At 38.1% G+C, this 72,089-nt stretch overlaps 3 protein-coding genes across 3 annotated transcripts; 1 reads left to right on the top strand and 2 right to left on the bottom strand.

Moving 5' to 3' along the window:
- The first annotated feature begins 38,699 nt into the window (after window positions 1–38,699).
- LOC130726011 (uncharacterized) lies at window positions 38,700–43,487 on the top strand. Its single transcript, XM_057577216.1, has 9 exons — window positions 38,700–38,964; window positions 39,415–39,930; window positions 40,025–40,699; window positions 40,797–40,852; window positions 40,975–41,049; window positions 41,231–41,327; window positions 41,412–41,471; window positions 42,673–42,783; window positions 43,025–43,487. The coding sequence occupies exons 1-9, from the start codon at window positions 38,929–38,931 to the stop codon at window positions 43,232–43,234; spliced, it is 1,836 nt and encodes a 611-aa protein (XP_057433199.1). The 5' UTR covers window positions 38,700–38,928; the 3' UTR covers window positions 43,235–43,487.
- Window positions 43,488–48,424: 4,937 nt separating this feature from the next.
- Window positions 48,425–51,297, bottom strand: LOC130722538 (small heat shock protein, chloroplastic-like). The gene is made up of 2 exons (XM_057573289.1): window positions 49,577–51,297; window positions 48,425–48,948 (listed from the first exon to the last, which is right to left on the bottom strand). The coding sequence occupies exons 1-2, from the start codon at window positions 49,902–49,904 to the stop codon at window positions 48,476–48,478; spliced, it is 801 nt and encodes a 266-aa protein (XP_057429272.1). The 5' UTR covers window positions 49,905–51,297; the 3' UTR covers window positions 48,425–48,475.
- A 1,659-nt stretch (window positions 51,298–52,956) lies between these two features.
- LOC130722540 (protein HHL1, chloroplastic) lies at window positions 52,957–57,258 on the bottom strand. Its single transcript, XM_057573290.1, has 6 exons — window positions 56,892–57,258; window positions 56,665–56,802; window positions 55,462–55,548; window positions 55,263–55,310; window positions 53,541–53,683; window positions 52,957–53,310 (listed from the first exon to the last, which is right to left on the bottom strand). The coding sequence occupies exons 1-6, from the start codon at window positions 57,168–57,170 to the stop codon at window positions 53,298–53,300; spliced, it is 708 nt and encodes a 235-aa protein (XP_057429273.1). The 5' UTR covers window positions 57,171–57,258; the 3' UTR covers window positions 52,957–53,297.
- Between the last annotated feature and the right edge of the window lie 14,831 nt (window positions 57,259–72,089).

Here is a 72,089-nt window from a genome sequence, read left to right as displayed (position 1 = left end):
TATCGCCTCACTCTGATTCTTACATCGTCTTCATTTTCTTTCAACTTAGACCTTCTCTAAGGGGGAAGTACCTTGCACTTCAAGCTAAGTTTTTCACACCCCAAGCTTTTTGCTTATGACAAAAAGGGGGAGTAAACCCAGTTTTTGATGAAAGATGTGTTAGTGTGACTTATTTTTCTTTTGGAGATTTTAAGAGTTCCACCTTCATGACCATAGATGTGTCACTGGGCAAATACAAGGAATACATTTCACTTCTTCTGAAGTGATTCTAAGTTGACTCTGATACCCAAGACTCTGATACCTTGTCCATGACTCTGATCACTTATGCGCTCTGATTATTCGTTCTTCATCTATGTCATAAGCTTTTCACTCTGAACTCTTATATGATTTAGCTCAGAATCTAGACTTTACTAACGTTTTCATCAAGTATTAGATTCAGGGGGAGCTAAGCTCAGAATCAAGCAGTAACTTGAATTCAGAATGAGCAAGATAAACTATTCACATCAGGATAAGTCTTATTCTATATCTCTAAACTCTGAGTGAATTCAGTTTAATGTTTAAGAATTGTTCATCAAAAATCTTAGTTTTGTCATCATCAAAAAGGGGGAGATTGTAAGATCAAGTTTTGATCTAGTAGTACAACTCTATGTTTTGATGATTACAAGTTAACCTTTTGATATGAACAATTGTGGTACTCTAACGTGTTTTTCTGAGTGTGCTATTTACAGGCTCTGACCCTGACTCAATTTCACACAAATCAGAAGCACTGTGTATAAAGGGTAACCCAAGCAACGCTTTCGCATTCACCATGTTCAGTATGAACAGTGGAAAAGCTTCAGAAGATCTGAAGCTATACAAACTCTGATGAGGACTCAGTCGCTAGAAGCTCTGATGATCCAGAAGTTCTGACAACCAAGAAACACTGAAGGTTCAGATGTTCCGATGGTGTAGAAGACTCTGAAGATCCAGAAGCTGAATAGTGGAAACTCTGAAGTCCAGAAGCAAGAAACTCTGAAGGCCATGTTCTTCCCTCTGAGTTCAGAATCAGAAGATACAATGGTCAGAGGATCTGTGCTATCCCTCTGACTCTGATCAACCGGCTTCACAAGTTCCAATACGAAGCATTCCTCTGATCAGAAGTCTCCTAGGTTAAAAGGTCAAGTCGCTATCCTAGTACAAAAGCAAGTGTACCTTCCTGACGACCTACCTAACGTTCTCAGCCACAGCAGAAGCTGGATTTTCCAGAACTGCCCTCCAACGGTAGCATTTCCCATGCAACGCTCAACCCTAATCCTTGGAGTATATATAGAGGCTGAAGATTGAAAGAAGCGGAGAGAAGAAAAAAAATATACAAGAAGCAATACACACGCGCAAGATATATTCTAAGCTTTCTTTCATCTTGTAATTTATTTTAGTTTACACTCAGCTTATTCAGAAGCAAATCCTTGTAAACACCAACCTCAAACAGTTGTTTGATTTTCCTTTAGGAGATCAAGGTTGATCGGATCCTAGAGAAGACTAAGAGAGTGAATCTTAGTGTGAGCTAAGTCAGTGTAATTGTTAGTCACTTGTAGGTTTCAAGTGCAGTTGTAACTCTTACCTGATTAGTGGATTGCCTTCATTCTAAGAAGGAAGAAATCACCTTAACGGGTGGACTGGAGTAGCTTGAGTGATTTATCAAGTGAACCAGGATAAAATCCTTGTGTGCTTTTCTATCTCTATCTTTTGCACTTAGTTCTCGAAAAGATTTGTTAAAATCTTTAAGGTGGTAGTTTTGTACTGAAAACGTTATTCAAACCCCCCCTTTCTACCGTTTTTCATACCTTCAAGAGGAGCAGAGCCTCAATTTCTTCAATATCCAAAGGATCAAATCGACTATTGATCAAGGCAATTGTAGACTCATACTCCTGAAGTAGGCCTCCGAGAATGACATCTAGGTGTTCGCTTGCAGATATTGGATCGCCAATTCCTTCCAAAGAATCAGCATACAATTTCACCTTGAGTATGTAATCAGAGATCGATCGATCCTGAAGGTGAATTGCATGCATCATAGTTCGTAGTTGTCGCGCTTTCGCACGAGTGTGCGACTTAAAGTGCTTGTGAATGCGTTCCCAAAGCTCGAACGCATGCTTGCATCCAATCACGCGAGTAAGAAGTGAAGGCAAGATCGTCGATTGCATCCATGAGAGGAGAAATTGATCTTGTTCTTCCCACACGAGGAACTCCTCTGTTTCGCGTCCAGCCAAACAATCATCATCGGAGCGAAAACGAAGAGGAATCTGAGGAGTGACAAGGAAGCGATGCAAGCGATGTGCTTTGATCACTGGTTCTACCTGTTGTTTCCATAACAGGTAGTTGGAATCGTTGAGTTTTTCCGATATCGCGTGCTGAAGAAACTGGCGTTGCAGCGCCGGAGTTTGCAACGGCGAAGGAGACAATCGAGATGGAGGAGACGGCGGCAGCGGTGGCGGCGGCGGTGGTGGCATAGCACCACTATGCTCTGGATCGGGAATCTCAACCATGAAGAACCGAGAAAGCTAGCTCATGATACCATAAGAAATAAACTGAATCATAACAAAAATTGTAACTGAATAATGAGATTGTTATTTTCAACCCTAACCAACTCTGAGAACATTACACCTTTATATAGGTTCAGATACAGCAGCTTCTCCTAGAAGCTATCTGCACTTAACTAACTATCTACTAACTATTTTACATAGTATACTCTTATAAAAGAGGACAACGGATATCTGCTTCAGCTGGTAAAACATGTCACTGTCTGAACTTATCTCTTGTTGGTACACGACCCCATTAAACCCTCCAAGCTAGAGCCAAGGCATTTGAGGGCGCTTTTACAGCCCAAAGCTCCTTAAACACTCCTTCCTCCACGAACTGCTCATGGCCTTGAATATTTTCATAGGCTGATTTCACAGTGTATGAACCCAACCTCTCATTGAAGGAGGCCTAACTCAACCCAAAAGCTAGCTCAAGAGTTAAGGTTTGCACAACCATATATAAGCAATTGCTTGGCCACATCTCTAGCCAATGTGGGACTCTAACACACCCCCTCACGCCCAGTGTAGAACATCTGAAGCGTGAAATGAAACGGTGACCCAAATATGGGAGGTCTCCACAACAAATGGATGTAGGATAGGGGCCCAAGCCCATGGTCAAACAACCATCGGCTCTGATACCATGAAGGAGGCCTAACTCAACCCAAAAGCTAGCTCAAGAGTTAAGGTTTGCACAACCATATATAAGCAATTGCTTGGCCACATCTCTAGTCAATGTGGGACTCTAACTCAACCCAAAAGCTAGCTCAAGAGTTAATTTTTGCACAACCATATATAAGCAATTGCTTGGCCACATCTCTAGCCAATGTGGGACTCTAACTCAACCCAAAAGCTAGCTCAAGAGTTAAGGTTTGCACAACCATATATAAGCAATTGCTTGGCCACATCTCTAGCCAATGTGGGACTCTAACATGAAGGAGGCCTAACTCAACCCAAAAGCTAGCTCAAGAGTTAAGGTTTGCACAACCATATATAAGCAATTGCTTGGCCACATCTCTAGCCAATGTGGGACTCTAACATTCATAACTCCAAACCCAATGATCAGCCCTATCTCTGGTAGGGGAAAACACACCTATTACAGCCATTAAGTTTGATAGAGCTTCCTCTTCTCGTATAGACAGCGAACAGTTCCAAGTAAGATCCCAATTCCATGCACCTTCGACCCACTTGCCAAAATCACGAACTGTATAAGCTTGCTGAGAGGAGCAATTGAACAGATCACTGAATCTGTCACACAATGACAGCTCTCCAACCCATACATCCTTCCAAAACAGTACTGAATCCCCTTCCCCTAACCGTTTTTACAGCCCACGATCGAACCACTCACCATGTTGACCCTCAAAGCATTGGCTATTGAGGTCTTTCCACCAAGCAGAGGCTGAAACAGGCACAAATCCTCGATATTTAGCAGTCAACACCTTGCTAACCAAGCAATCCTTTTCTGTCATTACACGCCAACGCCATTTCCCTAACAACGCTTGATTGAAGCTGCCCCAATCCCCCATGCCAAGACCTCCAGCATGTCTAGGCTTACAAATTGCTTCCCAACTCACCCACGCCACCTTATTTTCACCCTCCTTGCAACCCCATAGAAAATCTCTCATCTTACGCTTGCATTTCTTCCAGACGCCAACCAGCATTTTAAACATGGATAGATAATACAGCGGAATTGAGGCGAGCACACTCTTTATTAAGCAAACTCGGCCTCCAAATGAAAGTAAATTTCTCCTCCACTTAGACAACTTGTTTTGCAACCTCAACACCACCGGATCCCAAAATGATAAACAACGGGGATTTCCCCCAACAGGGAGGCCTAGGTAGGAGAATGGAGTTGACATAATCCTACAGTTTAACATAGCAGCATACCTTGATATCAAGTTGGTTTCCACCGCAATCCCCGCCAATTTGACCTTCAACAAGAGCTTGCTTACCCACACGAGCCGGTTTAAGCTTGCTTCACAACTTAGCCTTATTAACAAGCTCGGTGAGCCCCTCTGCCACTATGAGAAAAAGGAAGGGCGCCAACGGGTCGCCTTGGCGAAGACCCTTCTGCATTCTAAACTCATCCGTAGGGCTACCGTTCACTAGCACTGAAACCGATGCGGATTCCAAACAACCACGAATCCAACCTATCCACTTCTCACTAAAATTCATCCTTCTAAGCATGTAAGTAAGGAACTCCCAACTGACCGAATCGTAGGCCTTCTCAAAATCGACCTTGAGAAATAAGGTTGGAGATTTCTTCCTCTTAGCCTCATGAAGAACCTCGTTCGCAACAACAACACTATCCAGCATGCTTCGGCCACCCACAAAAGCGAACTGAGTCCCATCAATAATCTTGTCTAGAACAAATTTTAATCTACTTGCTAAGATCTTCGACACCACCTTGTACATACAACCAATAAGTGAGATAGGTCGAAAATTGTTCAAGCCTTGAGGTGAGTCAATTTTTGGGACAAGAGCGATGAAAGAAGAGTAAGAGCCTCTAGGCCAAGCTCCATTACCATGGAACTCATCCAACACGCGTTTAAAATCAGCTTTCAGCACTTCCCAATAGGACTTGAGGAATATGAAATTTATGCCATCCAGTCCAGGGCATCTATCCCCGTCACAAGACCAAACTGCCTCTCGGATTTCATCCAAATCAAAATCAGCCACTAAAGATTCATTATCCAATGCTGAAAGTTGACTGAAGTTTACCCCTTCTAGCCTTGGGGCTACTCCTACGTCTCTCTAAAATCGGCGTTCAAAAAATTCCTTGATTTCCCGCTTCACCACTGTCGGCTCCTCTCGCCAAGAGCCATTGATATGGAGACCCACTAGAGAATTCACCTTTCTCCTCCAATACACCGTAGCGTGAAAAAACCGAGTGTTCGTATCACCGTCTCTAAGCCATCTGATTCTAGACTTCTGATGGAGCAAAGACTCATTAAGGTTAGACACCTTCCAAAAATCAGCCTCAAGGTCTTTACGCCGGGCGAAGTCCTCACAAATCATATGACATATATTATTTGTCATTATCCAAAAATAGAAAGAAGTATGCGAAAGAAAGTAACAATGAAAAAATTGCATAAGAAATCTATCTATCTATTTATCTATCTATACTATATATAAAAGCAGAGTTTCTGCAGCCTTGAGGGCAAACCGGTCATTCAATAATCCATTGCACTACAACATAATTTTCAGCATGGGTATTTTAGTAAAAATTCACATAATCTTTCAAAGATTCAATCCTGGTCGTTGATAACTTTGTGACAACTCTTCAGCTTCAGGAGAAAAGTCAGTTTCATAGTAATCTCATTGTCTTTTGGCATTCCCAAATGTATTAACTAAGCTCAATTTTTTAGAACCTTTGAAGAGACCTTCAATCTTCTTCAGTTTTTTAGACCTTCAATCTTCTTTAAGCCTTAAATTACGAGTATAAATATCCCTTTGCTCCATACTATTTTTTGTGGTTTTCTTACCTTTATTTTGCTTCTTATTTGGTTTAAAGTAGATCAATCATTGACCCTTCAAGCTTGATCAAGCTTCCAAATGGTGAATGTTCTTCCATGTATTTTTAGCTTTTCCCTTCTATTTTATCATTTTTTTTTATGTTTTCTCATTTTTTTTTAAAGTGAGTGGGTCTACAAAGGATTGAGCTTCTAATTTCGAATATTATCGTTTGGTTTTTTTTAATTTCAGGTTTAAATTGTGTGAGTGGAGAAGAGGACAAATGAATGTGTTATGAGGAAACAAGCAAAGCGAGACAAATGTGTAAAGAAATAAGTAATATGTTTGTATTTTTTTCCTTTAAAATGTAGTTTTCCTTAAATATTCATGTTTGAATTTACAAATTGCTATTTTGTTGGGAAAGGACTCAACTTACACCTTTTTTGGCATTTTGTTGGGTGAGGACTCAGCTTTCACCATTTTTTGCATGGGTTTGAAACACAAAAATAATAATTTGTGTTTGCAATTTGGCTTAAATAACCAAGATGATGGATTCTTGCTTCCATAGTTGAACAACTTGGAAGGCAAACTGTATTGACTAGGAAAATGCACCATTGAAGGTAGTTGTTGCAACAATAATGATACGAGTGATGAGGATGATCAAGCTTCCAAATCATGTCCCATCCATATATTCTTCTTGACAAGAGTTTGAATTAAATATTTCAAATGATTTGTTCTATCGGTACCAGAAAAGAAGGAGGGATATCCAACTTTAATAGAGACACGTACATCTTTAGAGGCGTGGGTTGAAGAAAAATGAAAGAGACAGCGGTTAAAGAACCCAAACTTGCTCATCATGGTTTTGTAAGTTCCTTGAAATCATTATGTTCTTGCATCGACTTAAATTACTTCAAACCAATGTTAAATCTATAAAATTTACTTAAATTTGATAGAAGAATGTTCAAGTTCATTGGTACATTACTTATTTTTATTTATATTATTAGTAAATTATAATAGTAAAAGTTGTGCATATTAATATCTATTTATTAACATAATAAAAATTTAAGACTAAAATTGATAACATAATGAGTTGAAGAATATTATAGAGATTTTGATGGAAACTTTTATATGTTTATAGTGCAAAATAATAGCAGACCCAAGACATAAATATAAATAATATTTTTCATATCTTATAACTAATTTTATAAATATTTGAGTCATTTAATTTGAAACAATATCATTTACATGGAATTAGGTGAAACTTACAATTGGATAGTAAAGAGGCATAAGTTATAAAGTTGAAGTTCATTCAATAAATTTTTAGCAGTTATAAAATGTGAATTTCTAAAGTTCCATTCTATATTAGCAATTATAATAATTGATGTCATGAATAAATATTATTTATGACACGTGTCACAAATAATAAATGAGCACTCACATACTTTGTTTACTGTAGTGTTAAAGTTGAATAAATGAGATATGCGAAAGTGTTGGAAAAATTAAAATTATAAGAGTAATATATGAAACTTGATTAAAAATAATTTAAATTAATAATTTAAAAAATAATAATAGAATGAGTTACTATTTAAGGAAGAAATATCAGATATATAAATATGAATTAGACTTAGGTAAATGTTCAAATTGAAATAAATACAAACATTTGATTTTTTTAAAATATCTTTGAATTTTAATTTTAATTATCCAATATTGAAATTTTAAACGAAAACCAATATAGAGTTAAATTTAAATTGAAAGAAAATTATTTAAACACCATTTACTCATAAAGCAAATGTTCATTAAAAACATAACAATTAAAAATTTAATTAAATTGAAATAGAAAGAAATCATTTAAATACAATTTAATCTATTTTTTTTTTACTTAGTAATTGAATGAATAATTGAGGTTGTTATAATAATATTTGAGTGTTATTAATCCTTTAATCTTCCACTAATGCCAAGTGATAAAATTTCCAAGCAATTTTTTATTGTCTTTATAATAAACTTATACTTATTTGTTTATATTTTTCTCTATAGATTGAAATTATGATTTATTCTGGGAGATGTGTAAAAAGGAGAAATTTGCATGACCTTTTGCATGACTTCCTACACTCCATTATTTGGTGCATTATTGTTTTGTAGTAAAACATTATGGATGGCTTGAAGTTTTATGTCGGTTTTGATTTTCGCCCTCCTCAAAGGAGATCCAAAAAGCAAAACTAGCCAAAAAAGACCCTCTAAGATTCTGCAGACCAACTCAAAACCCAACTAGACGGTCAAAAAAATCTAGCAAAACGGGTTTTCCTAATGACTAATACTTGCTAGGTTACTTCTCATACAACAACAACATTGCATGCTCACATTGTAGTTTATTATTAATCTTTATCCTTTTTTATTTTAGATGTTATTGAGCATTTAGTTCAAAAGAGGTGGATTAGTAGAAGGTGAAAAGGATGGGAAGAGAAATATGCATATAGATGTTGCGCTACACGATTCGACGTGAGTCTTTTTCATACATTGATTGATTATATTAAATTTTTTAGACTCTCCTAAATCATTAGGTTTACTTTATTAAAATTAGAATGAAAATTGCGGAGGCAATCAACTGGTGTGTACACTTTGAGGCTTATACGCATATCAGATGGTGGCGTACTTAAGCCAAGAAAATAACGAAGAAATTTTAGTTTAGATAGTTCATTTGTGTAAGATCAAAAATTTGGGATGCTGATGATGAAGTTCGAGATTGGGTACACGGTTGAAAGGAACCATGTTTGATTGAAGACTAGGAATTAAGCGCTAAGTAGCTTACGTGTAAGTTGTGAAGACCTTGCAACTGAGAGCAATTCAAGGTGCAATGATGAAAATACCAAGTGTACAAATTATTTTGGGATTTAGTCATTCAAGAGCGTCAATTTGTTCTAGGTAAGCTCTTCTTTTCTATGTGAGATTCATATACATACTCCATGGTAAAGTTATTTGGATATCTAAGTAAAAACCTTTTCCTGGCTTAAAAAAAACGCAAAAAAAAAAAATCCTCCAGAACTCCAAGATGCATAAACTCCCAAGAACATCCACGAAACTCATCGGCTTCAGGCATGACAGCACCGGTGTGAAGCAAATTCAACAATTCTTATATTTAAAATAAATTTTATTCTCTTAATTCATGATTCTTCTTTTAGTAAATCTATAAAAATAACCAAGAATATAAAGAAAAAATACACATTATAAACAAAAATGAATATCTCTGTGTATTTCACGGGTCACAATACTAGGATTTGAATTAAAACTTCTCGAGTCAAAATCTGTTTATATTTTCCATTTTTTTTTCTTCTGTTTTTGTGCTCAATCAACAATTATTCTATATGAAAACTACTGTTACCTCAAAAAAAATGAAAATTACTTTCTTTTTGGGTAAGACGTCTTTCTTTGAAGGAAATCATGTTCGAGTCGAGAACATCCATATCACTGTGAGGTTATCTCTCTTAGGGAAAAGTTACTTTTATTCTACATGAAACAAAAAATAAAAATCTATATAAAAATTACCTAAATGCACAACAAATTTACCTCACATAGTTTGCCTAGCTTAAAACCCTCATGTATTGTCATTTTTTCTCTTTTTTTCACTCTCTTTTATTTCTTAGATTTCTTTTCATATATTTATTTGTTTGATATATATATATATATATATATATATATATATATATATATATATATATAATAGTTTCTTTTATGCAAGAGAAAAACAAACACATTCATCATGAAAAAATACTTACAAACTAATATTTTCTTATATCTAAAATTAAATTTTATCATTTATTAATCGGTAAATTATCTTTGGCCGTTGTTAAAAACTACTACACACACCCTTATTAATATCAACCACCCTAATGTGTAGCGATAGTGAAAATGTAACACACTTTCAATTGTGCTACATATTGGGGGATGATAATGATAGGTGTGGGTGATATTAATATCAATGTCCATTATCTTTTAATACATATAACAACAATAACACATATTTTAAAAATTTTACGCAATAAAATAAATGAATATCCCCGTGCATCGCACGGGTAAAAAATACTAGTTATACATATAAACAAATTCATAGCCTATGCAATAAAAATCCTAAGAATAAGAGATGCAAACTAAACACGTACTCCCTCCGGTCCTATTTATAAGCATGAAAGACAAGAAAAAACTTGGTCCTTTTTATAAGAACCAAATGAAAGTTTGAGCTATATTAATTAATTTTTTCCAATGATGCCCTTATTAATTCTAACTTGTAAAATGTGTCTCATTAATTATTCTCTCTCTTTTCCACTTTCCAACACTAATAACAAAGGGTAATTTTGGAAGTTCATTTTAATTTAAGACAAATTTAATGCATTTTATCTAGTTTAACTACATTTCTTAAACTATGTGAATTTTTTTTTTGTTGCTTATAAATAGGACCGGAGGGAGTATTCCATAAGCATTGAACCTTGCATTCATTGAGTTCAAAAAAAAAAACCTTGCATTCATAGCATTTTCTACCTTCAGAGGCTATGAAAATTCATTTAATTTTCATCTTAAAACATTCAATTAATAATGGTGAAGTAAAGAGTCATGTGATCACTACAAAAAAAATGTGACTATCAAAAAAAAAAAGTGATCACTACAAAAATAAAACAGGCAATCTGTGGCGGTTAGATTCAAAATAGTGACTAAAACCATCACTGAACCATTGTCGCATTTATTCTACATATAATTATTTGATGCTACATTTTATTGTTTATTTAAAATAATAGAAAGAGGGAGAAGAAGAAAAATTAAAACAATAAATGCTTCCTGTCTTTCTTTAACATAGTTTTCTTTGAAGGACATTTAATGTTTGACTCACCTTCTTTGGGTTTGGAAGTAACAAAACTCAGAGATGTCTTCTTATATTTCCTAGGGTGGTTTTGGTCTTTTGGGTTCCTATACTGTCTAACTTTATTATCTGTAAACCTCGACCTAGAACTTTCTTGAAGTTTTTTTCCATTTGGAAGGAGAAGTTTTAAAATCTGTGTTCATTCCAAGTAGAAAATATATCTCTCCTTTTGATTTGTTGCTCCACTTTAATGGCTTAATGAACAAGCTCTAGAAGATCAATATAAATTTGGAATTCATCAATGAATATATATATATGGATATGGGTTAATCCTCAAATTGGTCTTTGTCTTTGTGTAGTTGTCTAAACTAGGTCCCTCCTTGAAAAAATCATTCAAAATGGTCCTCTTCTTTGTAAATTGTTTGGAGCAGGTTCTCACCAGAACTCCGACGAGTGCTGAAATAACATGCTAAGTGTGTTAATAATGCTTATGTGGATTAAAAAAAATATAAAAAATAACACATCATAATTTTTAATTTAATTAACAAAAATAAAACCAATTAACAAAACTAACTTTAATTTAATTATGACTAGTTTTGTTAATTGGTTTGTTAATTGTCAAGGGATTTATGACATTTCCTTTTTTTTTACCTTGGTATGCCAGTTGGAGGTTATCCTAGCTAGAAGGCAGTCATTCTGGGATCCGATAATTAAGAAGCTTAAGAAAATACTTACAAGATGGAAGTAGAAGACACAATCATTTGGAGGTAGATTGTGCTTAAATAAATCTGTCCTTTCATCCATACCCTTTTACTATCTGTCATTTTTAATATGCCTCTTGGGATCATTGCTAAATGTAATGGTATTTTAAGAAAATTTCTCTGGATTGGTGTTCAGAGTGGTGGGAGAGGATTTGTAAACTAAAGCGGGAAGGAGGCCTTGGGGTAAAAGATTGGAAACTGATTAATTATACACTCTCAGTGAAGTGGAAATGGAGATGGTTAACAATGAAAGAGAGTTTGTGGCGCCTCATTTTGGAGGATAAGTAAAGGGGAAACGTGTCCTCTAATGATTCATATTGGTGGAAGGATTTATATAGATATGTTTTGGGGATGAACAGGGAAGATGGTTCAATGATGCAATTAGTAGGAGGATTGGAGATGGATCAGAGGTTAGCTTTTGGAAGGACTATTGGTTGGGTGAGGTTCAGCTGAAAGATAGATTTCCTAGATCGTTCTTGTTATCTAAGTAACATAATGCTAGTGTTAAGGAATGAGGGAATCGAGGAATGGTGAGTGGATTTGGAATTTTGAATGACAGAGATGTTTACTAGGAATGGAGGAAAGAGTGGGGAAAATTAGAAAATTGATAGGAAGCTTTGTTCCTAAACGGGATCGATGGTTTTGGTGCAAGGAGGGCTCAGGGATTTACACGGTCAATTCAGCTTATGAATCATGAATCGTTATTGGGGGAGATCAGCGAGGAAGGGGAGAGATGTTTACTAACCTGTGGGAAATTAAGGCTCGTTCAAATATGGTAGCATTGGCATGGAAGGTGTTGATCAACAAAGTTCAAATCAAGGCAAACCTGTCACGGTGAAATGCTATGCCTGCAAATATTGGAACTGATTGCGGTTTATGTTCCACTGGGGAGGAGGAAAATTCTCTTCTGTTCTTCATGTGTTGTGTCTCTTGGAAAGTGTGGACAAGACTATATTGATGACTGGGAGTTTCAGTTTCATTGCCAAGAGCTGTGGATTCTCACTTCTGTCAGCATGTTCATGTGTTTCCGGGAAATAAGAATGTTAGAAGAGCTATGGGTGGCTACTGCGGGGTCAATTTGGAATTGTAGGAACAATGCAACATTTTAGGGAAAAGAAGCAGATGCTGGTTAGGTGGTGGGTGTTTCTATCTTCGAATGGATTGAGAATCCATTGGTATACCTAAATATGTTGTGAGATAGTGGAACTGGGAAGCATATATGTGGATTATATAGAGGTTGCTGCAGGTTCTGTGATCATCTGGAATAGGGGATTTAATTGGTTATTTCCTATTTTTGTTGCTGATAGTGGGAGGTGGACTTGTGATATAACAACATAGATGTTTCAGCATGAATAGTGGGCTGTTAATGCTTTTTGCCAATATCTTTTTTGTTTCTTTCCTTTCTTCATGTTCTGATTAATGTTTCTTTTTCAAGTGCTATATTGCTTACTTTATATGCAAGCATTTGCTTGTTAACATACTTGTATGATGTGTTTGGGGTACCACTTTTAACATACTTGTATAAAAGTAAAAGACAGCCAATATATATATATATATATATAAAAGAGACGTGATATTTTGAATTAAATACACATGGGTTTTGGAAGCAAATGGTTGACATGGGTAGAAGGTTGTGTTTCTTCGGCTACTCTTGCTATTTTGGTAAATAGGTCACCTACAGACTATTTTAAAATAGAAAATTGTCTGAGACAAGAGGATCCTCTCTCACCATTGGTATTCAATATTGTGGTCAATGCTTTGTCCTACATGCTGAATTTAGTGATGGTGGGGCAAATACCATGTGGGTTCAAGATGAGAGATGGTCTTGTGATATCATTTTCAGTTTGCGGACGACACCCTTATTTTAGCGAGAATGATGTTGGAAAAATTGATTGGATTTATGCTGAATTGGAGGCTTTTTTGTGGGTCTCGGGCCTGAAAGTAAACTTTGAGAAATCTCAACTCTTTAGGTGCAATATTCTACCTGAAAGAGTGATGGAGATAACTGATCGATTAGAGGTGAATAGTGAGAATTTCCCAATTCAATATATTGGGGCCCCACTAGGGGATAATCCAAGTAGGACTCTTATGAAACCAATTATTGGAAAAATGAGAGCAAAATTATCTTCATGGAGTTCTAAATTCCCTTAGTGAGCGGTCGCCTTGAGTTGTGGAAAGCAGCAATTGCCTCTATTCCAGTGCAATATATGTCTATGTTTAATGCGCCAGTAAGGCTGGTTGGTGAATTTGAAAAATTGATGTGATCCTTTCTCTGGGGAAGTTTTCAAGGGAGGAAACATATTTCATGGGTTGCTTGGGAACAAATATGCAAGAGTCAGCAGTTGGAGGGCCTTGGCCTCGACTTCTTAGGTTTGAAGAATAAAGATTTGCTCTTAAAATAGGTTTGGAGGTTTGAGAAAGAGAAAGATGCCTTATGGAGGAGAATTGTTTGTGCAAAGTATGATTCATACGATAAAAATATGGTCCTTCACTTGGCGGTGGATGGGTTCTCCGCTTGCTCGCCTTTGATGCAAGACATTCTGAAAAATCTACTTGTGGATGAGGTTTTGGCTAAATCTTTTAGAGATTCAGTCTTTTGCAAGGTAGGATCAGGAAATTCAATTCGCTTTTGGCTGGACCTGTGGGTGGAGACCATGCCATTATGCTATATGTTTCCTCGTTTTTTCGCCTTAGCTTCAAATAGAAATGTGCAGGTGCAAGATGTTGGGTGTTTCATTGAAGGAAATGGTGTTGGACGGTGAAGTTTCGAAGGCAATGCCTTGAATGGGAACTAGAAGGGAAATCAAGGTTGTTTCAATTCACCAACTCGATCCTACCAAGTCAAGGATAAGATATGGGTTACTTTGGCTTGGTGATCACTTAGGTGGCTTTTCTGTTAAAGCCACATAGAATGTAGTAGAGACCGAATTTCTTGGCGCGGAATTGATGGATATTTCAAAGAAAATCCTGAAAATTTCCCCTCCAAAAGTTGCTATCTTTTTATGGCAAGTTGTTTTGAACAAGATAGTTGTCAAGGAGAATTTGATAAAGAGGGGGTGGTGGTAGAGAATTAGGGCTTGTGTTGTGTATGTGGTACCATTCTAGAAACTACTAGCCATCGCTTACTATATTGTAAGAAGATGTGGATTTTATGGCATTTGATTCTCTCTCGTGAAGGTGTGATTTGGTGCAGCCACAGAAACCTAGAGGAGTTGTTATTGAAGTGCAATTCACTCTGGCGTGTTTTAGACCGATTGCTATGGGAAATACTCCCCTTCTCTCTGTGTTGGAGCATTTGGCTAGACAAAAATAACCTCATTTTTAAGAATGCAAGGTTTATAACAAAAACTATTTGGGGCATGTACATCTCAAGAATAACTTGGTTGGTTAAAGTTTGACGTAAGGATTGCCCCTACGCAATGACTCAATTCCTTCTAAACTTTGAGGAGATCTCTTTAAATTCAATCGATGCCCCCTAGTCTGCATTTTGGTTTCTCCCTCCAAAAGATGTGCTCAAGTTCAATGTGGGTGGTTCTTCCTTAGAAAACCCAGAACATTGTGGAATTGCGAAGGGGGTTGAGAAATTCTTCTGAACAGATTTTGGGGGTGTTCTCTACAGCATCTAGTGTGTTTTGGGCATATAAAGCATAGGTTAAAGAAATTATGAACCCCTTGTTGTTCTGTAAACAATTCCACTACAGTCGTGTGATAAATGAATCACACTCCTCTCTAGCTGAAGGATGGGTGACCTCTGATCAAAATAGATCGTGGTTGTTATGCCAAGACTTAATCCAAATCGACTTGCTGATAAACGAAGTGAAATGTCTGGGTGTTAATCACACTTATAGGGAAGCAAATAGCCTTGTAGCCCATCTAGCAAAATTTGGCTGCCATAGAGCCATATATGGGAAAAGTTTTTACACTTTTTCAATGTAGAAGTGTATGCCCATGTTTCCCGAAACATCTAGTAGCTGATGATGGGTTTTTTAATTGGGTTCTTGGTCTAGAGACCTGGCTTTTCGTGGGCTAGGTCTTCTTTATGGTATGTTATGATACAACTTTACTTGGTGATATGTTGTTGGTCAAGAAGTCCCTTGTCTTTTCTTGTTGATATGCTGCGTTTTTATCTTCTGCCTTTCTGATCTGTGTTTTTTGGTTCTCAAATGGTTTACTACTCAGACCTCCTTTTTATCCTGATTTGGCTGGACTACAAGTTTCATGCGCTTGAGCTCCTCTAAGAATCTTGGTGTTGTTGGTTTTGTGTTCATTAAATGAATGTTGGTTCTTGAGCCTGGTGTTGATGATTTTGATTGTTGGGGAGTAATATATCCATTCAAAAACTCCATTTAGGCATCTTTATACTTTTCTACATCTCTATTTCTTTCAATTCACTTCTCCATTTGTAGTTAGTTTTAATAGAACTCTACACACTTGTCTCTCAAATTTGCTAGTTCTCTTTGGTTCTTAGTGTTGCCGGTTCTGTTATCACAAAGTTAGCTAAATGTCACGCCTTAATCAATCTCTCCATTTCTTGTATCAACCTTTATTGGCGATTGCCTGGGTGCCCTTGGATACTGCACCATGTTAGTTTGTCCCACAACACGTAGTATCGCACTTAGAGGTGCATTTAGTGTGTCTGCTGTTGTTGGGAGGTTGTCGCCCAAGCCGATTGCGCCGCTTGTGGCAGTTGCGTAGCTTGGACGCACCTATGACAAGTTCTGTAAGATCAAGTTTTGATCTAGTAGTACAACTCTATGTTTTGATGATTACAAGTTAACCTTTTGATATGAACAATTGTGGTACTCTAACGTGTTTTTCTGAGTGTGCTATTTACAGGCTCTGACCCTGACTCAATTTCACACAAATCAGAAGCACTGTGTATAAAGGGTAACCCAAGCAACGCTTTCGCATTCACCATGTTCAGTATGAACAGTGGAAAAGCTTCAGAAGATCTGAAGCTATACAAACTCTGATGAGGACTCAGTCGCTAGAAGCTCTGATGATCCAGAAGTTCTGACAACCAAGAAACACTGAAGGTTCAGATGTTCCGATGGTGTAGAAGACTCTGAAGATCCAGAAGCTGAATAGTGGAAACTCTGAAGTCCAGAAGCAAGAAACTCTGAAGGCCATGTTCTTCCCTCTGAGTTCAGAATCAGAAGATACAATGGTCAGAGGATCTGTGCTATCCCTCTGACTCTGATCAACCGGCTTCACAAGTTCCAATACGAAGCATTCCTCTGATCAGAAGTCTCCTAGGTTAAAAGGTCAAGTCGCTATCCTAGTACAAAAGCAAGTGTACCTTCCTGACGACCTACCTAACGTTCTCAGCCACAGCAGAAGCTGGATTTTCCAGAACTGCCCTCCAACGGTAGCATTTCCCATGCAACGCTCAACCCTAATCCTTGGAGTATATATAGAGGCTGAAGATTGAAAGAAGCGGCTAGAAAAAAAAAACATACAAGAAGCAATACACACGCGCAAGATATATTCTAAGCTTTCTTTCATCTTGTAATTTATTTTAGTTTACACTCAGCTTATTCAGAAGCAAACCCTTGTAAACACCAACCTCAAACAGTTGTTTGATTTTCCTTTAGGAGATCAAGGTTGATCGGATCCTAGAGAAGACTAAGAGAGTGAATCTTAGTGTGAGCTAAGTCAGTGTAATTGTTAGTCACTTGTAGGTTTCAAGTGCAGTTGTAACTCTTACCTGATTAGTGGATTGCCTTCATTCTAAGAAGGAAGAAATCACCTTAACGGGTGGACTGGAGTAGCTTGAGTGATTTATCAAGTGAACCAGGATAAAATCCTTGTGTGCTTTTCTATCTCTATCTTTTGCACTTAGTTCTCGAAAAGATTTGTTAAAATCTTTAAGGTGGTAGTTTTGTACTGAAAACGTTATTCAAACCCCCCCTTTCTACCGTTTTTCATACCTTCAATTGGTATCAGAGCGCAAGTTCTGATTACCACACCTAACAGTGTTCAGTGATCCGGGCCGGTGTGAAAAACAATGGCTGCCACCACCAGTGAAACTCAAAGAGATGGTTACAACGCAAAGCCTCCTATGTTCGATGGTCAAAGGTTCGAATATTGGAAAGATAGACTGGAAAGTTTCTTTCTGGGTTTCGATGCAGATCTCTGGGATATTATTGTGGATGGCTATGAGCGTCCAGTTGATGCAGATGGCAAAAAGATCCCAAGGTCAGAGATGTCTGCAGATCAAAAGAAGCTGTACTCACAACATCATAAAGCAAGAGCAATTCTTCTAAGTGCTATCTCCTATGAGGAGTACCAGAAGATTACAGATCGTGAGTTTGCTAAAGGCATTTTTGATTCTCTGAAGATGTCTCATGAAGGAAACAAGAAAGTCAAAGAATCAAAGGCATTGTCTTTGATCCAAAAGTATGAATCCTTCATCATGGAGCCAAATGAGTCCATTGAAGAAATGTTCTCCAGATTTCAACTGCTTGTAGCTGGCATACGTCCTCTCAACAAGAGCTACACAACAAAAGATCACGTCATAAGGGTCATCAGGTGTCTTCCTGAAAGTTGGATGCCTTTGGTGACTTCAATAGAGCTCACGAGAGATGTTGAGAATATGAGTTTAGAAGAACTCATCAGCATTTTGAAATGCCATGAGCTGAAGCGCTCAGAGATGCAAGATCTGAGGAAAAAGTCCATAGCCTTGAAATCCAAATCTGAAAAGGCTAAGGTTGAGAAGTCAAAGGCTCTTCAAGCTGAAGAAGAAGAATCTGAAGAAGCATCAGAAGATTCTGATGAAGATGAGCTGACTCTGATCTCCAAGAGACTCAACCGCATCTGGAAGCACAGGCAGAGCAAGTTCAAAGGCTCTGGAAAGGCAAGAGGAAAGTCTGAATCCTCAGGTCAGAAGAAGTCATCAATCAAGGAAGTCACTTGCTTTGAGTGCAAAGAATCAGGGCACTACAAAAGTGACTGTCCAAAATTGAAGAAGGACAAGAAGCCAAAGAAGCACTTCAAGACCAAGAAGAGTCTGATGGTGACATTCGATGAATCAGAGTCAGAGGATGTTGACTCTGATGGTGAAGTCCAAGGACTCATGGCTATTGTCAAAGACAAAGGAACAGAGTCAAAGGAAGCTGTTGACTCTGACTCAGAATCAGAAGGAGATCCAGACTCTGACGATGAAAATGAGGTATTTGCTTCCTTCTCTACCTCTGAACTGAAACATGCTTTGTCTGATATCATGGATAAGTATAACTCCTTGTTGTCTAAGCATAAGAAGCTGAAAAAGAACTTATCTGCTGTTTCTAAAACTCCTTCTGAACATGAGAAAATCATATCTGATTTGAAAAATGATAACCATGCTTTAGTTAATTCTAACTCTGTGCTTAAGAATCAAATTGCAAAGTTAGAAGAAGTTATTGCCTGCGATGCCTCTGATAGTAAGCATGAATCTAAGTATGAAAAATCTTTTCAAAGATTCCTGGCTAAAAGCGTAGATAGAAGCTTAATGGCTTCAATGATCTATGGTGTAAGCAGAAATGGAATGCATGGCATTGGCTATTCTAAACCAATTAGAAATGAGCCTTCTGTGTCTAAAGCTAAATCCTTGTATGAATGCTTTGTTCCCTCTGGTACCATATTGCCTGATCCTGTACCTGCTGAAGTTGCTAAAAACCCTCTTAAAAAGGGATCTTTCTCTATGACTAAATATCATGCAAATATTCCTTTAAAATATCATGTTGAGACACCCAAGGTGATCAGAACCTTTGGGGTAACTAACAAAAGAGGACCCAGAAAGTGGGTACCTAAGGACAAGATTATCTATGTTGCAGATATCCTTGATAGCTCCACTGAAACACCAATCATGGTATCTGGACAGTGGATGCTCGCGTCACATGACGGGAGAAAAGCGTATGTTCCGAGAGCTGAAACTTAAGCCTGGAGGCGAAGTTGGCTTTGGAGGAAATGAAAAGGGTAAAATTATTGGTACTGGTACTATTTGTGTAGATAGTAGTCCATGCATTGATAATGTTTTATTGGTAGACGGCTTAACACATAACTTATTGTCTATAAGTCAATTAGCTGACAAGGGTTATGATGTTATATTCAATCAAAAGTCCTGCCGGGCTGTAAGTCAGATCGATGGCTCTGTTCTGTTTAACAGCAAGAGGAAGAACAACATTTATAAGATCAGATTATCTGAGTTGGAGGCTCAGAATGTGAAGTGCCTTCTGTCTGTTAATGAAGAGCAGTGGGTATGGCATAGACGGTTAGGGCATGCCAGTATGAGAAAGATTTCTCAGCTGAGCAAGCTAAACCTTGTCAGGGGCTTACCCAATCTGAAGTTCGCTTCAGACGCTCTTTGTGAAGCATGTCAGAAAGGCAAATTCACAAAAGTCCCTTTCAAGGCAAAGAATGTTGTCTCAACCTCAAGGCCGTTAGAACTTCTGCATATCGACCTGTTTGGACCAGTGAAAACTGAGTCTATAGGTGGCAAGAGATATGGGATGGTTATCGTTGATGACTATAGCCGCTGGACATGGGTAAAGTTTCTAACCCGCAAGGATGAGTCTCATGCTGTGTTCTCTACCTTCATTGCTCAAGTGCAAAACGAGAAGGCTTGTAGAATTGTGCGTGTCAGAAGTGACCATGGTGGAGAGTTTGAGAATGACAAGTTTGAGAGTCTGTTTGATTCCTATGGAATTACACATGATTTCTCTTGTCCCAGAACTCCTCAACAAAATGGTGTTGTTGAGAGGAAGAACAGAACTCTTCAGGAGATGGCTAGAACCATGCTCCAAGAAACTGGCATGGCTAAGCACTTTTGGGCAGAGGCAGTAAATACAGCATGTTACATTCAGAACAGAATCTCTGTGAGACCAATTCTGAATAAGACTCCTTATGAATTGTGGAAGAACATAAAACCCAACATTTCTTATTTTCATCCTTTTGGCTGTGTTTGTTATGTTCTCAATACTAAGGATAGATTGCATAAGTTTGATGCTAAATCTTCTAAGTGTCTATTACTTGGTTATTCTGATAGATCTAAAGGTTTTAGATTTTATAATACTGATGCTAAGACTATTGAAGAATCTATTCATGTTAGATTTGATGATAAGCTTGACTCTGACCAGTCAAAGCTAGTTGAAAAGTTTGCAGATTTAAGCATTAATGTTTCTGACAAAGGCAAAGCTCCAGAGGAAGTTGAGCCAGAGGAAGATGAACCAGAGGAAGAAGCTGGTCCCTCTAACTCACAAACTCTGAAGAAGAGCAGAATCACTGCAGCTCATCCTAAGGAATTGATTCTGGGCAACAAAGATGAACCAGTCAGAACCAGATCCGCCTTCAGACCCTCTGAAGAGACCTTGCTGAGTCTGAAAGGATTGGTGTCCTTAATTGAACCCAAGTCCATAGATGAAGCTCTTCAGGACAAGGATTGGATTCTGGCCATGGAAGAAGAATTGAATCAATTCTCCAAGAACGATGTTTGGAGCTTAGTGAAGAAGCCTGAGAATGTCCATGTTATTGGAACGAAATGGGTATTCAGAAACAAGCTAAATGAGAAAGGAGATGTAGTCAGAAACAAGGCAAGGCTAGTTGCTCAAGGCTACAGCCAGCAGGAAGGAATAGACTACACTGAAACATTTGCTCCAGTAGCAAGACTGGAGGCAATCAGACTATTGATTTCTTTCTCAGTAAATCACAACATAGTTCTACATCAGATGGACGTAAAGAGTGCCTTCCTAAATGGTTATATCTCAGAGGAAGTCTATGTTCATCAACCCCCAGGTTTTGAAGATGAAAAGAAACCAGACCATGTGTTCAAATTGAAGAAATCACTCTACGGTCTGAAGCAAGCTCCCAGAGCATGGTATGAGAGACTTAGCTCATTCCTTCTGGAGAATGAGTTTGTAAGGGGTAAAGTAGATACAACTCTCTTTTGCAAGACTTATAAAGATGATATCTTAATTGTGCAAATTTATGTTGATGATATTATATTTGGTTCTGCTAATCAATCTCTATGCAAAGAATTTTCTGAGATGATGCAGGCTGAATTTGAGATGAGTATGATGGGAGAATTAAAGTACTTTCTGGGAATACAAGTTGATCAAACACCAGAAGGAACATATATCCATCAGAGCAAGTACACTAAGGAACTTCTGAAGAAGTTCAATATGCTGGAATCTACAGTGGCCAAGACCCCAATGCATCCAACATGCATTCTGGAAAAAGAAGATATAAGTGGTAAAGTATGTCAGAAGCTCTATCGTGGCATGATAGGTTCACTTCTGTACTTAACTGCATCTAGGCCAGACATATTATTTAGTGTTCATTTATGTGCTCGTTTCCAATCAGATCCAAGGGAAACCCACTTAACTGCTGTTAAGAGGATCCTAAGGTATCTGAAAGGCACCACTAACCTTGGCTTGATGTATAAGAAAACATCAGAGTATAAGCTTTCAGGTTATTGTGATGCTGATTATGCTGGAGATAGAACAGAGAGAAAAAGTACTTCTGGAAATTGTCAATTTCTGGGAAGCAATCTAGTCTCATGGGCAAGCAAGAGGCAATCAACTATTGCACTATCAACTGCAGAGGCAGAATATATCTCAGCAGCAATATGCAGCACTCAGATGCTCTGGATGAAACATCAGCTGGAGGATTATCAGATCCTTGAGAGCAATATCCCAATCTATTGTGATAACACTGCTGCAATTTCGTTGAGCAAGAATCCTATCTTGCATTCAAGGGCAAAGCACATTGAGGTAAAGTATCACTTCATTAGAGATTATGTGCAGAAGGGCGTACTTCTTCTGAAGTTTGTTGATACTGACCATCAATGGGCAGATATCTTTACAAAGCCCTTAGCTGAAGATAGATTTAATTTTATTCTGAAAAATCTAAACATGGACTTTTGTCCAGAGTGAAGATAGATCAGAACCTCTGACTATGATACTTCTTGATCAGAAGATGTCTAGTCCAGAAGGTAACTCAATCAGAGTGTGTGTGCCCACTGGTACTGACTCTGAAGCTGAGACAACAACACGTGCGTCAGAATTTCTGATGCATAGTTCCTTGTGCCCGTGTGACAGTCTGTTGTGATTGCGTGTAGATATGCTTATCTCCTGTGTGTGATTGTGTATTTTACTGTTACTGTCTATCTTTAATTTTCAACCGTTGATCTTAAAGTGCTCTTTGAATCAACAACGGTTATTTGATAAAACCCACTATACACACACGTTCTCTCTCACTTCCGGTTTTCACTCTTGCACTCCCTGCTTTTCAAAACCGCCTCCTTCGTGATTTCTCTCTCGATCTCTCTTCATCCTTCAAACTTCATCTTCTACCTCAAACCTTCAACCTCTTCAAAATGGTGAGACAAACCAGAAGATCTACTGTAGATGCACCTCAGTTCCCTCACATGGTAGTCGGTTTGGCAACGGGTCAACGGGGCTCTGAGAACCCAGCACAAGAACAAGCTCAAGCTCAAGAGGAGATTGTTCCTATTGTAGAACGGGGCTGTGCCGTTCACTGTGTATTTCCTCCTGAGGAACTCCAAGTCCTGGCAGAATGGAGATTCAACCTCGACAACTTGGCTGCAAATGGGTTTGATCTCCGTCCTGAAGTCCAAGCTCAAGGTTGGGGAAACTACTTCAATCGACTTCGAGGACCGGTGTATGAGAAGCTGGTAAAGGAATTCTGGAAGCACGCCGACTGTGATGACACTCAGGTGGTTTCTTACATACTGGGTAGGAAGATCATCATCACGGAGAAGTCATTCGTGAATCTGCTAGGTGCAGAAACTGCTCATGGGTATCGGTTCTCACTGACGGAATCGAAGCTGAAACCCAGAACCAAGGACATCGTCAACAAGGCCCTGTACACCACCTTCAAACCGGGCAAGACGAGCTACAAAGTGATGGACCTTCAACCCAAACTCAGGGTCTGGCACAAGATCCTGCTCAACTGCATCAATCAACGACCAAAGGGCAGTTCTCCAGACTACATCAACTTCAATCAGAAGGCGATGCTGTTCTTCATTCAAGACAAGGAGAAGATCTGCCTTCCCTACTTCCTGTTCTCCTATTTGAAGGAATGCATCCGGAAGTCTCGCACCACCTCCTCCATCAAGTCAGCCATCAAATATATCCCTTTTGGGAGGCTGATCTCAGACTTTCTCATTGAAAGCAACTTGGTGCAAGATTTGATCAATGCTGGTTGCACAGAGGACTTGAGCACAATTGTTAGCGATGTCTTCACTGCCAACTCTCTGAAGAAGATGGGTTTGGTCCAGAAGAAGATTGCTCCTGCTCATGAGGACACATCTTCTGAGATCAGAGGAAGAAGAATGCCTCTGAATGACTACCCTCTGTGGACTCAAGCAGACCATCCTGAAGCCATCAGATGCTATGTTGAAGACCTCAGGGCTCAAGGATTCGAGATTGACCTTGATGATTTCGTCAGCAGACTTCCACCAGCTCCAGAGTTTCCTTCTCCTCCCAAGAAGAAAACCAAGAGGAAGATGGTTCTGGACGAATCCTCAGAGGAATCTGATGTCCCTCTGGTCAAGAAGGCGAAGAGCAAGCCTGATGATGATGATGGTGATGATAGTGAGGATGGTCCTCCAAAGAAGAAGCAGAAGAAAGTCAGAATTGTGGTGAAGCCTACTCGGGTGGAACCAGCTGCTGCAGAGGTCAGAAGGACTGAACCTCCTGCCAGAGTGACTCGATCATCAGCACATTCAAGTAAGCCTGCACTTACCTCTGATGATGATTTGAATTTATTTGATGCACTCCCAATTTCTGCCTTACTCCAACACTCTTCAAATCCCCTCACTCCTATTCATGAATCCCAGCCAGCCGCACAAACCACCTCTCCACCACATTCCCCAAGATCTTCATTCTTTCAACCTTCTCCTACTGAAGCACCACTCTGGAATTTGCTTCAGAACCAATCCTCTAGGTCAGAAGATCCAACCTCTCTCCTTACCATTCCATACGACCCATTACCTTCTGAACCCATCATCCCCAATCAACCAGAACCCAAACCAACAGATCCACAACCCAGAACGTCTGATCACTCTGCTCCCAGAGCATCAGCACGTCCTGCTGTCAGAACCACGGATACAGACTCTTCATCAGCCTTCACACCTGTATCCTTCCCCATCAATGTCTTTGACTCTCCTCCCTCCAATACCTCTGAATCACTTAGAAAATTCATGGAGGTTAGGAAAGAGAAGGTATCTGCCTTGGAAGAATATTACCTTACCTGTCCAAGCCCTAGGCAATATCCTGGCCCTAGACCTGAACGTCTAGTTGACCCAGATGAACCTATCTTGGCCAATCCTATCCAAGAGGCAGACCCCTTAGTCCAACAGGCTCACCCTGTCCCTCACCAACAAGAGCCAATTCAACCAGACCCTGAACCTGAACAATCAGTATCTAACCAATCCTCGGTTAGATCACCTCACCCTCTGGTTGAAACTTCAGACCCTCACCGTGGAACCTCTGAACCCAATGCTCCCATAATTAACATTGGTTCTCCACAAGGTGCCTCTGAAGCTCATAGCAGCAATCACCCAGCCTCTCCTGCACCCAACCTCTCCATCATTCCCTATACTCACCTTCAACCCACATCTCTCTCTGAGTGCATCAATATTTTCAATCATGAAGCCTCCTTGAGGCTCCGCAATGTGCACGGTCAGACTGACCTCAGTGAGAATGCTGAAAATGTGGCTGATGAGTGGAACGATTTGAGCACTTGGCTGGTGGCTCAGTTTCCCGTTATGCTGCAGCTCCTGCATGCAGAGGGAAGTCAGAGCATTGAGGCTGCAAAGCAAAGGTTTGCTAGGAGGGTGGCTCTTCATGAACTCGAACAGAGAACCAAGCTTCTTGAAGCCATTGAAGAAGCCAAGAGACAGAAAGAACAAGAAGAAGAAGCTGCCCGTCAAGCAGCAGCTCAGGCTGAACAAGCCAGACTTGAGGCAGAACGTCTTGAAGCTGAGGCTGAGGCAGAGCGACTTGCACCAGTTCTGTTTACTCCTGCTGCTTCTGCTTCCATTCCAGAACCTCAAGCTGCTCAGAACGTTCCTTCAAGCTCTACTCCGACAAGCTCATCCAGACTCGACATCATGGAACAACGTCTTGACACTCATGAATCCATGCTGATTGAGATGAAGCACATGATGATGGAACTTCTGCGCCGTACTGCCAAATCTTAGTTTTTTTAGGATCTCTTCTTTTTCTTCCTTTTCCTTTTTATTTAACGTTGTTTTATTTAAACTCTGCTTATTTACTTACTTTAATTTGTTCATTTGTGATTCTATATGCATATATCTATATATGTTTGTGTCACATATGTTTGCAAAACCTGTTTTATTCATAATTGTTCTATGTTTACATCATAATTCTTTCCATCATACATTATTCCCTATATCTAGAATGGAGGATCCTTCCTCATTCTTCTGCATTCTTGGCGCTGCTCCACTCTTTCCTTCTCCAGACGATCCAATGCATACTCTATGTTGCCAAGTTTGATGCTTAGATCATCTTTTTCTAGACTATCTTCTGTCGTCTTAAGTCTCTTTTCCACAGTCTCCTTCTCTTCCAGCAGATTCAGCTCCCGCTGGCAAAGCTCCTGAATCTCTTCCACGAAGCAGAGGAACTCCTTCAGATCTTTCTCCATCTCTGGACCAAGATCTTCTTCAAGCAGTGTCTTCGTCAGCTCTTGTATGGTCTTTGTACCATCGGGATGCCTAATATTGAGGAACATATCTTCCTCAAACGCCTTCCTTCTGAGCTCTTCTAATGCCATTCTGTATGATGCCATTTTTTTTCTGAATATTATTCGAGGTGTGAAGCTTACCTTTCTCTCCAACGTTTTTATAGGCTTCACTTTCTCTCTGAAAGTTAATGCTCTTACAGTTTCTCGAGGTTAAGTACTTGGTAACTGACCCTTCTATTTCCTCACTTGACCGGTGGTAAACGTTCATCCCTTGCATTAACTCTTCTATTTATTATCGCCTCACTCTGATTCTTACATCGTCTTCATTTTCTTTCAACTTAGACCTTCTCTAAGGGGGAAGTACCTTGTACTTCAAGCTAAGTTTTTCACACCCCAAGCTTTTTGCTTATGACAAAAAGGGGGAGTAAACCCAGTTTTTGATGAAAGATGTGTTAGTGTGACTTATTTTTCTTTTGGAGATTTTAAGAGTTCCACCTTCATGACCATAGATGTGTCACTGGGCAAATACAAGGAATACATTTCACTTCTTCTGAAGTGATTCTAAGTTGACTCTGATACCCAAGACTCTGATACCTTGTCCATGACTCTGATCACTTATGCGCTCTGATTATTCGTTCTTCATCTATGTCATAAGCTTTTCACTCTGAACTCTTATATGATTTAGCTCAGAATCTAGACTTTACTAACGTTTTCATCAAGTATTAGATTCAGGGGGAGCTAAGCTCAGAATCAAGCAGTAACTTGAATTCAGAATGAGCAAGATAAACTATTCACATCAGGATAAGTCTTATTCTATATCTCTAAACTCTGAGTGAATTCAGTTTAATGTTTAAGAATTGTTCATCAAAAATCTTAGTTTTGTCATCATCAAAAAGGGGGAGATTGTAAGATCAAGTTTTGATCTAGTAGTACAACTCTATGTTTTGATGATTACAAGTTAACCTTTTGATATGAACAATTGTGGTACTCTAACGTGTTTTTCTGAGTGTGCTATTTACAGGCTCTGACCCTGACTCAATTTCACACAAATCAGAAGCACTGTGTATAAAGGGTAACCCAAGCAACGCTTTCGCATTCACCATGTTCAGTATGAACAGTGGAAAAGCTTCAGAAGATCTGAAGCTATACAAACTCTGATGAGGACTCAGTCGCTAGAAGCTCTGATGATCCAGAAGTTCTGACAACCAAGAAACACTGAAGGTTCAGATGTTCCGATGGTGTAGAAGACTCTGAAGATCCAGAAGCTGAATAGTGGAAACTCTGAAGTCCAGAAGCAAGAAACTCTGAAGGCCATGTTCTTCCCTCTGAGTTCAGAATCAGAAGATACAATGGTCAGAGGATCTGTGCTATCCCTCTGACTCTGATCAACCGGCTTCACAAGTTCCAATACGAAGCATTCCTCTGATCAGAAGTCTCCTAGGTTAAAAGGTCAAGTCGCTATCCTAGTACAAAAGCAAGTGTACCTTCCTGACGACCTACCTAACGTTCTCAGCCACAGCAGAAGCTGGATTTTCCAGAACTGCCCTCCAACGGTAGCATTTCCCATGCAACGCTCAACCCTAATCCTTGGAGTATATATAGAGGCTGAAGATTGAAAGAAGCGGCTAGAAAAAAAAAAACATACAAGAAGCAATACACACGCGCAAGATATATTCTAAGCTTTCTTTCATCTTGTAATTTATTTTAGTTTACACTCAGCTTATTCAGAAGCAAACCCTTGTAAACACCAACCTCAAACAGTTGTTTGATTTTCCTTTAGGAGATCAAGGTTGATCGGATCCTAGAGAAGACTAAGAGAGTGAATCTTAGTGTGAGCTAAGTCAGTGTAATTGTTAGTCACTTGTAGGTTTCAAGTGCAGTTGTAACTCTTACCTGATTAGTGGATTGCCTTCATTCTAAGAAGGAAGAAATCACCTTAACGGGTGGACTGGAGTAGCTTGAGTGATTTATCAAGTGAACCAGGATAAAATCCTTGTGTGCTTTTCTATCTCTATCTTTTGCACTTAGTTCTCGAAAAGATTTGTTAAAATCTTTAAGGTGGTAGTTTTGTACTGAAAACGTTATTCAAACCCCCCCTTTCTACCGTTTTTCATACCTTCAAGTTCGACTCTGTGGACCTTGTCTAGTATGTTGATATGGTGTCGTCCTAGGCTGGCACGGTGTTTGCATTGGCCTAGAAGTTGTTGTTCTGCTTGACTTAAAGGATCTCAACTCGCTTCCATGTCTCTTTGCTACTCATCTTTATCTTTCTTTTGTTGATCGTCCTCCTCAACCAATATGAACTCCTGCACCTTCGCCCTTAACTAAGACATGTCTTCGGCAGGTCTCCTAGTTAAGTCACTATTCAGGGACCTCGCCCTAAGGCCATGCTTAAATGCAGCTACACACACCAGTGAGTTTGCATCCTTCAATTGCAATGGCACTTTGTTGAAGCGCGCCATATAATTTCTTATCATTCCCCCTTGCTGTTGGCGGACATTGAACAAATCCGTCATGGTCGGTTGATTTGTAGAAAACTGATTCAAGAATTTTTTAGAAAGATATGTGAAGTTGCGCTCTGAATAGGACGGTTGCTTGATAAACCAAGTCATCGCTGTACCATTGTATGTTGAAGGCAACAACCTGAACATAACAGAATCCATCACCCCGTCAATAACCATTTTGGTGTTGAAATATCGTAGGTTGTCCACATATCCAACATCAAAGTCTGGAGTTGCTCTAGAATCTCCATAGCCGGCACCGCCGGTGCAAAAGGATGAAACTCCACTACAACCTTCGCCTCCATGCGACACCCATGGTAGAAATCACACATCTGGATCAAATACTCCACCTGAGCTTGCAAATGCTCGTTCTGCCTACGAACCGCCTGGATCGTATCAAGGACTTGCCTCAGATCCACCGGTGCCATACCCTGCTGCGGATCTGCGCCACCCACCCGCTGATCCAGATATGGACCCAACGAAGGAACACCACATCCTCCATGGCCTAGATCTAGACCAACCGGCGGTACTGGGTCATTTCTAGGATCTGGATCTGGCATTAGCACTGCATAGGGTTGCATCATTTGCAGCTGAGCAGCCACTGACAAAGCTTCTTGCTCCATCTGAGTTTCCGACTATAGAACAAGAACTTATATATGTTAAACACCTTGCTCGCCATGCCGACCGCCACCTCTCAGGCGCGGTGCACGACGACAATGAGAATATCTCGTCTGCATACTATCTGTAACTCACGTGCACCTCTGAACGTCAATGGAAAGAGGAAGAGTAGGTCTGAGCCACAGACGGCGCAAATGTTCTGTACCTAGGACCTACTAGATCAATGAAAAACTATCAAACACTAGCAGAGCACAAATAAGGAAATACGATGTAAGAATAATGGTACAAATGTCATAGAATGAGTAAAAGCCTTTAAGTATAATAAATTCCCCCCTTTTAAAGTGGGAGAGGCCTAAAACCCTAAGATGGTTGGAGGATTGGGCCTTCCAATTCCCAATACTAAAATACAAACAATCATAAGCACATCCTCAGTGTGGGCGACCCTTCCTGCATTGATAAAACTATCCTAATTTGACAGCCTCGTTCTTCATAGCATGGCCGCCTGAGCATGAACTTGATGCTTTTCCACCTTCTTCTGACATCTATGGCGGGTCATTTGCTTGTAAGGTCCCGCCCAGTCTATTCATCTTTGTCTTGAGGTAAGAGTTCCGCCCAAAGCTTTGAGTTGATGGGCTTTGGGAGTGTTTTTGTTATTGACTAATGCTTCTGAACCATGTGAGATGTAACAAAATAACACAAGAAAAGGGGGTCTGAATTATGTTCTAATAAAACTTTAGTTTTTCAAATGAGTATTAGTTTTAAAAATATTTTTGCAATCGTTTGGTGCAGCGAATAAAAGAGGAGAATAATAAATGATAAAAACACAGGTGGTATATCATGGTTCACCTTTAAACGATAGAGCTACGTCCAATCCTTGGCTTAACCAAGATTTCACTGAACAAATATCAAGGACTTCTCCTATAAGTATTCTCCAGGACTTCTCCTAACCAAGTATTCTATAGGACTTCTCTTTAACCACAACATTGTACTTGTTTCCTTGATCAATGTGCTTTATAGAGTATCACGTGATCCTTTTGCACTTGACTTTATCATCAAGGATGTCAGAGATAAATCCAATTTGATGATGGGGCTCAATCTCTGGACACTGCTTTATTTGGTCAACTTGAGATAGAAGATGAATGTATTCACTAAGTGTAGTCTTTTCTTGGGCAGACAGTCTAGTAGGATTGATTGTTCTTTTCTTGTGCAGGCTGTCTTGTAGCTTTGACCATTCTTCTCTTTTGTAAACTATCTTATTGCATCGTCTTGCATTCAACGTAGACACTGGAGGATGTGAGACATAAGTGATATTTCCTGAAATATAATTCACATGAAATTTTTAACCATTACACTTATACTCTTGAAATTGTTATCATTCAAAATATGATAAATGATGTATCTAGCGTTTGAACTTAATACCATGAGTTTGTCTTGAATCCATGTTTGATCATGAAAATGGAAAAACCCAACGTGTTGAAACATTGTAGAAGTGATTTAGTGATATAGCATGTTACAGCTTAAGTGTATTCACATTAAGTGCTTGCATGACCTTTAATTTCAGTTCTATGGAATCAATTTTGCATGATCACAAACTTTAAGTTTTGGGATTTTGTTAAGTTTTGGTCCCTATGGTTTAAATCTCCATACAAGTGTCTAGGGATGTTATTAGCTTTCTAAACACACTAGTTATTGAGATGTAACGAAATCACACATGAAGGGGGGTTTGAAATGTGTTGTTTAAAAAAAAAATTAGTTTACAAAAAGATTATTAGGTTTCAAAACCTTTTTGCAATCATTTTGTGCAGTGGATAAGTAAACAGAGTAAGTACGCGATATAGTGAGGCAAAGATTTTATCCTGGTTCACCCCTTAAACGATTGGGCTACATCCAGTCCTTGGCTTTACCAAGATTTCACTATCCAGAAAGTATCAAGGACTTCTCCTTTACAAGTATTCTCAAGGACTTCTCCTATCAAGGACTTATACTAAACCAAGTATTGTTAAGGACTTCTCCTGCAATCTTTTACAAGATCGTTTGCTTCAACAAAGTTTTCTTCTCACAAGAGTGATAGTAGAAAGTTTCTGAGCTCAGGAACTACAAAGTATTGAAGATGATTTAACTCTTAAGATTTGTTATCTCAAACGATGTAAGGACTTTTTCTTTTTTTTCTTAAAGATGGTTTCTAGGTTAGAAAATGAGTCCATGTGCTGGAGATTCTGGTGTTGAAAACCTTCAAGTCCTCCCTTCTAAGAGTGTTGACAACCGTTGGAGCGTGTAGAGCACGACAAGTTTTAGCCGTTAGATCAAACAGTCCTTTTGTCAGGTGCATTTAATGCATGGTACTGTTTGACTGAGGCTAGTTACCATAATGATGTATCTTGTCATCTGGTTGGTAGCACTTGAACTTTGTTCCTTTCTTCTGAAAGAGAAAATGGAAACTCAATTGTGACAATGTTGTACTTGTTCCCTTGACCAATGTGGTTTGTGGAGTATCTCGTGATATTTGCACTTGACTTTGTCTCATAGCTTGTCATAGATATTTTCTGAATTGAAAAATGACGCTCATTCTCTGGACGACATTTCTCACTGGTTGATCCAGACGATTGATGCATTCAGTTAGTAGATTATTTTCTTCGAGCAGACTGTCTTGCATCTTTGACTTGTATTTATCGTTCTTTACTTGTCCAGAATGTCTTGTAACCTTGAGTGTCTTTGTGGTCCTTCTTTTGTGCAGATTTTCTTTATGGTTCTTCTTGTGTGCAAACTGTCTTTATGGTCCTTTTTGTGTGCAGATTGTCTTGTCCTTGACTTGCTTCTTTGGTCAGACGGTGGAGGGTATAGACAACAAGTGATATTTCCTGAAATTCAATCCATATGAAAATTTTAACTATTACACTTATACCTTTGAAATTGTTATCATTCAAAATAGCGTTTGAACTTAACAATTATGATGCATGATTTTGAAGTAGAGAAAATGGCAATTCAAGAAAATCCTTGTATGAAAGTTTGGTTGATGATTTAACCATAGAAATGCCATGAAAATGCTTTGAATCAAGTTAGTCTTGAAGACTAATATCAGCTTAGTGTTTTCTTGGACAAGACTTGTTGTATTTGTATTGGGAAGAAAATAAATTTCGGGCTAGCTTAGCCTTAGGGTTATTTTAGGTATTTCAATCCTTGAAATTTTAGCGTTGGTTTTGTATCATTCTGAGATTTGTAGCTCGAGTTATGTGTGTTTTAGCGAGCAAAGGTCATGCAACCCATGTGTGTGACATGCAATCCTTGTGTGATTTTTCATGAATTGTGTATTTAGATTTTTAACTTTCCCCTTTACTAGGGTTTACGAGACTTTTTGACGATCCTGTAGTAAAAATCTTATAATTTGCTGGGTAGTTTTTATGTGTTTAAAAATTCTCAAAGAGACTACACAACTTTGAAGTTTGTTGAACAAAGTGTTTTGATGAGTAACTTGTGGTTTTTGTAGTGTAACTCTCACAATAGTAATCCAAATGAAGTGAAACTGGAATCAAATCAAATTTAACTTAAAATCGTACAAGATTTAAGAATTTGGTGAAGTTTTGGGTTCTGGTGTGATCACAATTCCAATCGGAAGTTGAGATAAAATTCTACTAGGATGAACCCTTAGAGCCCGTGTTGTTTAGGCATAACTCCTTGTGTATAAGTAGAAATTGGGCGAAACTTTTTTTTAAAGATAACTCGTATGGCTATAACTAGTTAAAATATCATTATTTTTGCATGGCTGGTTCAATGCTAATTTTGGTTCCAAGTAGCCTTTGTTCCTACTGTTTGCATCCTGGAACAGTGATCTATGATATTTAATTTAATCGACAAATGTTCAAATATAATGAAATTTGTATGGTTAGAAAGATGACTTAAAGGGATATCATAAAAAAAAATTAATTATATTTTTTCTAAGTGTCCTAAGTTGATGAAAATGTATGATATTCTAGGTAAGTCTGTTGTTGGTTGAGTAAATTTGCCTTAGAGCCCTAGGAACCTTGCCTTGAAGCTTGTTGAGCTTGAAATAAGTCGAGGGTCGGTTAGGGGCTGAGTTAAGTTAGATTTTTGTAAAGGGTACAAGGCAGCTGGAGGAAGGAAATGGAGCTGGTACGAGGAGTTAGGACGTGACCGGATTGAAGACGAGACTTAGAAGGAAAGCACCTAAGGTGAGAGAAATTTCCGGTTATTAGCTATATGACTTGTGTTGTTATGATTGCATGGTCGATAGCTTATGATGAGTGATGGCTTGAAGCATGTTTGATTGTCATATTGCTTGATGTTGAGGCATGTTTGAGTGTGTAAAATGCACGCTTAAAGTGTTGCCATTACTTGATTAATTATGAGTATTGTGATTTGACTACTTATCGATTGTGAACGCGAAGTGTTTACGAGTGTCGACGAGTATGTTTCCGACGATAGGTTAGAACTTTTGCTGTTGAAGGATCGAGACTTTGCCTTCTCGAAAATTATCTTTGGGGAGAGGGATCTTTATAAAAATTACAAATTTTTGTAAAAAGAAGAGTTAATAAAAATAAGGATACGATTAAATACCTATGAATATTATTGATGCGATTATCTTGAGTTCAGAATGTGAACTTGTGAGATGGAGTTTTCGTTGCTTGCTAACCATGATTCATATCATGTATTCATGTTATTCCAAGGATGAAAATAAGGTCGTGCATTTATTCTAATACGGCAGTGAGGTCGTACGTGCAACTATTATCAAGGTGACAATGAGGTCGTTCCTGTGTTCGATTTTTTATGACAGTGATGTTGTCAACAAATTTGTAAGTGGCATTCATCAATTAGGGTGATTGCCTTGCCTCTAATTGGCTTTTATATCCGGATCATTTAGAGAATTTATTGCACGAGCATAGCATACCAACTAACTATGATTGTTGATCATGTATGCTACTTCATTGAGTTGATATGATAACATATTTTGTTCACTATGATATGTTGATTATGTGTGTTATGTGGTTGATGGACTAATAGTATGTAGGATGGATAATATGTATTGGTTAAAAAGAAGAGAAGACTTAAGTATTTGAGAGTTAAATATCATAATAAAATTAATCTAAGTGATAACACTTTTATAATCTAAAGAGACCCATTTTTTAGGAAGGAAAACTTAGAGAATTGGAAAGAGTTTGAAAAGGGGAAAGATCTTCGATTCGAGGAGTTGAGAAAATAGATAAACTTGAGTTTTTAGTTACCTAGAGTGGTTAACCGTCTTGGTGCTGTGATGTTCACTAGAATGTGGAAGGCATCATTTCCTTCTAAAGAAACTTTTGCTCTTGCAGCCATTAAATACCTACAAGTATTATTGATGCGATTATCTTGAGTTCGGAATGCGAGCTTGTGAGATAGCGTTTTCTTTGCTTGCTCACCGTGATTCATATCATGCATTCATGTTATTCCTAAGACGACAATGAGGTCGTGCCTGTATTTATTCTCAGGTGGTAAGGAGGTCCTCGTACCTGCAATTGTTATCAAGTTGACAATGAGATTGCGCCTGTGTTCAAATTTTTATGATAATGAGGTCATCAACAAATCGTTAAGTGACATATATCAGTTAGAGTGATTGTCTCGCCTCCAATATGCGTTGGCTTTTATATCCGGATCACTTGGAACATTTATTACACGAGCATAGCATACCAAACTAACTATGAGTGTTGATCTTGTATGCTACTTGATTGAGTTGATATGATAACATAATTTATTCACTATGATATGTTGATTTTGCGTGTTATGTAGTTGTTAGACTGATAGTATGATGGAGTGATAATATGTCTTGGTTGAATAATGTTGATGTTGTGAGATATCATGTGATCTTAAGGTTATATGTACTATCCATTCGGGAAGTTGATGCTGGAAATTACATTTATTGAATACCATGGGTTGGGCATGATGTGCCAAACTGCAAGTGTACAGTTTTGCCTTGGGTTTTAATTATCGAACACAAGGATTATGTGTGTTTATTTCTAAATTAACCAATTTAGTTGTAAGGACGAAAAAACAAAGATAAAAGTAGAGAATTGATTGATTGTGATTATTGCGAAAATAAATCAAGAAAAACAAATAAACGGTTGTTGATTTGTAAACTTAGGGAGAAAAACTGCACTAGGGAATTGAATCTGTTACCCTCGTTAAGCTTGTACCCGCTCCGGTTACATATGAATTCGACTAAATCCGTTCAAGGCGTTATGTCTATGTGATTACTTACTAATTCCTTAGTCAAGTTCTCCTTCTAGTTAATTAGTGATAGTTAATCCCTTATTACCTAATCCTAATTAACTAGATATTCAGTTCAATATCAGACAATCACAGATTAATTGCTACCATTATCCCTAAGGCGTAGAGACCAAAATCCAATTCCTCTCTAGATCCCTAGTTCCTATCAATTTCCCAATTGTATAGAAACAAGTAAAACAATCTATGCGCAGTAGATAACAATCAAAGCAAGAGAGAAATTCAAGAATGGAATATAGTCATTCATATAAAAACCGAAACGAATCCAAACATAATCAAAGATGTAATTTCATCTATCCCTAATGCAAAAGAGGATTTAGCCTGACATAGTCATGGAAACAAATCAAAATTCAAGCCAAACCTCAAAATCTTGGCAAAGAACCACGTAAACTCTACGCAAAAACCCAAAAAACGCAGCTCCCAAAGTTCTCACGTGAAAAAGTTCTCTAAACTAGGTTAAAAACGCACTTAAATAGAGTCTGGCAGATATTTCGCGCAAATGTGCGAACTTTGTGAAGGAACTCGCGCAAAACTTTCCAGCAGCTACTTCCTTGGCGCGTCTGCTCGAAATGCAAGAGGAAATTGGTGCAGAACTGGCGCAAATAAATCCAGATTGTTCCAGGTTTTGAAATTCATATCTTTCTCCCTTGATTTGCTCCTTGTTTCCACATCTTCTCCTAAAATAACAATAACAATAAGGGAAAATAAGTAAAACCTAATAGAAAAGATTAACTAGAAGATAGAATAAGATCACCAACCCAAATAACTTAAGTAAATCCTAATAAAATAAAAATAAAAATCATAGAAAATACTAAAACCACATAAAAATAATAAAATGCATGGAATAATCCTAAAGTGACCTAAAATGACCAAAATATTATAAATAATATATTAAAATGCATGAAAATCATATAGAAAAATAGTCTTAAATCCCGGGTTATCACACAAGGGTATGAGGAGTAGAAACCCTCAAGAAATATTCCAGATCATAGAACACATACAGGATTTGCAGATCTTATAAACAATTAGGGTTCTATAAAATTTTAAACGCAAAACGCTCAATTCTCATAAACTAATCAACGAAATCACATGAATATTTAGTATGTTATTCGCATACCACAGAAGATCGAAACCCCTCAATCAATTTCAAAAAATAAAATAAAACATGAACTAAATTTTTGGGAAGCAAACACGTTGTGATGAAAAGAATTAATTTTTCATATGTATTTGATGAAAACCAGCCATAATTAATTTGTATCTACTAGCTTTGATACCAATTGCTGGAAATTTATAAGGATAGCCTAGATTATGTAGATACAAAATCATAGCATCTTCAATAATCTATTCATGTATAATCAAATCATAATATTTGCGTACCTGGTGGAAGAGAAGAGTCCATGAATCAATCCTAATAAGAGTGAGAAAAACTGCTCTCTGTTCTGATAAGTCTGTAGGGTAGGTTAGGTTAACTGCATAATGGGGAGACAAGTTTATAACCTATCAGAAGAGAGTAGGGACCTCTCACTGACTTAAATAAATAACCCAACCCATCACAGGTTACTCATCAGAAAAGTCCAATAGTAATATCCATCAAGTGGTTAAGCGTTATAATTAATATTAATTTCCAATAATTGATATATTAATAATTCAAGGATTACACATTCTAATTAAATGATTAATGTTAATCCATAAAATATCCAACAGTTGACCCTCGCACGCCATTGTTTATATGTTTGTGTTTGGGCAATTGACAACCGCCAGACGACGACTGCGGCAATGTGATCAAGCGTTATACTTATGGGAGAATGTCATTGTGCTAATCGACGAGGTGGGTTCCTCAGGAGAGGAGTAGAATGATCTAGAGAGTCCAATGGGGAATTAGTGGAAAACTCGTAAGAGTAGAGTTGGCTCTAAGGTTAGAGCCTTTTTGGGTAGAGAGCTTACCGTTGTTGATTGAAGCATGTAGGATGACTTCATGAGTTTTTATTTTAGGGCTAGGGTAGGTTCCAATAGAGTCCTTTGCATATTGGATTTCATTGCCGAGGCTTATCCTCTCTTTTTCTATGTTTTATATGTTATGGTCATTCGTCGTTACCTCCGGGTACTTGTCTTGGTCGAGATTAGAGGTATATTTATTTATTGTTTGGAGTATGCATGACATTTTTTGAAAATGCTTTGAAAACGAAAAAAAAATTGTTTGCATTTTTTTTATGCTAGTTAAAGAAAACAACATATTTATTTCTAGTAAGGTGACTATCGTGACCCCGAAAATTAGCGTGTTACGGTCTTGATTTTGAATAAGAAAATCATATGGGAGAGCATCGCACAAATATAACACTAATTTTTAAAGACATTTGATAATGAACATTTCCTCTTGTAAAAAAAAAAAAAAAACATTTGATAATGTAGATACTTAAGATAATGCTGAACTGAGGACCCAAGGCGATAATGCATCCAACCTGCATATTCTTACAACATCAAATCAAGAATTATTAATATATGGTTTGTTCAAATGTATATGTTCGATTTTCATTAATTATTGTCTTGATTTTAAATTTGATGAATAAAAAATTCAAATGGGCCATGAGATGAATATTCGTTGACTCGGATATAATTGTTTTGCGTAAAATAGCATTTGTAGTGAAAAAAAACATGAAATCAATAAATGTGGAAATAGCCGTTGGACATTTTTACTTATCTATATATTTTGTTGTGATTTGATTTGTTTCCACAAAAATTAGCATTAAATATACATAAAGTATATTTTGTCAAATTTGTTATAATAGTATATTAGAATTTATTCTTTTAGCTAATTGATTTATTCTTTTCTTCAATGGTATAAATTTAAAATAGAATAATAAAAATAAGAAAAACAATCTAACGGTTAAGAAAATAAAATAAGGGATACTAGACGTTAGAGGAAAAATGGATTAGCACAAATAATTCAATTTTGTGGGCCAAATAGCGGGATCCAAAAAAAAAAGTGCCACTTTATGCAAAGGAGTATTTTGCTTCAGACTCAAAAGATTCATCATATTCACCAGAGTCCATAGTCTTGTCCAGTTCTTAACATAAAATTTCATGTTTCCTACCCCATTTAATCTTTGATTTCAGAGTTTTGGTTAACTAACTCTAACACTCTCGCTTATAGAGAAGGAGAAAGAAGCAAAAGGGGTTGTTTGTTTTGTTTTGTTTTGTTAATAACTGTTTGTTGCGTTATGGCTGAATCTTCTTCAACTTGTCTTGTTCCAGAGGTTAGTTACGTTTTTCGTCTCAAAATCTAACTTTAATTCACACGCTTCTATTAAGTTTTTCGGAACCCTATATATCGCTTCATTTTTTGTGGGTCTGTTTTGGTTCGTTACTGAGAAATTGTGATCTTCTTCTATGTTTGGAATTGGTTGTTTGTTAACGGAACTTAATTATTCTGTTATGGCTTTTCATGTTTAATTATTTATATGATGTTTTAGTGAACTGCTGAGGGTTTCATTTTCTACCCCCCAATATTGCATTATGATTTCCTTTGCTAAAGTTCTGGATTTTCCTCTGATTTCGCCTCGCGTTGTTGTTGTGAATGATGGGAACCAAACATGGGTTTCAATGTCACTGGTAGTGAATATTTCCATGAATGTGATCAGTATTCATGAACCAAACATTAGTGTTTCTTTGTATATTGGGTTTTAATTTTGTTTTATATTATCCAGGGCGACCCGATTCGTGCGCTTAGCGAATCTATCTCTTTTGGGAGGTTTATGTCCGAGAGACTGGATTGGGAGAAATGGTCAGCGTTCACGACACACAAACGCTATGTTGAGGAAGCTGAAAAGTATTCCAAGCCAGGTTCCGTTGCTGCAAAAAAAGCCTACTTTGAGGCTCATTACAAGAGAAAAGCTGCTGAGGAAGAAGCTGCATTGATCCAAGAAGAAAATGCTCAAGTTAATGGAGCTTTTGATTCAAAAACTAAGGAAGGAAATTGCACTGATTCATCCATTGTGATGAAGTCGAAAGCGAACAGCCACGAGACTGCCAATGAACAGCTTGGTGAAGAAGATGCTGTTGTTGATTGTGCTGATACAAACCAATATAATGAGTTTGATCCTGTTGAAGTCCATAAGGATGTCTCACATCCTTGTGCTGATATAAACCACTATAATGAGTTTGATCCTGTCGAAGTCCATAAGAATTTAACCATTCTGGAAGAAGAGAAGAAACCTGAACCTGTAAATTTGCGCATTCTTTCTTTGTTTATAGCTGATTTCCCTTTACCTGTTCTGATTGGTAAACTTATCATATTTATCGTACTTGGTGCTGCAGGGCACTGCTGGTGAGGAAATTTTGGCTTTTCCTGTTGAGGGAGAAGCGGTTAATTCGTCTCCAAAATTATCAACCAATTCTAAGGCTTCCAAGCTCTCTCATCCTCTTGATGAAAGGAAAGCTTCTGCAGGTGTACCGCCACCACCCAGAAATGGAATAAACTGTGTTTCAAAAAGTAAGATGCGTGTAGGGGTCAGAGATACAGTTGAGAAGAAGAGACTAACTGCAGGGTCACTCCACATGTCAATCGATCTCCCCTCTGGCACTCGTGAATCAAGCAAAATAGCTTCTGCAGCTTTACAATCCAGAAATGGCTTAAACAGTTTTTCAACAAGTCAGAAATCTGTTGGAGGCTCACTTGAGAAGAAGAGGATAATTGCACCATCACTTTCCAAGTCAATCAATCTTTCATCTGGAACTGGTGTATCAAACAAAACAGCTACTGCAGCTGTTAAATCTGGAAACGGAATAAGCCTTGCTTCAAAAAGTATGAAGTCCGACTTAGTGGAGAAGAAATCAACTGCAAGGTCACTCCACATGTCAATCAATCTCTCTTCTGGAGCAGACAAAAGAAGTAAAACAGCTTCAGCATTTGAACATAACAGAATTAAAAGAATTGCTTGTAATTTACCCAAAGATCGTCCACTGGCATTACAGACATCAACACCAACCAAGGTATTGACTTATCCTCTTTTTGTTGGTATGCAATATAATTGAAGTTTAGCTCGCTAGAAATTGTGCTGCTCGCTAAAGATTTTCCCCCCTTCTTTAGGCATCTCATGGCTTGTTAAAGGAAGCTTCAGAAAACCCCCTTTCTCAGAGTAGAAGGTATTTTGACTTTTGAAACTGTTTTTGGTTATGTATTTGAATATCTTCCTAATGAGCTATGGCTTCTGCGATATAAATCATTAGCAATGTTTACGTGAAATGATCAGATTTTTCTGTGTCAGGACTGAAAGATTACTCAATAAGTCTCTTTGTGGAGGTGTTACAGTAAATGCAAATCGTTCCTCCCTTTCTGTTATGTAAGAACATTTTCCTTGCTAATGCACACTTTGTTTATCGCAACATATAATGACTGTGTACTGTTTTTAGGAGTTGTATACTTTTCTTCACTAGACTGATGTTTAAAATTCAAAATATAAAGTTCAAACATGCATAAAAATATGCAATATCTGATTTTTTTTCACATAAATTTTGGAACAGGTGCTCGAAACCTGTAAGCACCATCGGAAGCCAAACCCATACTAAATCATTGCCTTTTAGATTCAGAAGTGAAGAAAGAGCAATAAAACGTAAAGAGGCAAGTTCTTATCCTTGACCCATGTGGTAGTTGTGCCAATGGCAGCACTAGAAGTCATACTAACTAGCTTTTCAATTTTTGCAGAGGATGGATGAAATTAAACCCAAGGAGGAAGAGAAAGTTCAGCTGCAAAGGATACCCAAGGTGAATAATTTTGTAATCTTATTGCTAATAGATTGATGTACCTTGTTTGTAGGCAAAACTAGTAGTGACTCATAGAACAAATAACTGGTCAGAAAATGCTGTAAGGTTGGAAGCTAGTAGGGTGCATATCATCTGCGAACTCTCCCTTATTGTGAGAAATGAGAACATTATATTACACCATGAGATTAAAATAAACAGTCAGGATTTACTCTTTATTAAAATCCTTATGTCACTTTTTCCCTTCTTTCTCCTCCTGTCATTCATCTTCCCATCTCCAGCCCAAAATAGAATAGCAAGGAACTAAGAAAATAAGCAGCACGGATTGACAAAAAAAAGCACCATAGGAAGGATCTAAGACTGAAAAAACCCTTCACTCCGGAAAATATATTTGCTCATCCTCTGATTCTACCTATCCCTCATGAAACCCTTGACTGAACCCCCAATTTCAGACCTTCTAAGATTTCGACCACAACTGAGATTAGATCGCGTCCCGGGTTGGAAAGACCGAACAAGTGAAGCTGGCTCATATCTGGATTGCGCTGCTGTGGAGGGGAGGCCGAATTGAGGAGCCTCTCAGCGAGCATCTGACAAGAATTCGATGCCTTTCTTCTCATTTTGTAAAGTATTATTTGGTTGTTTTAATTATAGATCTTTCAAATCCTATTCAACAATGAAAATTGCAACTGACACGGGCAAGGTCTTGCCATAATAGATTGAGGAGGTTTCCATGCCCATGGACACTAAAAGAGATTCGAAGGTCGATAAAATAAAAAAGAGATTAGTGGAACGAGAATGCAGGAGAAGGATCAGATGTGCACATGACCATTTTAATCAAACGGTTAATATTAGTAGTTCTGATTTCTCTTAATAGCAAGGGTCCTGATTTGATACATCACCCCTAATAGATTGATGTACCTTGTTTGTCGGCAAAACTAATAGTGGATCATAGGACCAATAACTGGTCAGAAAATGCTGTAAGGGTGAAGCTAGTAGTTTGATCTGATATATATATGTGTGTGTGTGTGTGTGTTTGTGCGCGTGTGTGTGCGTGCAGTAATGCCTGTATGTATGTTCCATTGTCCTTGTTCTGATGCCCCTGATGAAAGAGCTGGTCAAAACTTAGCTTCATAATTCATTTTTAACTCCTCTGTATTGTTTAATAATAAGGTGATTTAATATCATGAATTTGATTTCCATGCAGGGGAAAGCAGAACATGATCACAAGAAGCTACAGCAGAGCGGTGGATCTAAATTCAAACTGAATGAGGACGGGTCTAGTGGAACACAATCATCAACTAAACAAGTTAGAAAGGTATATTTGCTTGGTACTTTGGTTTTGAAAATGACACAATTGACAAGATGAGATATGACATTCACCATAAATTACCTTGTGCTGATTTATTTTCTTCCCAGTTCCCTCATCCACATAGTTTGTCAACCATTGATCTCATGTCGGTTTATCGTGGAAATGTTTGTTTAGTCCTAGTTGTTTTTCTTCGACTCTAGAAGATGTTTTTCTATTTTGACCTTTGATTTTATTTAATTTTTTCCAGGTCTCACTTACAATGTCTGGGCCACCAAAACCTGATGGTAAAGCAAGTTCTAGTACAGTGCAGGACAAAACCATAGGAAGTTCATGGAAGCCTCCCATCAACACCAATAGTTCCAAACATATTACTGAAAAAGCTAACCGAACAACTAAGCAATCAAGAACTTCATCAAATACCACACGAGAAAATGCTTCACCAAATATTCAGAACTAAGAACATGAAAAAGAGACACCAGAGACTGTCTTTGAAGAACACGCTGCCACTTAGACAATAGACTGCTTTGATTCTAGGAGGATGATTATTAGAGTTTATGTCTCACATTTTGAAGGAAAATTCTGTAGCCCTTTTTTTCTAGTTGATTAGTTCAATAAGTTTTGACCTATCATATCAGAGTTAGAAGATCAAGTCTGTATTTAGATTTATGCTTTATATCTAAGGTAAATAATAGAGACTTGTATATTCTTTACTTTGCCTTGGATGACATTACCTTTGTCCATTCACCAAGCTTTTTTGCAAAAAAATTAGCCTTATACCAATGTTAAAAATGAAACACTAATAGTAACACAATTTTTTGGAGCACTAGCAGAAATGCCTTGAGGCCATTGTCTAATCTTTTTCCATTCATATTTCTTGTTTAAAAAGAGGAAAAAGTATCAACACTTATGAGTTTTTGCTGAAAAAAAGTACGGTGATGGTAACAAAATGTGATCAGTGGGGTATAGAAGGATTCTCCTTGTATTGACAATATTACAGTCAAGCAAGAACAATTGGTAAATCATGAATTAAATGTATTTAATTGGCACGAGTAATAAATTTTCGGTAATGATTAATGTCACCCCCTTTCATATAATTCCACCCCCAAATACAAAAATACCCCTTTAATATAAAAAACTTCCTATAACCTCCCATAACCACCTAAAACTACCACCCCCCACATTTCAAATCCCTAATCCCTCACCCCCACCCACACCCACACCCACACATTATCACTTTCACAAAGTTCTTCTTCTTCTTCCTCTTCTCACTGCCACCAATAGCCACTGCCACCGCCACCGCCACCGTCATTGTCGCCTGCCGTCGACGCCGCTCACCACAGCCTTCAGGCATCGTGTAGACCACGACATTCATCACCGTGCAACATTCATGGTTAGTTTTTCCGATTATTCTCGTGTTCTGGTTTCGTTCACACATGAAAATGTGTAGGCCACGCACATGCAACTACGTATTAGCATTTGCGTGGCCTACGCACTTGCAGGTGCGTGGTCGCGTTACCGACGCACCTGCAAGTGTGTTGCGTGTGCAGATTGCAGTTATCTGAAACGAACTTTGTTTGTGATTCAGGCGCCGCCGAGGATAAACAACTTGAATGTCGGGCATAGAGAAGTGGTTGATGAGGATCAATCAGGCGTTGTAGCCCTCGCCCGTATTCGTCCCACGAGGTCGAACCGCAAGAAGCGGGAGGAGGAAGCAAATCGTTCACGTGGGGTGGTGATTAGGGAGCCTCAACATGTGATGATGATGATGAGACTGAGGAGGAAGAGGAATCCGACGAGGAATCCGAGGCTGGTCTGGACCTCCTGAAAAGTTTTAAAATTTCAATCAAATATGGAAGCATTACATGGCCCCAGAGGCAAAAATATTTAAGGGTGTTTCGGGGTTTCGAAAATACGACGGGGTGGAATTAGATGACGGGGACAGCAATAACAATTACTTAAATTTTCATGTCGTACAAGTGTGTCTATAAACAGTGTGATTGGATTGACAATGATGACATGCATTGAGTTGCTCTGAAATTTTATAAACGTTCAAGTGGTTGCCACACATTTTTTCATGTAGTGCCTGTTTGAATTTTCATTAGATTCACATATAAGTCACTTGTTTTAATAAATTATGAGATATAAATTATTAAATTCCTGATAAAATTGCTTAAAAGTTTTGTTAACGAAAACTAAAACACAATCTATGATGTAACAATGCCCAATCATAACCACTATACGGGCAGGACCACAAATTCACAATTGAATCATTCGTGAGTTGCTATCTCCTTGGAGCATCCTATGTCAAAGAAAACAATAGAAACTTGAAGAAATAACACATCAATTAGCTCTGTATTCATGCTAGCCTAAAATATAATTCGAACCGAAATAGAATTCTGCTATAGTGAGACTATAATAACATGATTGTAAAAAGCAGTTTGAAGCATCCATACTAAAAGAAGTCAAATTTTGACTTTTGTTGAAGATCAAAGTAACATACCTTGATGTTTATGTCAAAAAAAAAAAGTAAGATACCTTGATCTACAAGGGAAGCGAACATTTTCCATGTTTGATGTTTGTGAGAGACAGGATCACTGCTTCAGTTGTGAACTCAAAATAAAGGTCTGCTAAATCCAATTGGTTTAATTTAAAAACTCTACCTATAATACAATATATGATCTAACAAAGTAAGCTGACTTAGTACATATGGAAAAATTTATTATGGTCATGTAAAAAGTTGTGTAGAGTTACACATTTGACTTTTGACCTGGTACATCAGGTTTTTTGTATTTTTTAGTATTTTTAAAAAATAAAAAATAAAAACTGAAAAAATATCTTACTCATAAAATTAATTCTTAATTTTTTCATCTTCCACTATTTTTTTCTTAAAAACAAATTCTGAAATTTTGACCCAGCCACCATCTCTCTGAAACCTCCATGACCACCCAGCCATCATCTCTCTGAAACCTCCATGACCCCACGGCAACCACCGCCCCCTCCTTCCTCCACCTCCAACCAATAATCTCTTTCCTCTCTTCTTCATCTACTGCAGACATAAAAAATTTGGATCTTTTGTTTCAGGGATTGAGAAAAGCTTGGATCTTTCTTCTGGGTTTGGAAAAAACTCCACCATCTCCAAAATGTTCTTAACCTTTGCAACTCTCTGCAAACCTCCGGCCAGCATCAATCCAACCCAGAAGAAAGAAGAAAAGGAAACCCTAATTTATGTAAAGAGAAGAAACAACTACTAGATTATAGGATTTCTTCTTTCTGAAATCTCCGGCCAGCATCAATTTCTTCTTTCTCTCACGCCATGAAATGGAAATCAGAAGGAGAAAGATCTGAACTTCCCTTCCCATCCTTTCCTCCCTTGGACTACTAGAAACCCAAATCGCAACCCTAAAGTTTACAACTTTCTGGATCGGCATCTGGGGTTATGTGGGGGTGAAGATTGTTGGACTGGGTTTATCGGAATCAAACGACCTCGTTTCCAACTCTCTTTCTCTCTCTGTATCAGCTTCTCGGAAACGCTTCTTCAGCCGCCGCCAGCGCGATTTCTCCTCTTCCCGCACCCCTCTCCACTGCGTTGGGAGCTCCTCAGATCTGGTGGTTCTGGTGGATTATTGGTGGTTCTGGTGGATTTTGTGTTGGGAGGTCGGATGGAGGTTGGAGTTTCTGGCATGAATATTGGCTGATTTCGTGGTGGGGCGGCGGTTTCGCTGTGGTCGCCGCGCCTCCATCTTCTTTCTTCTGCTGGATCTAGAACACATGCATACTGGTGATGGTGATGGACGGTGGCTGGGTGGGAGGGGTGGAGAAGGATTCAGAGGAATTTGGTTGAAGATGATGATGAACATTAACTATTGTCATCTAATAACTATTTCTCTAATTATATCATAATATATTAAATATTTTTATTTTTAAAAAATACAAATTACCTGCTAAACTTCCTATTGCAGGTCAAAAAACAGATGTGCAACCATGCACAAGTTTTTAGAGGTGTATAATAAATTCCTCCTTAGTACATATGGCAGATTTGAAGTTTTGAACTGATCTGGAACAAAGCCCCTAAATTTCTAAAATCTTAAGATTCAGTCATAAATCACACATTCAACCTCAAGACTCCCGACACAACTTAATCAACTCAAACTAAAACCTTTTAGAGTCCAAATCTTTACTCGAATCCAAAACCTAACTTCTCTATCTCAAACCAACCATATTTATAAACAACCATCAACTCAAGGGATACCATCAAATGACTTATTCCATAACACTTCAAAAACTTGCTAGAAGTTTCAAAGTCTTTCACACTCGTTTTATAACAGTTAAATGCGCGTAAAACTTAAACTTTTTTTTTCCATTTTCATAAACAAACAAACAATGCACTTAAGTAAGTTCCAAAAGAGGTTTTACTACTCCAAAGCATCACAACATCCTTTTTAAACTCAAGTCTCCTCATCTCTTGCCAAAACAACATTTGTGCTTAAAGGACATATTTTGATAAAGGCTTAAATATATTTTTGGTCCCTCTAAAATTAGGGACTTTTGGTTAGGCCTCTCTAAATATTTTTTTTACACCTCTAAATGTAAAATAATACTAAGGTTTGAGCATCTGCCGTCACCTTATGTTATTTAGAGGAACCTAAACCAATGAATCTTGATTTTAGAGGACCTGCGACATGATGAAAATTTGGGTATTAGGTCCCTCCCAAAACCACGGTTCTTTGATTTAGGTCTTCTAAAACCATGTTTCCTTAGTTTATGTCACTCTAAAATATGTCACGTCAGCGTCCGTTAGATAAAAAGGTAACGACGGAAGCTTATCCCTCGGTATTATTTTTAAAATAAGAGTGTATACCAAACAAAAATATTTAAAGGGGCTTAAATCAAAAGACCTCAACTTTAAGTGACTAAAAACTTATTTAAGCTTAGATCGGCTAGGGCACAACGTCTAAGGGTTGAGGCACAACCGCTTATATAAGTGCCTTGAGTGCCTTTAGGGCCTAAAGTTTAGGCTGTTAGGTGGGTCCTTATCTGTGGATGAGACACTATTAGGCGGGTCCTTATCTGTGGATGAGACACTATAATCTGTATAATGCTCATGATGTAGTGTCTGATTGGTTTTCAGTTAGACAATCTGTTTGAAGCATTGAAATTTGAGATCACGATTTTCAATGCACATTCAGTCAACGAAATACAATTGTTGAGTTGAGGGAATGTGCTTTCACATTCATCCAATTGAAAACCAAACAGGCACGTAATAGCTTAGAGTTAAGAATTTAGCTTTACTATAAAAAGATTAGATCTCAATAGAACAAGCTCACTCTTTTACTGATTACGGCGGTACAAAACCTAGATCTAGATTTTCTTGCGAGAACAAAACTCAAATAACAGTAACAAATGATGATTCAAATACTTTCCGATGTACCAAAAAAAAAATTGATGATTCAAATTTTTGACTTGTCAAATTAGAAGAAAAAGGGCATGTAACTTTACACTTTGTTATGAAAAAGAGATTAAAACATAAGTTGGCACAACTAATCATACATTTTAGGTTTAAACCTCACCTCTCTAAATTGAAATGTTCCCCTACACCCAGTAATTTAGAGATACTTTCTTTGGATTCTACAATTTTTGTTAAAAGAAATAACCCTCTGGAAAATTGAATTAAGAACAACTGGATACTACAAACAATGAATCATTGAACATGGATATCAAGAACGTTTGAGTAGGTAGTAGCCTTAGGTATGGTTATGTAAAGAACACCATCCCTAATCTCTGCCTTAATCTTCTCATACTGCACATTCTCTGGCAAGGCAATCCTACTACTATACCTGCCATAGCTCTTAGCAGACCATTCTTCTTCCTCTTGTTTTTCTTCTTGTTTGTTCTGCTTGGGTGTCTTTTCAGCCTTGACGACCAGCATCTTCTCTTCCACCCACACCTTCACATCTTCCTTGATCATCCCAGGCATATCAAACCTCATCTTGTATTCACATTCTCCCTCTTTAATCTCCCACGGTGCCCTTCCCCTCGTCCGGTACCCTTCACTCGGCAGAGGAGATGATGGATACTCGAGTGTGCTCAACGCAAATGGGTCCTCCATCATCCTCTCCATCGTCTCCATCATCTGTGACACCGTCCTCGCTGTAGGAAACCGGTCCCATAGACCTGTTTTCACATAGTTAGCCAATTTAGTCCACAAAATATATCCATGAACCTAGCATTTGTGATAATCTTTTTTTTAATGTGCATAACATATATTAAATCATAACCGATATAGAATCCAAAACATATATTAAATTATAACCGGTATAGAAGCCAAAAAAAATCCGCCTGTAAAAGGCTAAACAAACCCAGGGACCCTCCCCCCCAAACAACATTAGAAAAAAAAATGCGATTTTTTTAAGGTTTCCACTTTAAAAAAATTGGTGTCCAAACATCAAAGCACGGTCCATCAACCAGCACTCTTTAATCCAAGTTTGGAAATACTTCAACAAATAATTTTCAAAATTTTGTAATAAACTTCTATGAGGCTTCAATCAAGGGCAATTGTACTATGCTAAAAATTGATCCATTTTACAACTAATATCATTTATAAATAATCTATATATGCTAAAAAGTTAATTTGCAGAGATGAGCTTTTAATTTATGAACTAGTTTTTTCTTGGTTGCGATTTGCCAATTATTAGTAACAAATTAATTTGATGTTACCCAGAAAAGGAACCAAAAAAAATTGAACTAAGACACTAACATATCATATATAAGCACAAATTAAAGAGCAATTGATGATAATTACCTATGGGTGCAGAAGGGACAACTCTTTTTTTGGGTTGGGAGTGAGGCTTGTTGTTGTTGTATCTTGGCACACTTTCAAGCTTTTGTTCTCTTGCGTCTCCTCCTGTCATGGCTCTGAGGGGCTTCAACTTGGACAATGGAGGAAAAAGGGTTTTTCCAGAGGGATAAACATGAACATCTCTTGATGATGTCTTAGGAAGTATGGGGAGGCTGAGACCCAAAATGGAGGATGAAGCCTGTGCCATTAATTTTGTTGAGAATTTGATGCCAGAATCAAGATTAAAATGTGGAAGAAATGAAGGTTGTTGTTGAATGTTGGTGAAGTGCATATGAGTGTGACACAGGGGTTTCTCGGAAATATATAGAAAAATTGTGAATGGAGTGAGTGATAGGGGGTTCTGGAAAGCACGACAGTGACACTAGGTCGGCACCACCCGTGGATGGGAGGCATTGCCTTCTCTAGATTATTCCAGAGCCGAACATTTTATAGCAGGCTTTAGTTCAAGATTTCTGGTTTGGATAGACCTATTCTCTGCTACAGCTTAGGTGTTTTCATGCACATAGCCACGTAAGCTCAATCTATTTCACCACCACGAAATATGTTTTGGATTTTATAATTAGATTAAAATGTGTCTTTTTATCATTCTAATAATATGATAGCTCAAGTAAAAGTTAGGAGATATATGAGTTGAAATGAGAAAGATTTAGGAATCATTTACTAGATGGTGTAATTTCTTTTTTCGACACACAAAAGAAAACATAGTAAGATTTTTCTTATTTTTTATTTTTATTTTTTGAAATTTTTTTCGATGGATGATGATATATATTGATTAAAAGAAGCCAAAAAGCCCAAAGGCCCAATTACAAAGTGTGTCTAGCAAACAAACAACCCAAATTACACTCAACATATAAGAAATTAAAATAAAGCTCAAGAGCGGGAACTAGATCCACACTAAGTAAGTATAACCAGCTAGAAAGTCTGACACACTGACAAAAAGGAAGTACAAGAGATAAAATAGATCTAACTATCTAAGGTTCTAAGAGCTTAACCTCGCCAGATCGAAAGACACGGTTCCTGCATCGTCAAGCGGTCAAACAAGAGACTCTAGTTACCCACAACCGAAAGGAGGAGTGAGCACTCAAGGGGTACTCTAGTGCTACCAGTAGGAAGCGAAGTAGCAAACCTTGGAATCTCATGTGAAAGGAAAGAGGTTGTGGGCGGGGAAGAAGGTCCTTACCAAGAAGATTTGTATTGATGTGCGTTGCCTAATTGCACTCTTGAGGCAACCGAGTAAAACCTGTGAATTCAAAGTTCTGCTTCAAACACCTTATATCCTTGATAATATTTATCCTAGGCATGCGTAAATGAGGATACGATCATCAAATTCAAAGGTCACGGGTGAATCCAAGGTTGTGCCCCTGGAGTAAAGCTTCCCGAAGCGTAAAGGCCACAACAACTAGAGGGGACGAAGCTATTAGTTTTCTAGCAGAGCTAGTAGTAAAACAATCGTTGTTATCCCTGGCTAGGACTGCTACACTGACAGAATTGAAGTTGGAGACTATTCGGCGTCACAATTGATCTAGCGGAAGTCGTACTAGGATTGCAAGCGCAAATCCTAAAAAGAAGGTTTCTGGAATCCACCAGAAAGGGAGTTAGCCAGCGCTAAAACCCTAGAAAATACACTGGAATCCACCAGAGAAGAAGAGAAAACTCTTGAATTTTATTATCAATCAAAAACTGAATAGGCTATTGCCTTACAAGTGCTTAAATAGAGAAATAGGAAAACCCTAATGAAACTAAAAATAAAGAAAATCCTAACTAAAAGATCCTAAACTCAATTAGAAAGTAATTAAAAATAACAATTTCTAACAAATTGATCCTAAACTTAATTAAAAACATAATAGATTCGGAATAGATCCTAAATATATTTAAAAATACTAAAAATAATAAATTCATAATTAATCTGCTCCTGCATCACAATTTATCATAGTTGTTCCCAGTAGAGGGGACTTCAAGAAGGTAAGATTTGAGACTCTACTAGAGTTACCCAAGCCTGTTTGGATAAGAGAGATTATGTGAGAAGAAGTCTCTGAATCCCATACTCTCAGCATTTTTGCTACAAGAGATCTTATCAGAATTCTTCCAGTGGATTCCATAATCCTTCTCTTGGTTCCTCCACTGGAACTTAGCCACTAGAGAATCTAAAAAGGAACAAAAGGTCTTTAGAAAAACTCACCAAAACCATAGCATAGCATGGAACCCTCTAGCTTTCAAGAGAGTTTCTTTATCATGTTGATTCAGGAAATTCTCCTTCCAACTCTCCAGCTTTCCCTCAATCTTTTCTTTAACCTAAACAAAAGAGTGAGTTCTGTTTTCATCTTCCCCAAACAGTAGGGAGACCTAGATACTTGTCTAGAGAGTCCCAAAAATCCATACCTAGAATATTGGAATGTTGATTCTTCATAGTAATAGTTAGGAACTTATTACATATTATGCTAGACTTTTCTATATTGATTTGTTGACCAAGGTCATTAGAGAAGACGTTTAGGATTTGGATCAACTGCAAGATTAGCCTTAGCAAAAAGTAAAGTATCATCAACAAAGAGAGGTTTCACCATCCCAAAGTTCTTCCTGTGCTTTGACTAGAGGGATGACATAATTTCATTTATTTTCCCTTGAGTTTGATAATTGCCTTTAGGCCCCTCTTTTATATTGTTTTTAATTTTGTTGTGATAAACCCTCGAGAAATTGGGTTGTTACCCCCTTAAGTTCTTCGTGAATGGTTCTTTTGCGGCGTATCCTCCTTTCGCTCGGTTGATGGACGAAGCAAGGTTACCCTAACATGCGCAAGTGACAAGAAAAGCTTTGGTCGGGCTACAATTGAGATGTCAAGGGAGGCTTGGTCAAAACACAAATCTTGCCAAAGAATTCAATGAAGTGAAGAACACAGAGTGAGAAAGATGGAGAAATAAAGAGGCTACTATTTAAAGAGGTTTAAAAAGGAAATAAAACTTCCACAATCAAATTACGCCCATCACCTAGTGGGAGATCAAAATAGAAGAGAGAGAAATTAGAGATATGATAGTTGATTTGATGAGAAAAGGGGAGATAAAAAGAAAAAGTGAGTGAAAATGAGATAGGGAAAGTTGGAGTGAATATATCAAAACTGGATTTAGAAAGGGGCAAGGTCATCTTTTCACACCATAAGGGAGGGTAACTAACCTTTGAGTTTGTCATCCTTTCACACTGTAAGTGAAGATAATTACAACACTCTACGATGAATTCTATAGAGAATTTAGTTTGCATTGAGTTGGGAGGATCACAATTCCAGCTGATTGTTTAATTGACATTCCAATCTCTAAACAAGTAATGAACCCCTGTAGAACAAAATGCATGAACATTAATCCGTAATTTGTACAACAGCCCCAAGATTCTTTTTGAACTGATAATCAAAACCATTACATGGTCATCCTACATGGCCACATACTATATAACATACATGAGTGATCATGATCAACATTATACATGTGGTGTTCAGTTTCACTCAGCAGAGCATAAAATGATGTCGATGGCAAGAGATATAAGCACAAAACCCGAAGTGGTATTGTTGTGCACAGAAGCTTCCCCATTAACCAATCCACAAACTGCATGAAGCTTTCTGAGCTCATACAGCACCAGTCTTACTCGTAAAAATTCAAGCAAATCCTTTCCAGCTATAGTTTCATCCTTTGACCCTGGCATTAATTAGCACAGAAATAATGTAATCCATCAGAAACTTTGAAAATTACCTACCATGTATAGTTTAATAATATAACAGAAGAGCCTAAAATCAAAGATTACCCTGTCTAAGGTTGCATCCAAAAATGAAGAACAATTTAAAAAGAAAACAGGAAAAGGAGATGAAATTTCCCTCTGAGAATCATGATTGAGAGCAGTTGTTCAGGCAATAAGTAGTAAAACTCACTTGGTTTCTTTTGAATCTTCCTCCGACTCCTCAGATGCTGTAGCGCCTAAGGATGTTGTTATCTTTCCAAAGGACTCCTTTGCATCTCCAAAAAAGTCTTTCACATTATCAAGTACTGTTTTCAGTTTATCTTGTGTTGGAAGCTTCGAATTGGATATGCAAACATAACAATGTATTAGAGGGAGAGTGCACAAAATCTTGTTCCTGAATTTGAACATCTGTTCTATAATTAAGTAGAAAGTATACATTTTATAATGTAGTTTATCATAAACCTGCCAGTTTATGATAATGACCATAGCCATTTTTCTGCAAATTTGAAAAGTTGTATAAACGAGGGTTGATCTCTAACTTTAGTAAGACATACATCTCGTAGTTGGAAGGTTCAAATTCCAGTAAAAACTTCAACATACATTTTCTTAAATATTATGATGATATGGCATGATAGGTAACTCCTTTGTTGGTTAGTTAGTTAGTTAGAAGAATAGTCAGTTAACTAGAGGGAGTTAGTTCGAGTGAAGAGGAAATGTCATAAATAATAGGAAAAGGAGATGGAAGGAACTTCATCTTTGAGACCATTGTAATCCGATATTTGGAGCAGTGTTTCTAATTGCAGACCACATCACAAATTGCGGCCGGAATATTGCGGTTGCGGAGGTGCCCGCAACGGCAACGCACCGCAATTGCGGAGTGATTCAAATTCCCCCACAACGGCCGCAACTCACCCGCAACCCAACCACAACATACCCTTTCAAGCTGCATCTGAACTTTCATGGCCACAACCTCACAACTTTCTTTCGATGTGAGGGTTGCTACTACTGTTGACACTGTTATGATGGGTTGTTGCTTTGTTGATAAGGCCATTTTAGAGATCGTGGTTGAGTAATGTGTTTTCTGGTATGTGGGATGTATGTGGATTTGGATGAATTGGGCTCTGTAAGAGCAAAATGCACAGCGAGAGGTTTGGGAAGAGAAATGTAACTGTTACAAGAAGAGAATGTAGTGGTGTCGAATCTGAGTGAGGTTGTGGAAGAGAATTGGTGAGTGTGATGATGGGATAGAGGGGCAGGGGATACTGAATACCAGAATCTGGAGAGAGAAGGAAGGAGATGAAGCGAAGCGGAAATCATTGTTGAATTGAAGCTATGCAACCCTCAGTGTCAGCCACTGGAATTCTGGCCTAAAATGTCAAGTTTGCATGTAATTATCAATTACTAGATCGTGGTTGGCGAAAATAGTTGAGGGGAGAGGGGTGTGGGAGGAAAGATTTGAGGGCAACTGATTTTGGGTATGTCGTGGGATTTGAGGGAGGGGCGTGAGTGGGTCTGAAATCTGAATCTGATAAGGTAGGTGGGAGGAAAGTGAAAAGAAAATTGAGGAAGAAGACCTTGTTGCGGTATATAAGGGTCATTATAGTGTTTTAATTTTTAAAGTATTTTTGAGATGATATAAAATATAAAAAACAATTTACTATTATAAATAAATAAAAGATTTATAATAATTATGCACACTTTTTTTTACATTTTGTGAATTTTTTTAAAATAACACCGCAACAGCCACTACTCGCATTGCGGTAGCCCCATTGCCCGCATCCGCAGCGACCGCAATGTAAAACCCTGATTCGGAGTGAACAGGCTTTCTCGAATAACTTCGAAATTCGTAGCATTTTTTTAATATACTCAGTTTTTCCTTTCATGATGACAAAGAACATGTCAAGAATGTTACCTCAATAACATCTGTGGTAGACAGCGCGCCTCTTACATTGCCATTCTCCTGCAAATTAATCAAATGGAAAACTTAAAAAAAAAACATGTAAAATTCGTCTTCCAACATTTGTAAAGTATACAATTCCAATTTTGGAAAAGTGAAGATTGGCTTGAGAATATTTAGAGGCGTAGTAGGAAAGAACTAATAGGAATATTACAATTAATTTGTAGCCGTATCTGAAATCAGTAGCTGACCGCAGTACACGATACTGCTTGAATGCAGATTTCTGTACCTCCTTCTCATCCTATTTCAATTGAAGCAAGAAGTCAGTCAAAAACATGAAAAGGAGTCGTAAGACCTCCCCTAAGGTAAAGAACTAGACATCACATCAATTGTTAAAGAATAATGTCATCTGCGTACTGACAGATTGTATCATCAAGTTACAACTGGTCACACCTCCTTTTGTTAAACATACTCTTATTCTACCACTTCACATCATTATTCATTTTAAAATGACGTGATATTTAATTCAATTAGCGCATTTTCTATTCAAAAAGCTCACAGTACACTGCATATTCTTCAAAGGGTGGATATTTGGTGTAGTGGTATGATTCTAGAGGTCTTGAGTTAAAATTGGAATGCCCCTCCTTACATTTGGTTCTGTAAGACTTCTGTGCCCCTTCCTAAGTGATGCCCTCTCATAATTGAGTAATAAGCGATTATTTAGGATTATAAATGTCTGGTCATGAAAGATAATAATAAGTTTTGAAATTTGCATTTTAGTGATTAACAAGAAGAAGATAGCACAACCAACTAAATTAAAGAGGGCATGAGAGAGCTACCATTTGTTTCTACTTCCATTGTCATACAACATATTAATCTCTCCGTCCCCATTTATAAGTCACTTTTACCTAATTCTCTAGGAGTAAGAAAAGTAGTTGCTAGCAATAAATTGGTAAAAACTTTTATCAACTTTCCTAGATTACCCATGAATTTATCTCTCCAAATTAAATTTCTTCAAAATCACACTATCTCTTTCATACTAAATATGAAGGTAATTTTGGAAAAAGATATTGAATGTTTCATTGGTATTATAAAGTGACTTATACTTTGAGAAAAAAAAAATCTTAAAAAGTGACTTATAAATGGGGACGGAGGAATACCAACTAATACTGTATGATTGAAGAATGAGTGCCTCCCCTCTCACATTTTGACATTTATTATTCATTTTTATTTAAAAGAAAATTATAAAGGGAAATAATAAACCACACATGTCAGGTAACTTATCTAAAGGAGAAAAATAATCCATTTTCATATAAGTTTAGCTCAAAAAGCATTTCCTAATCAAGTATCAACATATAACAAGAGTCTATATTTGAGAGATAGAAATAGCGTGCATTGGAATGAATTTAACTCTTACTTGGTAGATGACAGCAGCAAGATTTCTAGCAAGTGTGTCTTTATAGATATATTTGCCAAGAAAATTGTCTTTTGCTGCAACCATGATTTTAGCAGTGGTGCCACCAGTTACAATACTAAGAGGGTACCAAAGATAAACCTGAGAGGAATTGCATGCAAGGTTACAATAATAAGAATAATAATAATAATAATAATTGAGAATAATTGAAGATGGATTAAATTAATCACATTGGCCATGCGAATGAAGAGGACGAATTTAGGGTTTCCATCTTCCTCAATTTTGGGTAAGGGAGGAGGAGGAGGGCGCTGATATTGACGAGACATCATTCCTTTCTTCCCCTTTGCTTCCACTACCAGAAGGTGGTGGCGCCGCCGCTGAGACCGGAGGCTCTGAAGTCTCCGGCTAGAAAACAGAGAGTGTTTCAACGACGGGTCATCGTGGAGCCTTGAGGTTGAACTCGACAGAGGAAGCCGAACAAGCGCGTTCAATGACATTCCCACTTCCATTTGGTTCGATTTTCTTCACACTGACTGACTTGTGATGCTAATTGGAGAAGAGATAGGCTTCAGTACAGGACAATGTAATCGAGCTTTTCTTATCCATTTGAATTTTTTTTTATTTTAAGGAAAGTAGTGAGACAGAGGCCATACACGTGGAAGATGCATGATGCACAAACCATTCTGCTGAATCACTTGTCTTTTTTAATAACCACTCAACAGTGCAGCAGAATGGTTGTTAAGATTAATTGTTGGCTTATGATAAAAGTTAACTTTTTCCTAAGAAGTTATCTAAATGATTCAAGAAAAGTTTGTGTTAAATAACTCATCATTTAATTACATAGAAGATAAGTGAGTTGAAATTTATATATTTTATTTATTAATTTATTTACAACTCACTTATCTTCAATGTGATTGGATGATGACTTATTTAACCCAAACTTTCTCATGGGTCATTTAGACAACCCCGACATAGAAAATATAGTTCGACTATAAACCATGGAAAAAATTGGTAAGTGTTTGGATGTGGTTTTTTATGTGCTTTTTGACTTTCTTGTAGTAGAGTTGAAATAAAGATGGTTTGAATAATGTGTGTTTGAGAATTATGTCGAGAATTTCAAAGGCTTAATTCCATTTTTCGTCCCTGATCTATCACGATTGTGCAATTTTAGTCCCACTATTTTAAAACGAGCAATTTGCGTCCCTCTTGTTTGTGTTGTGAGCAATTTTAGTCCATCCGTTAATGTTCCGTCTAAAATGTGACGGAAAAAAGTGATGTGGCCATCATTAATTGAGTTGGCACCCAACCAACAAAGCACCCACGTAATTATTTTAGAAAATTATTTTAATACTAACAAAACAAAAAAACAAAATAAAAAACAAACCCTCTCAATCTGCCTCACGCTTCCACCCTCTTTCTCCTCTTCTTTTTCTTCATCTCCCTCACGCTTTCATCTTCATTCCCAGTTAACACCCTGAAGCAAACCAAGAACCCAACCTTCTTCTTCTTCCTCTTCTCCATCTCAACCCCATGACCCAGATGGAACTCCAAATCAGAAAAAAAAAAACCCTCATCTCCCTTCCACACTGAGCAAACATAGACAAATTTCAGCCCGGTTACCTACCAGATCTGCTCCCCCTCCATGATTTCCCTCAAAGGAAAGACCTATCCTTAGAGACGCTAGTGGCAAGGGAAAGAGTCGTTGTGCTCTACAACGCAGAGGCTGGAGCGGCGGCGGATTCGTTGGCCGAGAAGAGGCGTCGAGACTGGTGGTGGCCCTAATCCCTCAAGGCCTGTCCCGATCTGTTACGATTTCCCCATCATCTCGCTTTCTCTCTCTCTCTCTCTCTCACTATTTCTCAATTTTGTGGTTTGTTGGAAGATGAGGTTGTGTAGGTGGAGCAAAAGGTTGGGTAACTGAACCCACACGAAGAAACCAATTCGCTAAGTTCATCCAATTTCATCTATTTTCGCAATCACGTTTCTCTTCACATTTATGTGTCTGTATGCGTTGGATGGTGATACTGCTATTTTTCTTCTTAGTAGTTTCTGGATCTGGGTTTAGTTTGCTCTTAGGTGGAGAGGGATTTTGGTGGCTTGGGTTAGAATCCGTGTGTATTTTTTTTTGGCTAGTAATTGCTTCTTTGATGGAGAGGGACCTGGTTGAATTATGAAAGTGAATTGATAGGACGCAACACGTTAATTAGGGAATTGGAAGAGAAGGAGAAGAAAGAAGATTGTTTATGGGAAGAAAAGGATGAAGAAGAGGGGGTGCAGAAGATGGTCGGGTTGCATTCTGATTTTTTTTTTGTTTGGTTTTAATGTATTAATTTAAATACATCAAATGGTTTGGATAATAATTATCTATGTGGATTTATTTTTTAGATGACATGTCAATTAATAAAGTCCACATCATCAAACATTAACAGTTGGGCTAAAATTGCTCACTACACAAACAAGAGGGACGCAAATTGCACGTTTTAAAATAGTGGGACTAAAATTGCACAATCGTGATAAATCAGGGATGAAAAGTGGAATTAAGTCAATTTCAAATAACTCAGCAGTTACAGTTAATTTTTTTTATAAGTCACTCATTGTATTAAAGGGTAGAAGGGGTGCACCAACCTGTAATACATGAGGAAATATAAAAATAGGAGAATAAGAGGGAAAAAAACATATACAACTTAGATATAGCAAGCTATAACTAATTTAATGCAAAATAAAGAAGTAGTTGCCTGAAATTCCAAAATAAGTATGTCTTTTGAGATTAAACTTTTACATTGTAAATGCCACTGTTCCAGTATGGAACTAGCAGACTTAGGCTAACCAGTTGAGAGCAAGCGAAAGTAAACAAGTTATGAAAAATATGTAAAATGATAGGTGCCCCTACCACTTGGGTGGTGCCTGGTATTTATAACTTAGGTTTTGGTCCGAATGAACCATGGGTTGCCCGGCCCATTCATTACATAGTCTTGGTCAGCCCAATCACTAATAAAGTTGGTGCGCCCATATCATACCACAAGCCCACAAGACACAAAGGCTTAGAATAATACGAAAGTGTCTTTAATAAGCCCACAATAAATTGATTCGCCTAATATGAAATGAAATGGGCGCGCAGGCTCCAACGTTTAAAATTTTTAACAAATGTAAGTAATAAGAATGTTGATCTTCTTTCTCATCTTTTTTCCTTTTGCGTGTATACCTAGATGAGGAATCACCTCATCTGTCACTTCACTTGCCCTTACTGTGACAAGTTTCAATTTCAAAATCATCATCACTTTACCTGCCATAATTACATCAACAAAGATACACAAAATATCTGGGAACTTGGTGCAGCAGTGCCACCAAGCACGTTAACTCTCCCCTAACATAACCATTAAAGAAGAAATAAAAAGAAATAAATTTAAAATCATAAACATATATGAAAAGTCATACCCTTTCCTAAGAAGGTTTTGCTTCCTAGACCGATATGTCCCCTTAAACATTAAGAATCACCTTCTTTCCTGGTAACGTTTCACTTTTGGACCAACATGTCCCTCAGAATTGAAACGTCTTGGACCAACGCGTCCCTTCAAAATGAAACGTTCCAGACCAACGTGTCCCTATAAAATTAAACGTTTGAATGAATGGTTCTAAATGGTCGTGTGAAAACACGCGTCTGCTCTCAATTAAATCCTACCTTTTGACCTCTCCTCCTATAAAACCCTACCATTTTCACTTTCTCCTTACTCACAATTGCTATCAAACTTACTTAAAAACTCAAAGTTCTAAACTTTCTCTATAATTCCTTTCGAAATTCCATCTTTGCAACATCAAGGTGTTCTTCCTGCACTTCCGTTTGTGCAACCATTTCCAGAAACTCTCCCCAAAATCTTCCCATTTCACCGTTTTAAGCTCCATGCTCTTCTCTTTTGTTTTCCTTGCAACATCAAGGTGTTCTTCATAAGTTCTGCTTCCATCGTTTAGTGGGCTTTAGACAATGTTTCTTGCTTTGGCCATTCTTCTCTCAGAATATTTATCAGTTCAGCGCATGCTCCATTCCTTTCTTCAGTTTGGTCATTCAGATTGTAAGTGATAGCTTTTGACCAAATCTTCTTCTTCAAAAATGGATTGTCTTGTGTTGCCTGAATAAGATAGATGCTTGTAGGCATAGACAATAAGCTTTGCTCCATTTCTTCATTCCTTTCATGAGAGGGAAAGAGGAAACTTTGATGTTGACATCTTTTACTTGTTTCCTTGGTCAACGTGCCTGAAGGAATATCACGTGGTTTCTCAACACTTGATTTTCTCCTCAAGAATATCAAAGATATTTCCATTTGAATATGACGCTCTTTTCTCTACATATTTCTTCCTTTGATTAGCCTTGAGATAGACGACTTATCGTAGACGTTGAGGGCAGTCTTCTCAGACGATCAGAAATCTTGGATTATTTTTGCATGGTCTGTCCTTGAAGCTTTGATTCTTATTCTGTAGACGATCTTGAGCTTTGCTTGATCTTGCATGCTTAGATCAGAAGTTTTGACTATCTCCTCAAGTAGATGTGCTTGAAGCTTGAGTTTTCCCTTCTAATGACGATCTAGATAAGATTTGACTTTTTCATGTTTCTTGATCTCTTCTTCTGATTCTTCATTTGCATATACGATGTGGCAGATATGATACTTCCTTGCTAGTGTAGCTGACTTGTTGCTCTGACTCTCCTTTGCTCTTCTTCTACTTAGACGAAGTAGCATGTTTGACCTTTTTGCTTCACTCGTCTTCCTTTGATGCTTTTGACCTTTATCTTCTTTGGTTAGACGATCTGGCAGAGTTGACATCCCTTTGCTTGTAGTTTTCCCTTGTAGCTTTGACAACTTCTTTCTTCATATGGTTGGACCATTTAGCATATTCACCATTCCATTTGTTGTTTAGCTTGTCTTGCCGCTTTGACCGATCTATTCCATGTAGAAGTTGTCTTCATGTCATCGTCTTGCATTTTTTCTTTAGACGTTAGAGCATGAGGGGTATAAGTGTGATTTCCTGAAATGCAATTCACTTGATATATTTAGTCAATTCACTTATACTGTTGAAATTTTTTATCATTCAAATCATGATAGATGATATAATTGGCGTTTGAACTTAACATGTTTACCTTAAGCGTAGGTTCACATGTCTAGCTGTGGTGTGGTCTACCCTGCGTGTAGATTACAGGGAGATGGCCAACATAAGAGGTTCTTCTGATATTACTTTCGGGAGTCTCTGTTCGTGCATATATTTATGGGTGTAAGGTTATCTATTATGGGTATTTACTATACATTGGTCAGAACAATGTTTTTGAAAATAAAAAGGAAAAAATATATACCCACATCTTTAGGTTTTCAAAATATGACCAACATGTTTATTTCCGCATTTTGGTCACTAAGTAATTCCTTGAAAATCGAGATGTTACAATACAAAACACGAAGTTTTCATATTAGTACTCATTTATAGGAATGTTCCTTTTTAACAAAATCTTCATATAATATCCCAGGCTTGGATGGGCTAAGGGCCATTGTCACACCCCGATTTCGGTGGTGCCACTTTAGTGACTTTAAATCAATAGTGCGGAAAATGCGTAAATATTTTTTTCGTTTTCTTTTCAAACAGAAGACTTAACATAATGAAGACTTAACCCAAAGATAATAAACATAAAGTAATTGGAGATAGTGCCCGCAGGCGAATAAGTATATCCCATGGTCAGAGCCATGAGTTTTGTGAATACAGTTTTCAAGAAGATAAGTCAGCCCCAAACGGGAAATGACAATCAGAGCTGTAAAAACAATCCCCCCATATAATACACTCCTCACATCGACCCTCATCCGATCATGCATGAAGTCCGGGTCCACGTCGAAGGCTCAGTAGTAGTCATTGTGCTCAGGATCCTCCCCGAACGACGAACCATCTTGAATCAGCTGTTGGACGTCTGGCAGCAGGTCGACCGCCCAAACACAACCATACACACAAAGCCAAGGCGCTAGGGTCAACTCACGGAATATAATAGATAATACAAGCAACATGTGATGAATAAAGGGATATATATATATAGGTTGTATATAGACATATAAGTTCTGTATCGTCTACCCTAAGGTATATACATAACATGTTATCAGATTTCTAATAACAATTCAATATTCAATATCTCAACAATTCAATAAGTTATATCTCGAAAACTCGATAAGCAATATATCAACAAATATAGTTAAATGCATGGTATGCCAATGCTTTGTCATGCTCAAAATATAATCCGGATAAAATGTCACCCTCACGATGACTCGAAGCATCTCGCTCCGCTAAAGCATCTCGCTTTTATGAAGCATCTCGCTCCTGTGAAGCAGCACACTCCTGTGAAGCATCTCGCTCCTATGAAGCTGCATGCTCCTGTGAAGCAGCACACTCCTGTGAAGCATCTCGCTCCTATGAAGCTGCACACTCCTGTGAAGTAGCACACTCCTGTGAAGCATCTCGCTCCTATGAAGCTGCACACTCCTGTGAAGCATCTCGCTCCAATGAAGTCCGATCTGAGATCGTCCTTCGGAAAGCAGCACACTTTCCAAGAAATGTATGCATGAATGCAATATGGTTAGCCAAACAACGAATCGTCCTCACCAAGGCACGTGTATCTAGCTAGAGTACATTGTCTCTACAATACCCTAAGGTAAACAAAGAAGTGCTAATCACACTTGGTAACTTTCCTAGTGACTTTGGCTCACCGTCTCGATGGCCAACCAAACTGCTCCACGAGCAAAAGAATGCATCTCGCACTCAGTGACCTTTCAACTTACCATGGCTCACCATCTCAATGGCCAAACAAACAGCTCAACGAGCAAAAGAGTATCAACATACTCAGAACCGACTAGTTCCCCGGCTTATCCCTTGGATTGGCCAACCAATAAAACTTGCTCATCGAGCAAAGTGCCAGCGCACAATGGTTTCCCCAGAAACCTGGATCCGACGACACTTCTCATTTCAAAACTCAATGTTCAAGCCCGAAACTTTCGTCTGAGTCTTTTATCATTATATTAAGGGTTTTGAGGTTGTTTAATACATTATGGAGGTTCATTATGAAATTGTTTAAGTTTCGTCTCTAATCCTATTAGTTTCAAAGATCCCATAATTCCAATGATTCACTGGAGAAGGTCTCAAAACAAAAGGTCCATCATCACCTAAGAAATGGCCCGAGAAGTTCCCAGGTAAGCTGGCCGGGCACAATGCCTCATTAAAAGCCCTTCTTGCCTTAGATAGAACAACCCAAGTTCTTACGTGAATTCAAATGGGGTTTTTCCAATATCATTTTCAAACTCAATTTTCCTTTGAGAAGGTCTCGATCCATAAAACAATAATAGGGTACGAACCTCGGTCCGTCCCATCAAACTTTATCCAAAAACTCGTCAGGAGTCTGGCATAACTACCCGTTATCCACTATCTTGACGTTCCTCACTCATTCGCACAATTGCACGGTATATTCAATATAGTCAGCAATTCAAGTGCGTAATAGAAAGACACAATATAATCAATATAATCCAAATATCATGTGAACAAATAATCACATAGCCTATAGTTAACCATTTAACAATTAAGCATGCGAGTCAATTATCAACATATCAATGCGATAAATCCTAATCTTCCATGTCGGCCGAAGCCTTCAGAAAACATTTTCAATCCAGACAATTCATATGCATAAACAATAATTCAAGTCGAATTTATCGACGCCTACAAAGCATTAGCTAGCAAGTAAGTTGCCCTAACCTCGAACTCGTCCAGTGTGTTCAAGCAAGACTCCTTCACAATCCTCTTTTCCTGCTCCAAGTGTTCCTCCAAACGAATCTTTGAGCAACGAAGCGAAAGTCAATTAAAACAAGTCAATTCGGTCAATACAATACTAACTAGCGTTTAGACAAAGCTTAAGAAGCTTCAGAGTACAATATTTAAGCACGGATAGACGACAGAACCTCGTTCGCTAAAACGAGCATAACTCGAGCTACAGAACTCGGAATGACACGAAACCAGCGCCAAAATTTCGACAATCGAAAGAGCTACGCAATGGCTCAGGTCATAGAGACCCAAAAATTATTTTTGGACACGGTACCCTAAGCAATAGGTTTCGGCCACTATGTAAAGTAGGGTTTTCCGAACTTTTTCTTCGATCTAAATCGATTCCTAGGTATTCTTAGGCGATATCTAGGCCAAGGAAACTCTCAGAAAAAATATCGAATTGAAAACTGTCGCAGGGGTATTTTTGTCATTATTTTCAGCTCAGAATTTCAAAATCAGAGTTTCGAAAAACAAATTAGATGGGGTTGATACTAACGACGATTATAACGACTAATCTTACTAACGCTAAGCTCAGTCGAGGGTTTTAAGCCCAAAGGTTGGAACTTTAGCCAAAAATGGGTATTATGAGCAGAATTGAAACTCGGCAGCAATTCGGCGAGAATCAGCAAAATGTAACCCGCTAAACATGCTCAGGGGCACGCAAGGAATAAGTTTAGAAAAAAAGATGAAGTTATCTAGATAGTTTTGCAAAAACCTCAAAACTAAGAGCACAGAAAAGACATAGAGAAAAGCTATGGAAAAGACGATCAGAGGTAAGGATTAGCGACTATACCTCGACACCTTGAAGTAGCAACTGTCGGATCAACGATCAAGCAAGAAATCAAGAAAATCTTCTTCTCCTCCTCTCCTCTTGGCCGCGGGTTGTGTGTGTGTGTTTGTGAGGTTTTGTCTCAAGCTTCAACATATATATATAGGGAATGAAATGGAAGATATTTATCAAAGATCGGATAAGTATGAATAGATATTTATCAAGATTGGATAAGTATGAATAGATATTTATCAAGATTGGATAAGTATGAACAGATATTTTGAGAAGATATTTTGTAAACCGGTACAGATTTGTTCAGATATCGGAGGATTTTGCTCATAGAGTTAAGATAAAAATATGAGAGTGATTTCCGATTCTTCCTACTGATTCCAATGTATTCTAGACACGATATTCTCCCCGCTGAATCTTCTAATTCTTCAAAGAAATATCGGTATGATTTTTGGTTTTCGAGGCTTGCTATATAGAGGATGGAAAAACGCGGGAAAATGAAAGTTTCGCGATTCTGATTTTTCCGGCTTCATTCTCCGTGAATTCTAAGATAGGTTTTGGCGAAAGAATTCCAAAACTAAAATGAGGTCTCCTTGTATTTTAGGCGACTAATGCAAAGTCGGTGTAAAACTATTTTACCCGATAAGTTACTTTTTGCATCGAATGTCGGAATAGAAAACTTCCTTCTGAAGAAAGATTGAAATCATCAAGAGAAATGGGTGTACGCGTGTGGAATCTTCATTTGAAGCTCCGAATAGAAAAAGTCTTCATCGTCGGTTGATTCTAGGGTTTTGAAATACCAGGGTTTCAGTTTCGGCAAACTTCCGATGATTGGAATCGGACGTTCGTAGATTCTAGGGTTTCGCCTCGAAACGATTGTGATATATGAAAAAAAAGAAGTTCTAACATTTCTCTGAAGATTTTTGGAAGAAATTCCTACAGTGTTCCAAGGGTGGAACATAGTCTTATTTCCTAAGGTTCTTGTCCTAGGTTTTAAAGCGAATATTAGTCGTGCTATAACTTAAATCGATTTTGGTACAATCCTTAGACTTTTCCTGAACTTCCTCCTTCATAAATTTATTCCATTCGATAAACTCTTGTTCAGGTTTTTCCTTCACGATACGTCAAGCCTAATCGTAAATGGAAATCTCTTCCACTTATTCTAAGCTTAAAAACTTGGGTCTTACATTACTACCCTCCAAAAAGAAAGTTTCGTCCTCGAAACTTAAGGATCAGTAAAAAGTTCTGGATATTATTCCTTGATCTTTTCCTCTAATACCCATATAGCACCGTCCGTGTCTTTGTTCTAAATAACTTTCACTAAAACACTCTGCTTTCTCTTCGATTGTTTCACTCTTCTAGCCCCAATGCTGGTTCGACGGCATCTCAAAAGACCTTTCATCTTCCAGCTCTATGTTGTCCGGTTCGACCACTTGCTCCTTTGCTTTTGTTCGTCCAAAAGACAATGATAGTGAGACAACCAATCCATCCCTAGGATAACATCTAGGTTCTGTTAAGTCAATCAAACAGTTAGTACTCATCATAAGATAGCATCTAACATGCTATACAATATGATTAAGCACTAACTTCAATCAATTCTAAGCGAAAAATCGCTTGGCAGACAATCAATTTTCACTCTTTGCAGAGTCACACAACCTAGCACAGAAGACCTATTCCCCAAAGACTCCCGAAAGACTCGACAAGCTCTGATACCACAATGTCACACCCCGATTTCGGTGGTGCCACTTTAGTGACTTTAAATCAATAGTGCGGAAAATGCGTAAATATTTTTTTCGTTTTCTTTTCAAACAGAAGACTTAACATAATGAAGACTTAACCCAAAGATAATAAACATAAAGTAATTGCAGATAGTGCCCGCAGGCGAATAAGTATATCCCATGGTCAGAGCCATGAGTTTTGTGAATACAGTTTTCAAGAAGATAAGTCAGCCCCAAACGGGAAATGACAATCAGAGCTGTAAAAACAATCCCCCCATATAATACACTCCTCACATCGACCCTCATCCGATCATGCATGAAGTCCGGGTCCACGTCGAAGGCTCAGTAGTAGTCATTGTGCTCAGGATCCTCCCCGAACGACGAACCATCTTGAATCAGCTGTTGGACGTCTGGCAGCAGGCCGACCGCCCAAACACAACCATACACACAAAGCCAAGGCGCTAGGGTCAACTCACGGAATATAATAGATAATACAAGCAACATGTGATGAATAAAGGGGTATATATATATATATATATAGGTTGTATATAGACATATAAGTTCTGTATCGTCTACCCTAAGGTATATACATAACATGTTATCAGATTTCTAATAACAATTCAATATTCAATATCTCAACAATTCAATAAGTTATATCTCGAAAACTCGATAAGCAATATATCAACAAATATAGTTAAATGCATGGTATGCCAATGCTATGTCATGCTCAAAATATGATCCGGATAAAATGTCACCCTCACGATGACTCGAAGCATCTCGCTCCGCTAAAGCATCTCGCTTTTATGAAGCATCTCGCTCCTGTGAAGCAGCACACTCCTGTGAAGCATCTCGCTCCTATGAAGCTGCACGCTCCTGTGAAGCAGCACACTCCTGTGAAGCATCTCGCTCCTATGAAGCTGCACACTCCTGTGAAGCATCTCGCTCCAATGAAGTCCGATCTGAGATCGTCCTTCGGAAAGCAGCACACTTTCCAAGAAATGTATGCATGAATGCAATATGGTTAGCCAAACAACGAATCGTCCTCACCAAGGCACGCGTATCTAGCTAGAGTACATTGTCTCTACAATACCCTAAGGTAAACAAAGAAGTGCTAATCACACTTGGTAACTTTCCTAGTCACTTTGGCTCACCGTCTCGATGGCCAACCAAACTGCTCCACGAGCAAAAGAATGCATCTCGCACTCAGTGACCTTTCAACTTACCATGGCTCACCATCTCAATGGCCAAACAAACAGCTCAACGAGCAAAAGAGTATCAACATACTCAGAACCGACTAGTTCCCCGGCTTATCCCTTGGATTGGCCAACCAATAAAACTTGCTCATCGAGCAAAGACCCAGCGCACAATGGTTTCCCCAGAAACCTGGATCCGACGACACTTCTCATTTTCAAAACTCAATGTTCAAGCCCGAAACTTTCGTCTGAGTCTTTTATCATTATATTAAGGGTTTTGAGGTTGTTTAATACATTATGGAGGTTCATTATGAAATTGTTTAAGTTTCGTCTCTAATCCTATTAGTTTCAAAGATCCCATAATTCCAATGATTCACTGGAGAAGGTCTCAAAACAAAAGGTCCATCATCACCCAAGAAATGGCCCGAGAAGTTCCCAGGTAAGCTGGCCGGGCACAATGCCTCATTAAAAGCCCTTCTTGCCTTAGACAGAACAACCCAAGTTCTTACGTGAATTCAAATGGGGTTTTTCCAATATCATTTTCAAACTCAATTTTCCTTTGAGAAGGTCTCGATCCATAAAACAATAATAGGGTACGAACCTCGGTCCGTCCCATCAAACTTTATCCAAAAACTCGTCAGGAGTCTGGCATAACTACCCGTTATCCACTATCTTGACGTTCCTCACTCATTCGCACAATTGCACGGTATATTCAATATAGTCAGCAATTCAAGTGCGTAATAGAAAGACACAATATAATCAATATAATCCAAATATCATGTGAACAAATAATCACATAGCCTATAGTTAACCATTTAACAATTAAGCATGCGAGTCAATTATCAACATATCAATGCGATAAATCCTAATCTCCCATGTCGGCCGAAGCCTTCAGAAAACATTTTCAATCCAGACAATTCATATGCATAAACAATAATTCAAGTCGAATTTATCGACGCCTACAAAGCATTAGCTAGCAAGTAAGTTGCCCTAACCTCGAACTCGTCCAGTGTGTTCAAGCAAGACTCCTTCACAATCCTCTTTTCCTGCTCCAAGTGTTCCTCCAAACGAATCTTTGAGCAACGAAGCGAAAGTCAATTAAAACAAGTCAATTCGGTCAATACAATACTAACTAGCGTTTAGACAAAGCTTAAGATGCTTCAGAGTACAATATTTAAGCATGGATAGACGACAGAACCTCGTTCGCTAAAACGAGCAAAACTCGAGCTATAGAACTCGGAATGACAAGAAACCAGCGCCAAAATTTCGACAATCGAAAGAGCTACGCAATGGCTCAGGTCATAGAGACCCAAAAATTATTTTTGGACACGGTACCCTAAGCAATAGGTTTCGGCCACTATGTAAAGTAGGGTTTTCCGAACTTTTTCTTCGATCTAAATCGATTCCTAGGTATTCTTAGGCGATATCTAGGCCAAGGAAACTCTCAGAAAAAATATCGAATCGAAAACTGTCGCAGGGGTATTTTGGTCATTATTTTCAGCTCAGAATTTCAAAATCAGAGTTTCGAAAAACAAATTAGATGGGGTTGATACTAACGACGATTATAACGACTAATCTTACTAACGCTAAGCTCAGTCGAGGGTTTTAAGCCCAAAGGTTGGAACTTTAGCCAAAAATGGGTATTATGAGCATAATTGAAACTCGGCAGCAATTCGGCGAGAATCAGCAAAATGTAACCCGCTAAACATGCTCAGGGGCACGCAAGGAATAAGTTTAGATAAAAAGATGAAGTTATCTAGATAGTTTTGCAAAAACCTCAAAACTAAGAGCACAGAAAAGACATAGAGAAAAGCTATGGAAAAGACGATCAGAGGTAAGGATTAGCGACTATACCTCGACACCTTGAAGTAGCAACTGTCGGATCAACGATCAAGCAAGAAATCAAGAAAATCTTCTTCTCCTCCTCTCCTCTTGGCCGCGGGTTGTGTGTGTGTGTTTGTGAGGTTTTGTCTCAAGCTTCAACATATATATATAGGGAATGAAATGGAAGATATTTATCAAAGATCGGATAAGTATGAATAGATATTTATCAAGATTGGATAAGTATGAATAGATATTTATCAAGATTGGATAAGTATGAACAGATATTTTGAGAAGATATTTTGTAAACCGGTACAGATTTGTTCAGATATCGGAGGATTTTGCTCATAGAGTTAAGATAAAAATATGAGAGTGATTTTCGATTCTTCCTACTGATTCCAATGTATTCTAGACACGATATTCTCCCCGCTGAATCTTCTAATTCTTCAAAGAAATATCGGTATGATTTTTGGTTTTCGAGGCTTGCTATATAGAGGATGGAAAAACGCGGGAAAATGAAAGTTTCGCGATTCTGATTTTTCCGGCTTCATTCTCCGTGAATTCTAAGATAGGTTTTGGCGAAAGAATTCCAAAACTAAAATGAGGTCTCCTTGTATTTTAGGCGACTAATGCAAAGTCGGTGTAAAACTATTTTACCCGATAAGTTACTTTTTGCATCGAATGTCGGAATAGAAAACTTCCTTCTGAAGAAAGATTGAAATTATCAAGAGAAATGGGTGTACGCGTGTGGAATCTTCATTTGAAGCTCCGAATAGAAAAAGTCTTCATCGTCGGTTGATTCTAGGGTTTTGAAATACCAGGGTTTCAGTTTCGGCAAACTTCCGATGATTGGAATCGGACGTTCGTAGATTCTACGGTTTCGCCTCGAAACGATTGTGATATATGGAAAAAGAGAAGTTCTAACATTTCTCTGAAGATTTTTGGAAGAAATTCCTACAGTGTTCCAAGGGTGGAACATAGTCTTATTTCCTAAGGTTCTTGTCCTAGGTTTTAAAGCGAATATTAGTCGTGCTATAACTTAAATCGACTTTGGTACAATCCTTAGACTTTTCCTGAACTTCCTCCTTCATAAATTTATTCCATTCGATAAACTCTTGTTCAGGTTTTTCCTTCACGATACGTCAAGCCTAATCGTAAATGGAAATCTCTTCCACTTATTCTAAGCTTAAAAACTTGGGTCTTACATTACTACCCTCCAAAAAGAAAGTTTCGTCCTCGAAACTTAAGGATCAGTAAAAAGTTCTGGATATTATTCCTTGATATTTTCCTCTAATACCCATATAGCACCGTCCGTGTCTTTGTTCTAAATAACTTTCACTAAAACACTCTGCTTTCTCTTCGATTGTTTCACTCTTCTAGCCCCAATGCTGGTTCGACGGCGTCTCAAAAGACCTTTCATCTTCCAGCTCTATGTTGTCCGGTTCGACCACTTGCTCCTTTGCTTTTGTTCGTCCAAAAGACAATGATAGTGAGACAACCAATCCATCCCTAGGATAACATCTAGGTTCTGTTAAGCCAATCAAACAGTTAGTACTCATCATAAGATAGCATCTAACATGCTATACAATATGATTAAGCACTAACTTCAATCAATTCTAAGCGAAAAATCGCTTGGCAGACAATCAATTTTCACTCTTTGCAGAGTCACACAACCTAGCACAGAAGACCTATTCCCCAAAGACTCCCGAAAGACTCGACAAGCTCTGATACCACAATGTCACACCCCGATTTCGGTGGTGCCACTTTAGTGACTTTAAATCAATAGTGCGGAAAATGCGTAAATATTTTTTTCGTTTTCTTTTCAAACAGAAGACTTAACATAATGAAGACTTAACCCAAAGATAATAAACATAAAGTAATTGGAGATTGTGCCCGCAGGCGAATAAGTATATCCCATGGTCAGAGCCATGAGATTTGTGAATACAGTTTTCAAGAAGATAAGTCAGCCCCAAACGGGAAATGACAATCAGAGCTGTAAAAACGATCCCCCCATATAATACACTCCTCACATCGACCCTCATCCGATCATGCATGAAGTTCGGGTCCACGTCGAAGGCTCAGTAGTAGTCA

This window comes from Lotus japonicus, chromosome 6 (assembly GCF_012489685.1).
Source record: "Lotus japonicus ecotype B-129 chromosome 6, LjGifu_v1.2".
Lineage (NCBI taxonomy): Eukaryota > Viridiplantae > Streptophyta > Magnoliopsida > Fabales > Fabaceae > Lotus > Lotus japonicus.
The sequence above is the reverse complement of the archived record's forward strand: the minus strand, read 5'-3'. Positions and strand labels throughout refer to the sequence as shown.

Coding starts and splice junctions, on each gene's coding strand:
- LOC130726011 (XM_057577216.1), top strand. CDS start 38,929: ATGGCTGAATCTTCTTCAACTTGTCTTGTTCCAGAG. Junction 41,050..41,230: donor CGTTCCTCCCTTTCTGTTAT/GTAAGAACATTT, acceptor ATTTTGGAACAG/GTGCTCGAAACCTGTAAGCA. Junction 41,328..41,411: donor GAGCAATAAAACGTAAAGAG/GCAAGTTCTTAT, acceptor CAATTTTTGCAG/AGGATGGATGAAATTAAACC.
- LOC130722538 (XM_057573289.1), bottom strand. CDS start 49,904: ATGCACTTCACCAACATTCAACAACAACCTTCATTTCTTCCACATTTT. Junction 48,949..49,576: donor TGTCCCTTCTGCACCCATAG/GTAATTATCATC, acceptor ATGTGAAAACAG/GTCTATGGGACCGGTTTCCT.
- LOC130722540 (XM_057573290.1), bottom strand. CDS start 57,170: ATGGAAGTGGGAATGTCATTGAACGCGCTTGTTCGGCTTCCTCTGTCG. Junction 55,549..56,664: donor TTGCTGCTGTCATCTACCAA/GTAAGAGTTAAA, acceptor CAATTGAAATAG/GATGAGAAGGAGGTACAGAA. Junction 55,311..55,461: donor GATACGGCTACAAATTAATT/GTAATATTCCTA, acceptor ATTAATTTGCAG/GAGAATGGCAATGTAAGAGG.